The sequence below is a fragment of the Oncorhynchus clarkii genome, chromosome 6 (genome assembly GCF_045791955.1).
Source record: "Oncorhynchus clarkii lewisi isolate Uvic-CL-2024 chromosome 6, UVic_Ocla_1.0, whole genome shotgun sequence".
Classification (NCBI taxonomy): Eukaryota; Metazoa; Chordata; class Actinopteri; order Salmoniformes; family Salmonidae; genus Oncorhynchus; species Oncorhynchus clarkii.
Genome location: NC_092152.1, coordinates 24,119,742 through 24,183,840, shown reverse-complemented (window position 1 = coordinate 24,183,840; position 64,099 = coordinate 24,119,742). Strand labels below are relative to the sequence as shown.

The 64,099-nt window shown below is 42.2% G+C and overlaps 2 protein-coding genes and 1 pseudogene across 2 annotated transcripts; 2 read left to right on the top strand and 1 right to left on the bottom strand.

Moving 5' to 3' along the window:
- Positions 1–6,879: 6,879 nt before the first annotated feature.
- Positions 6,880–43,038, bottom strand: LOC139410847 (rasGAP-activating-like protein 1). The gene is made up of 21 exons (XM_071156420.1): positions 42,974–43,038; positions 42,605–42,661; positions 40,603–40,716; positions 40,069–40,130; positions 33,548–33,677; positions 31,311–31,392; positions 31,047–31,187; positions 30,778–30,869; positions 30,082–30,199; positions 29,494–29,647; positions 26,877–26,941; positions 26,511–26,623; positions 22,031–22,223; positions 21,729–21,866; positions 21,070–21,208; positions 16,223–16,398; positions 13,143–13,280; positions 12,843–12,978; positions 7,591–7,711; positions 7,176–7,249; positions 6,880–7,028 (listed from the first exon to the last, which is right to left on the bottom strand). Exons 1-21 carry the CDS (start codon positions 43,036–43,038, stop codon positions 6,880–6,882), a joined length of 2,457 nt encoding a protein of 818 aa, XP_071012521.1.
- Positions 43,039–44,318: 1,280 nt separating this feature from the next.
- LOC139412336 (protein DGCR6-like) lies at positions 44,319–49,607 on the top strand (annotated as a pseudogene).
- A 1,102-nt stretch (positions 49,608–50,709) lies between these two features.
- Positions 50,710–62,510, top strand: LOC139410848 (cationic amino acid transporter 4-like). The gene is made up of 5 exons (XM_071156421.1): positions 50,710–50,826; positions 51,960–53,016; positions 53,213–53,931; positions 57,528–57,636; positions 59,582–62,510. The coding sequence occupies exons 2-5, from the start codon at positions 52,035–52,037 to the stop codon at positions 59,797–59,799; spliced, it is 2,028 nt and encodes a 675-aa protein (XP_071012522.1). The 5' UTR covers positions 50,710–50,826; positions 51,960–52,034; the 3' UTR covers positions 59,800–62,510.
- The last annotated feature ends 1,589 nt before the right edge of the window (positions 62,511–64,099 follow it).

The following is a 64,099-nucleotide window of genomic DNA, read 5'->3' as shown; positions in this document are numbered from 1 at the left end:
ATGGGAGGTCTCCCTGATTAATCCCGAGGACAACCTATGGTGTCTGTCACGGGGCGCATCTCCCCTTTCCCAGTCCTAGCCGTGACACAGCAGCTCAGATGGTCTGACACCCCAGACCCCCTCCCTCCCAGCTGAGGCCCATTCCTCTCATCACTCACCTCCATCACCAAGGAAGGTGTTAACCCTATCAGTCCTGAGACCTCAGCAAAAAACGGCTTTTAATTTATCTGTCCTTACATTTAGCTTCACAATGAAGTGTTTTACTATTTTCTTTTCAGGACAACCAGAGCAAAAATACAACACACATTTTTTGGACATAAACAGTTGCATTAGTGCTGAGTACAGGGGGTTGTGGGGGTGCAGCCACCCCCTGTGCTTCACGGTTGGGATGGAGTTCTTCGGCTTGCAAGCCTCCCCCTCTTTCCTCCAAACATAACGATGGTCATTATGGCCAAACAGTTTTTGTTTCATCAGACCAGAGAACATTTCTCCAAAAAGTTTGTCCCCATGTGCAGTTGCAAACCGTAGTCAGACTTTTTTATGACGGTTTTGGAGCAGTGGCTTCTTCCTTGCTGAGCTGCCTCTCAGGTTATGTCGATATATGGTTTTACTGTGGATATAGATAATTTTGTATCTGTTTCCTTCAGCATCTTCACAAGGTCCTTTGCTGTTGTTCTGGGATTGATTCACACTTTCGCACCAAAGTCCATTAATCTCTAGGAGACAGAACATATCTCCTTCCTGAGCGGTATGACGGCTGCGTGGTCCCATGGTGTTTATACTTGTGCACTATTGTTTGCAAAGATGAACGTGGTACCTTAAGGCGTTTGGAAATTGCTCCCAAGGATGAACCAGATTGTGGAGGTCTTCAATTTTCTTCTGAGGTCTTGGCTGATTTCTTTTGATTTTCCCATGATATCAAGCAAAGAGGCAATGAGTTTGAAGGTAGGCCTTGAAATACATCCACAGGTACACCTCAAATTGACTCAAATGATGTCAATTAGCCTATCAGAAGCTTCTATAAAGTCATTACATAATGTTCTGGGATTTTCCAAGCTGTTTAAAGGCACAGTCAACTTAGTGTATGTAAACTTCTGACCCACTGGAATTGTGAAATAGTCTGTAAACAATTGTTGGAAAAATGACTTGTGTCATGCACAAAGTAGATGTCCTAACCGACTTGCCAAAACTATAGTTTGTTAACAAGAAATTTGTGGAGTGGTTGTAAACATCTGACTTCAACTGTATATACACAGTACCAAGCCAAAAGTTTGGACACATGTTTTACTATTTTCTACATTGTGCATAGTGAAGACATCAAAACTATGAAATAACACATATGGAATCATGTAGTTACCAAAAAAGTGTTAAACAAATCAAAATATGTTTTATATTTGAGATTCTTCAAAGTGGCCTCCCTTTGCCTTGATGAGAGCTTTGCACACTCTTGGCATTCTCCCAGCCAGCTTCATGAGGTAGTCACCTGGAATGCACTTCAATTAAAGGTGTGCCTTTGTCAAAAACCCCTCTGGGATATGTGACGCTAGCGTCCCACCTGGCCAAAAGCCAGTGAAAATGCAGAGCGCCAAATTCAATAAATTACTATACAAATCAAACTTTCATGAAATCACCCATGCAAGATAGCAAATTAAAGCAACACTTGTTGTGAATCCAGCCAACACAAATGGTCCTTTTGTTCGATTAATCCCGTCGGTATATATCCAAAATGTCCATTTATTTGGCGCGTTTGATCCAGAAAAACACCGGTTCCAACTTGCGCAACGTGACTACAAAATATCTCAAAAGTTACCTGTAAACTTTGCCAAAACATTTCAAACTACTTTTTTATTACAACTTTAGGTATTTTTTTAATGTAAATAATCAATAAAATTGAAGACGGGATGATCTGTGTTCAATACAGGAGGAAAACAAACTGTAGCTAGCTTTCTGGTCACGCGCCTCTATCTAACAGTACACTTCAAGTTACCCTCGTTCAAGATGGCCGTACTTCTTCATTACACAAAGGAAAAACCTCAACCAATTTATAAAGACTGTTGACATCCAGTGGAAGCGATAGGAACTGCAAGAAGGTCCCTTAGAAATCTCGATTCCCAATGAAAACCCATTGAAATGAGTGACCTCAAAAAACAAAATCTGAATGGTTTGTCCTCTGGGTTTCGCCTGCTAAATAAGTTATGTTATACTCACAGACATGATTCAAACAGTTTTAGTGTTTCCTATCCAGATCTACTAATAACATGCATATCTTATCTTCTGGGGATGAGTAGCAGGCAGTTGAATTTGGGCATGCATTTCATCCAAAATTCCGAATGCTGCCCCCTATCCGAGAGAAGTTAAAAGGTAATATGTGACATGTATTTCCTTCTTAATGCTTTTGAGCCAATCAGTTGTGTTGTGGCAAGGTAGGGGTGGTATACAGAAGATAGCCCTATTTGGTAAAAGACCAAGTTCATATTATGGCAAGAACAGCTCAAATAAGCAAAGAGAAATGACAGTCCATCCTTACTTTTGGACATTAAGGTCAGTCAATCTGGAAAATTTCAAGAACGTTCAAGCACTATGATGAAACTGGCTCTCATGAGGACCACAACAGGCAACGAAGACCCAGTTACCTATGCTGCAGAGGATAAGTTCATTAGTGTTATCAGCCTTAGAAATTGCAGCCCAAATAAATGCTTCACAGAGTTCAAGTAACAGACATCTCAACATTAACTGTTCAGAGGAGGCTGCGTGAATCAAGCCTTCATGGTTGAATTGCTGCAAAGAATTGCTGCAAAGAAGCCACATTAGTGGAACACCAATAATAAGAAGATAATTGTTTGGGCAAAGAAACACAAGCTTTGGAAATTAGATCGGTGGAAATCTGTCCTTTGGTCTGAGGAGTCCAAATTTGAGATTTTTGGTTCCAACCGCCTTGTCTTTGTGAGACGCAGAGTAGGCGAACGGATGATCTCTGCACGTGTGGTTCCTACCATGAAGCATGGAGGAGGAGGTGTGATAGTGTGGGGGTGCTTTGCTGGTGACACTGTCAGTGATTTATTTAGAATTCAAGGCACACTTAACACTTAAACAGCATGGCTACCACATCATTCTGCAGCGATACACATCCCATCTGGTTTGCGCTTAGTGGGACTATCATTGTTTTTCAACAGGACAATGACCCAACACACCTCCAGGCTGTGTAAGGGCTATTTGATCAAGAAGGAGAGTGATGGAGTGCTGCATCAGATGACCTGGCCTCCACAATCACCCGACATCATCCTAATTGAAATGGGACGAGTTGGACAACAATGTGAAGGAAAAGCAGCCAACAAGTGCCCAGCATATGTGGGAACACCTTCAAGACTGTTGGAAAAGAATTCAAGGTGAATCTGGTTGAGAGAATGCCAAGAGTGTGAAAACCTGTCATCAAGCTGTCATTTTTTGCTAAACAGGTAGGGCTCAAAACAGGTGGGCCTGCCCTGAATGACAAGTTGCACTGAGGCTAATTAAATCGTTATGGAGAGGGGAGCGCAGACCAAGTTGTAACAGTCTGAACCCAGTTCCATGGTTAGTGCAGGGTATAGTCTACTATAGCCTACTTTTGTACACTATTCTCCCTATTATAATTCTATGTACACTAATCTTCCAACATTACCATGGGTTAAAGAACAATGTGGGAATTATCAGAAGGAATCAAACCACAGTTTTCTTTCTTTCTCTGTAAAGTTTTTCCAAACCTGTTTTTCTTATGATTCATAAGTACTTTCCTAACCCTATATAAGATCAGAGTATTTTTTATATATTCCAACTGGTGCTGAAACGGAGACGAATAAGCGTATACAGTATTCTTTTGAGTCTGTCGACAAAATTCTATCTAAGAGGTACACCATATTTAAAGGGATGGCTTAAGATACATTTACAGAAAACCCTATTGAATTAAAACTAATCTGCTGGGAAGATTTTCAGCAGTTGAATTACATTTATTCAGCGTGAACAAGGGAACAATGCACCGACTGATTGTAAATTCAAAAGGTTTTTCAGTGTATGCATGAAAACAGATTCAAACTAAGTAGTAGCGGTAACATTACATTTTACTCAATATTTCCAATACAGTTCACAGTAATACAGCTGATGTTACCACCAATTTGTAACCATCCGCTTTGTGCATGCAATCATTTTGTGTCAGCAATATAAAATGTAAGCTCATTTTCTAAATTGCAGCCCTCTTTCAGCAAATAACAAGCCAACGAGCAACAATCAATATTTGTCAGGATTTGAACTTGAGAGGCTGCTGAAATTCAGCGGAATTCAACAGTGGTCTATAATAACCTTCTAAAGATAGCCAGCCAAGTTAAATACAATTTACTAAACAGATTACAATAATAGGTCAATAATCTACTCGGATATCAGTAACATATAATTTGATAACAGTGTAATTGTAACAATCCAATACGCTTAGCTTTTCTTTCTTGAATCGACAAGACTGATCAAAAAAACAAAAAAAACTTCCTTGTCACTAATTTAAAGAAAGTACTACTAAATTAAAGACAGTACACAACTTACCATGGCAACAAATGCAGTTTGGCATTTGAAACATCTCCCACACATTTTCAATGGTGCACTCCATTCCACGCAACTCAACTCACACACTTGGAGTTTGACAACTCATCAATGTGCAAGAACATACATCTCTACTCCTCTGAGCTTAGCTCAAAACCAGCAAACTGAATTTGGTCAAAATTGTAGGAAATACATACATGTATACAAAATATAAGGTATGGCTAAGACAGGATATGCTCAAACGGCTGTGAGTCGACATCATTAGCTCTCTACAGAGGGTGATGGGACCCTAACTAGAGTAGAACAGAAATGATCTACATATGTTCAATTCCATTAATTACAAAAGAATGACAGTTACTGTATGACACATCACTCAAAATCAGCTGTCTTAAAATGACTTCAAATACAATGACCTGAGAACAGTAAACATGCCACTTGATCTACTGTTTAATATTGTCAGTAGTACTGCTTCAAAGACACGTTTTTACCAATTAACCAATCAACTGTGGACCATGTAAAATATGTTTTTCATATCAAAGCCACAAATTTGAGTTTGAGTTACTTCCCATAAATCCACGGAGCAACAGCACCAAACACAAGCTTCACTATGGCAACAGTGAAAACAATATACTAATAGCAAACAAGTGACTGTTCAAGCAATTATGGCGTGTGTGTCATTGTATTAATACAAACCACTTACTTAGAAATCTCACAGGGCATTACCCTCATTAATATGAACACCAGCACAATCTTACTACAACATTGTGGATGTTATCAATTGAAATATATAAATTAGAGAGTAAAAAACCCATAAATAAAAGCAATATCAAAATAGCATACATTCAGGTAGATCCATCTAAAACTAGAGTAGATTGCATAATCGTCCTCCAAGGTATGGGTCGTTAAATGAAAACAGTGCCATTTGGATCCCCTTGATATTCTAATTAGAAATTGTGCACCAATATTGAATTTAAAAGCCTGTTATATTAAATGAAGTACCATTTAATATCGACCACATGGATAATTCAATAAATCCTATTTGTTTTATATGAATAAATACTTGCTAAAGTGCCAAAATTCAGCACTGTGGCATGTCCCTTCGTGCACCCTCTGTGACTTCTATGGAGGTCCCTCCGTGCACCCTCTGTGACTTCTATGGAGGTCCCTCCGTGCACCCTCTGTGACTTCTATGGAGGTCCCTCCGTGCACCCTCTGTGACTTCTATGGAGGTCCCTCCGTGCACCCTCTGTGACTTCTATGGAGGTCCCTCCGTGCACCCTCTGTGACTTCTATGGAGGTCCCTCCGTGCACCCTCTGTGACTTCTATGGAGGTCCCTCCGTGCACCCTCTGTGACTTCGAGGACGTTTTTTACCTACTTAACCCCAACATTTCTCCACATATTCACCATCATTGTAAAGCCCTAGTTATTGTTGCTCTGAAAATGTAATTTCTGAAGATGATTATTTATTAGTGTTACCCATAGATAGGCTAGAAATGTTGTAACAACAAATACATACAAATGGGAAGCCTGTATTCAATTGCCACTCCCTGTTCCATTCCCCCTGTCAAAAGGGGATTTATGAAATTCGCAACCCTGTTACTTTATTTGACATTTAAAAGGCACTTACTATAGTAATTGTTTTAATTGAACCTCTTGAGATGGGAAAACGTGTGCTCTTTATGACAGAATGCTAAAATGAGGTGAAATCCAAAGTTTTTTTTTTTTTTTTACCAAGTTACACTTCTTAAAAGGCACCGAATTGCTGGAACGACCCATATAATGATTTGAATATAAACAAAATTCTTCACATTTAACAGACGCTGGATGCAGGGCATGCACTGCATTCCTTGATAGCCATACAATAATACAGTACCACGGAATGACACACTCCATGCGTGCCCCTGCTTCAGCTCAGTTCCACATAACAGTTTGTTTCCTGCTCAATCAATAAGAACCCAAGCTTTGGGAGAGTAGCAGAAGTTTATGTGGCAGTTCATCTGAATGCAAGACCTGTGGCAATCAGTTATTTCACTAGATAAATTCTCCGCCACAGCTGAAAACCAGTGTGTGTGATATCAAACATCCCAGGAAAAGGATGTTACAGAATGGGTATCCTCTTCATTCTGGCTTATGAAGAAGTGATCTGGATGAGAAGAGAGTTCCTCTAGACATCACATGTAACAGACAACATGACAGGGAGCAGGGAGAGGCTGCCTTCCTTCTGTGGTCGCTTAGTTTTCCTACTCCATTGAGTCTGATACAGGACGCTGCTCTCCCCTTCAGACCCGGGCTCAGGCCCCAGGGAAGGCCCAATCTAGGGGGTCAGGATGAGGCTACCAGCCTCCACTCTTTCCTGCCGCTGGAAGGTGGCATGGGCCTGCTCCAGATCCAGAACCACTCCAAGTAGCCGAACCGCTGCAGCTTGCCTGTGCTTCAGGAGCTCCACGCTACAGTCTGCTCCATCTAGGGGAGAGAGAGAGAGAGATTTGAAGCAACGTGAATGCTTTAAATGACAGTACAAATGTCTAGGGAACCAACCTCTCTGACAGCTAAGGTGTTAAAACTGATCGAACTGCATATTAAAAAGGCACTGCTTTGACAGTCTCTCACCAGGGAGCAGCCCAGAGTTCACTCTATTCTCTTCCTCTGTGGTCATCTCAGCCTCCACCTCCACATACTGTTTCCTGTTAGCACACAGCACAGGACAGCACAGGGCACAGCACAGCACACTCACATTAACACACTGATCAACATGTTTATCAATGTTAGACAGTGTGTAACAAAGTATGAAAGCATTGTGTGAGAGAGGCAGAACATAATCCACACTGATGTGTTCCTGAGTGACAGGCTATATTCTAATGAATAAGAGTAGTCCTAGTGTTACAATGTAGACCCCTTATGACAAGTAAATGAACTGCACCCTGTCTGTCTGTCTGTCTGTCTGTCTGTCTGTCTGTCTGTCTGTCTGTCTGAGAAGGTTTATCATAGCCTCCAAATGTCTCATGTCAAAGTGTATTCCACTGACCTGAGCTTGTCTCTTCCCTGAAGAAGCTGTTTGTAGATGGTCTGGGTCTCTGCGTCTGGATCTAATGGGTCACTCCAGTCGCCCAGAGTCACTGCAGAGTGAGTGCGACTGCAACCTGAAGCTGAACAAAAGAGAGGGGCCATACAGTGTATTCACTTTTCTAATTTCATATATAAAATGTTTCACCTTTATTTAACCAGGTAGATCAGTTGAGAACAAGTTCTCATTTACAACTGCGACCTGGCCAAGATAAAGCAAAGCAGTGTGACAAAAACAACAACACAGAGTTACACATAAACAAACGTACAGTCAATAACACAACAGAACAGATATGTACAGTGTGTGCAAATTTAGAAGAGTAGGCAGGTAAGGCAATAAATAGGCCATAGAGGTGAAATAATTACAATTTAGCATTAACACTGGAGTGATAGATGTGCAGATGATGATGTTCAAGTAGAGGGTGCAAAAGAGCAAGAGGATAAGTAACAATATGGGAATGAGGTAGTTCGGTGTGCTATTTACAAATTGGCTGTGTACAGGTACAGTGATCGGTAAGCTACTCTGACAGCTGATGCTTAAAGTTAGAGAGGGAGATATAAGACTCTCCAGCTTCAGTGATTTTTGCAATTCATTCAAGTCATTGGCAGCAGAGAACTGGAAGGAAAGGCGGCCAAAGTAAGTGTTGGCTTTGAGGATGACCAGTGAAATATACCTGCTGGAGCGCGTCCTATGGGTGGGTGCTGCTATGGTGACCAGTGAGCTGAGATAAGGCGGGGCTTTACCTAGCAAAGACTTATAGATGACCTGGTGCCAGTGGGTTTGACGATGAATATGTAGTGAGGGCCAGCCAACGACAGCGTACAGGTCACAGTGGTGGGTAGTATATGGGGCTTTGGTGACAAAACTGATGGAACTGTGATAGACTGCATCCAGTTTGCTGAGTAGAGTGTTGGAGGCTATTTTGTAAATTACATCGCCGAAGTCGAGGATCAGTAGGATAGTCAGTTTTACGAGGGTATGTTTGGAAGCATGAGGGAAGGATGCTTTGTTGCGAAATAGAAAGCCGATTCTAGATTTAATTTTGGATTGGAATGCTTAATGTGAGTCTGGAAGGAGAGTTTATCGTCTAACCAGACACCTAGGTATTTGTAGTTGTTCACATATTCTAAGTCAGAACCGTCCAGAGTAGTGATGCTAGTTGGGCGGGCGGCTGCGGGCAACAATTGGTTGAAGAATATGCATTTAGTTTTACGAGCATTTAAAAGCAGTTGGAAGCCACGAAAGGAGTGTTGTATGGCATATGGATCGTTTGGAGGTTTGTTAACACAGTGTCCAAAAAAGGGCCAGATGTAAACAGAATGGTGTCGTCTGCGTAGAGGTGGATCAGACAATCACAAGCAGCAAGAGCGACATTATTGAGATATACAGAGAAAAGTATCGGCCCGAGAATTGAACCCTGTGGCACCCCCACAGAGACTTCCAAAGGTCCGGACAACAGGCCCTCCGATTTGACACACTGAACTCTATCTGAGAAGTAGTTGATGAACCAGGCGAGGCAGTCATTTGAGAAACCAAGGATATTGAGTCTGCCGATAAGAATGCGGTGATTGACAAGAGTCGAAAGCCTTGGCCAGGTCGATGAAAACGGCTGCACAGTACTGTCTTTTATCAATGCCGGTTATGATATCGTTTAGGACCTTGAGCGTGGCTGAGGTGCACCCATGACCAGCTCAGAAACCAGATTGGATAGTGGAGAAGGTACGGTGGGATTCTAAATGGTTGGTGATCTGTTTATTAACTTGGCTTTCAAAGATTTTAGAAAGGCAGGGCAGGATGGATATTGGTCTATAACAGTTTGGTTCTAGAGTGTCACCCCCTTTGAAGATGGGGATTACCGCGGCATCTTTCTGATCTTTGGGGATCTCAGACGATACGAAAAAGAGGTTGAACGGGCTAGTAATTGGGGTTGCAACAATTCCAGGGGATAGTTTTAGAAAGAGAGGGTCCATATTGTCTACGCTAGCTGATTTGTAGGGATCCAGATTTTGCAGCTCTTTCAGAATAACAGCTGTCTGGATTTGGGTGAAGGAGAAGCGGGGGGGGGGGGGGGGCTGCAGGGGGTTCTTATCGGTGGTGACAGGAGGTGCTCATATTCTCCATGGACTTTACAGTGTCCCAAAACTTTTGGGAATTAGTGCTACAGGATGCAAATTTCTGTTTGAAAAAGCTAGCCTTAGCTGACTGAGTACAGTGCCTTGCGAAAGTATTCGGCCCCCTTGAACTTTGCGACCTTTTGCCACATTTCAGGCTTCAAACATAAAGATATAAAACTGTTTTTTTTTTGCGAAGAATCAACAACAAGTGGGACACAATCATGAAGTGGAACGACATTTATTGGATATTTCAAACTTTTTTAACAAATCAAAAACTGAAATATTGGGCGTGCAAAATTATTCAGTCCCCTTAAGTTAATACTTTGTAGCGCCACCTTTTGCTGCGATTACAGCTGTAAGTCGCTTGGGGTATGTCTCTATCAGTTTTGCACATCGAGAGACTGACATTTTTTCCCATTCCTCCTTGCAAAACAGCTCGAGCTCAGTGAGGTTGGATGGAGAGCATTTGTGAACAGCAGTTTTCAGTTCTTTCCACAGATTCTCGATTGGATTCAGGTCTGGACTTTGACTTGGCCATTCTAACACCTGGATATGTTTATTTTTGAACCATTCCATTGTAGATTTTGCTTTAGGTTTTGGATCATTGTCTTGTTGGAAGACAAATCTCCGTCCCAGTCTCAGGTCTTTTGCAGACTCCATCAGGTTTTCTTCCAGAATGGTCCTGTATTTGGCTCCATCCATCTTCCCATCAATTTTAACCATCTTCCCTGTCCCTGCTGAAGAAAAGCAGGCCCAAACCATGATGTTGCCACCACAATGTTTGACAGTGGGGATGGTGTGTTCAGTGTGATGAGCTGTGTTGCTTTTACGCCAAACATAACGTTTTGCATTGTTGCCAAAAAGTTCAATTTTTGTTTCATCTGACCAGAGCACCTTCTTCCACATGTTTGGTGTGTCTCCCAGGTGGCTTGTGGCAAACTTTAAACGACACTTTTTATGGATATCTTTAAGAAATGGCTTTCTTCTTGCCACTCTTCCATAAAGACTAGATTTGTGCAATATACGACTGATTGTTGTCCTATGGACAGAGTCTCCCACCTCAGCTGTAGATCTCTGCAGTTCATCCAGAGTGATCATGGGCCTCTTGGCTGCATCTCTGATCAGTCTTCTCCTTGTATGAGCTGAAAGTTTAGAGGGACGGCCAGGTCTTGGTAGATTTGCAGTGGTCTGATACTCCTTCCATTTCAATATTATCACTTGCACAGTGCTCCTTGGGATGTTTAAAGCTTGGGAAATATTTTTGTATCCAAATCCGGCTTTAAACTTCTTCACAACAGTATCTCGGACCTGCCTGGTGTGTTCCTTGTTCTTCATGATGCTCTCTGCGCTTTTAACGGACCTCTGAGTCTATCACAGTGCAGGTGCATTTATACGGAGACTTGATTACACACAGGTGGATTGTATTTATCATCATTAGTCATTTAGGTCAACATTGGATCATTCAGAGATCCTCACTGAACTTCTGGAGAGAGTTTGCTGTACTGAAAGTAAAGGGGCTGAATAATTTTGCACGCCCAATTTTTCAGTTTTTGATTTGTTAAAAAAGTTTGAAATATCCAATAAATGTCGTTCCACTTCATGATTGTGTCCCACTTGTTGTTGATTCTTCACAAAAAAATACAGTTTTATATCTTTATGTTTGAAGCCTGAAATGTGGCAAAAGGTCGCAAAGATCAAGGGGGCCGAATACTTTCGCAAGGCACTGTATATTGGTTCCTGACTTCCCTGAAAAGTTGCATATCACGGGGGCTATTCAATGCTAATGCAGAATGCCACAGGATGTTTTTGTGCTGGTCAAAGGCAGTCAAGTCTGAGGTGAACCAAGGGCTATATCTGTTCTTAGTTCTCCATTTTTTGAATGGGGCATGCTTATTTAAGATGGTGAGGAAAGCACTTTTAAAGAGCAACCAGGCATCCTCTACTGATGGGATGAGGTCAATATCCTTCCAGGATACCCGGGCCAGGTCGATTAGAAAGGCCTGCTTGCTGAAGTGTTTTAGGGAGCATTTGACAGTGATGAGGGGTAGTCGTTTGACCGCGGACCCATTACACATGCAGGCAATGAGGCAGTGATCGCTGAGATCCTGGTTGAAGACAGCAGAGTTGTATTTAGAGGGCAAGGTTGTCAGGATGATATCTAAGAGGGTGCCCATGGTTACGGATTTAGGGTTGTACCTGGTAGGTTCCTTAATAATTTGTGTGAGATTGAGGGCATCTAGTTTAGATTGTAGGATGGCCGGGGTGTTAAGCATATCCCAGTTTAGGTCACCTAACAGTACGAACTCTGAAGATAGACCGGGGGCAATTAAAACACATATGGTGTCCAGGGCACAGCTGGGGGCTGAAGGGGGTCTATAACAAGTGGCAACGGTGAGAGACTTGTTTCTGGAAAGGTGGATTTTAAAAGTAGAAGACAAAACTGTTTGGGCACAGACCCGGATAGCATGACAGAACTCTGCAGGCTATCTCTGCAGTAGATTGCAACTCCGCCCCGTTTGGCAGTTCTATCTTGTCGGAAGATGTTATATTTAGGGATGGAAATTTCAGGATTTTTGGTGGCCTTCCTAAGCCAGGATTCAGACATGACTAGGAAATCAGGGTTGGTGGAGTGTGCTAAAGCAGTGAATAAAACAAACTTAGGGAGGAGGCTTCTAATGTTAACATGCCTGAAACCAAGGCTTTTATGGTTACAGAAGTCAACAAATGAGAGCGCCTGGGGAATGGGAGTGGTGCTGGGGGCTGCAGGGTTAACCTCTACATCACCAGAGGAACAGAGGAGGAGTAGGATAAGAGTACGGTAGAGACTATAAGAACTGGTCGTCTAGTGCGTTCAGAACAGAGAGTAAAAGTAGCAGATTTCTGGGCTCGGAAGAATAGATTCAAGGCATAATGTACAGACAAGGGTATGGTAATCTGTCTGTGAGATTCTAAGTCTCAGTGAGCAAATAAATATGTGCTGGTGTTAATAGTGCACATAAATGTGAGATAAAAAGATAATTATGAAGTGTTAAGGAAGCACTAACATGTTAAGTGTGGTACTTCAACAAAGATTCCTACATAAGTCAATGTTTTAATTACTTGCGCGATCAGCCTGTAGGCAGCAGGTCCACTTGCCACTTCGGTACACCCCTGGGTGGAAGGAGGGCAGCATGCGCCTGTTGTAGATACTGGCCTTCCTGATGGCTGACAGCCACTGGTTCAACTCATTCACATTCTGCAGACACAGACAGAGAGACACAACACTCAGGTCAGTCCCAGCATACGCACAAACCACAGAGAACAGTGATGAAAAGAAAGCACCACAAAGTCAACCCAGTCAAGGGTCAGTAGTGCTGTGGTCAGTAATAGTGTGGTCAGTGACTGGAGGTCTGTCAATACCTTGCACTGGGTATAGATGGTGTGCATCTGTCCATCGTTGTCCTTGGTGACGACCTGCAACACATGCTGCTGTTGGAAGGCATTCTCATCCACTCTCTCCACAGCACACACACACTGGATGGGGATGGAGGAGCGCACCTGCAGGATGCACAGATAACACAGTATCAGTATGCACACTAGAGGTCGACCAATTAATCGGAATGGCCGATTAATTAGGGCCGATTTCAAGTTTTCAGAACAATTGGAAATCGTTATTTATGGAGGTCGATTTTGCCGATTAACAAAAATATACAGATTTTTTTACACCTTTATTTAACTAGGCAAGTCAGTTAAGAACACATTCTTATTTTCAATGACGGCCTAGGAACGGTGGGTTAACTGCCTTGTTCAGGGGCAGAACGACAGATTTTTACCCTGTCAGCTAAGGGATTCAATCTTGCAACCTTACGGTTAACTAGTCCAACGCTCTAACCACCTGCCTCACGAGGAGCCTGCCTGTTACGCGAATGCAGTAAGAAGCCAAGGTAAGTTTCTAGCTAGCATTAAACTTATCTTATAAAAAACAATCAATCATAATCACTAGTTACATGGTTGATGATATTACTAGTTTATCTAGCGTGTCCTATGTTGCATATAATTGATGCGGTGCGCATTCGTGAAAAAGGGCTGTCGTTGCTCCAACGTGTACCTAACCATAAACATCAATGCCTTTCTTAAAATCAATACACAGAAGTAAATATTTTTAAACCTGCATATTTAGCTAAAATAAATCAAGGTTAGCAGGCAATATTGACCAGGTGAAATTGTGTCACTTCTCTTGCGTTCATTGCATACAGAGTCAGGGTATATGCAACAGTTTGGGCCGCCTGGCTCTTTGCGAACTAATTTGCCAGAATTTTACAATTATGACATAACATTGAAGGTTGTGCAATGTAACAGCAATATTTAGACTTATGGATGCCACCCGTTAGATAAAATACGGAACAGTTCCGTATTTCACTGAAATAATAAACTTGTTTTCGAAATTATAGTTTCCGGATTCGACCATATTAATGACCTGTGTGTTATTATGTTATAACTAAGTCTATGCTTTTATAGAGCAGTCTGACTGAGCGATGGTAGGCACCAGCAGGCTCGTATTTCTGTGTGTTATTATGTAATAATTAAGTCTATGATTTGATAGAGCAGTCTGACTGAGCGATGGTAGGCACCAGCAGGCTCGTATTTCTGTGTGTTATTATGTTATAACTAAGTCTATGATTTGATAGAGCAGTCTGACTGAGCGATGGTAGACACCAGCAGGCCGGTAAGCATTCCTTCAAACAGCACTTTTGTGCGTTTTGCCAGCAGCTCCTCGCAATGCTTCAAGCATTGCGCTGTTTATGACTTCAAGCCTATCAACTCCCGAGATTAGGCTGGTGTAACCGATGTGAAATGGCTAGCTAGTTAGCAGGGAGTGCGCTAATAGCGTTTCAAACGTCACTCCCTCTGAGACTTGGAGTAGTTGTTCCCCTGGCTCTGCATGGGTAACGCTGCTTCGAGGGTGGCTCTTGTCAATGTGTTCCTGGTTCGAGCCCAGGTAGCGGCAAGGAGAGGGATGGACGCTATACTGTTACACTGGCAATACTTAAGTGCCTATAAGAACATCCAATAGTCAAAGGTATATGAAATACAAATTGTATAGAGAGAAATGGTCCTATAATTCCTATAATAACTACAACCTAAAACTTCTTACCTGGGAATATTGAAGACTCATGTTAAAAGGAACCACCAGCTTTCATATGTTCTCATGTTCTGAGCAAGGAACTTAAAAGTTAGCTTTCTTACATGGCACATATTGCACTTTTACTTTCTTCTCCAACACTTTGCTTTTGCATTATTTAAACCAAATTGAACATGTTTCATTATTTATTTGAGGCTAAATTGATTTTATTGAAGTATTATATTAAGTTATAAGTCTTCATTCAGTATTGTTGTAATTGTCATTATTACAAAAAAAGAAAAGAAATTGGCTGATTAATCGGTATCGGCTTTTTTGGTCCTCCAATAATCTGTGTCGAAAAATCATAATCGGTCTAACTCTAAAGCACACAGCTCCATGTTGCACTCCTGTATTACTCTTTGTAGGCAATTTTCTGATGCAGGCAAATAAACATCAAAGGAATCATTCAGTTATCAGCTATTCCTCAGGGGAGTTTAGGCCCGGCTTCAAGTGCCACCCTTATGGGTACAGTAGATAGAGTATGTCTGCTTTCATCCTTCCTCTACTTTTTATTGAGCATTAAGCAATTCAAGACCATTTCACAAAGAAAAAGGACTGAAGAGAAAAGAGTGGTGGAGAGATGGAGAAGAAAGTGGGAGAGAGCAGGGCGGCAGGAGAAAAATGTCAGAAAGGCTGCTTTAATGTACAGGTATAAATCAGCCGCTTCCATGGGAAGCCTGCCTCACTCAGGCTAGAGCACAGTGGGAGGGGATATGGTCCACAGTTGGATTTGCAATGTTAGTATGAATATCCACAGCCTTCAATGAACCTAGCATTTATTCCAGCCACACAAAGGAAGAAGTCCGCTCAAAGAGAACCCTCTTTCACTGGCCTATTCTCCACATCTCTCTTCCTCTGACCCCCCCCCCTATTTCTATCCCTCTCTTTCGTGCCCCCCCCCCCCCTCTCTCATTCTCTTTCTCGCTCGCTCTCTGCCCCTCTCTCTTCCTTCCCCTTCTACCCCCTATCATTCTCTCTCCCTAATCCCCACTCCTGTCTTGGACTGGCTAGGCAAATGAGAGAAGCTCATTATCAAAAGACTGGGCATCACATGATAATAGCCTCCCTACTAATGATGTTCTCATACAGAGAGAAACACAAATAAGGGTGTTTCAAATGCTTTTTTTTATGAGGCAGGATGACGATCAAACACCCTTTGAAGGGTACAGGAGCCAATTCATCACCAGAGGAAATGGTGTTACCTTGTTATAATGAGTTACTTTCAGAGGACTTAATGTTTTCTTGTTTGTCTTTATCTGATGTAAAAGAATGGAGGAATTGCTGGTTATGGGTAGGATTGTGTATGTATGGGTCAGACCTGCCAGGGATCCGGGGTCTTGGCATAGGACAGTGTCTCACTGCTCAGCCAGAAGTATCGCTTCTTGAAGGAAAAGCGGGACAGAAGCTGGGGGCTTTCGGCCTTGTGCTTCTGGAGATAGCCCTCCTTCACTGTCACTGAGGGCAGGAACACAGCCCTCTGGGGCACCTCTGACACTGCAGACAGACAGAGGGAGAAAGAGAAAAGAGAGGGGAAGGAGAGGAAGAAAAAGATGGAACAGGAACAGGGATGGAGGGGAAGAGAGTGAGAGAAAGGAAGCGAGAAATAAGATGGGTGAAAAGGGGAGCACAGAAACAGTGATGGAGGGGAAGAGAGTGAGAGAAAGGAAGAGAGAAATAAGATGGGTGAAAAGGGGAGCACAGAAAGAGAAGTTCTACGTTTTATCGATATGTCCACAAGGTAGAGCTGTAGCAGTACAGTTATGGTTAATGTGTACATATTGTTGAATTACATTACAGCACATGATGCATTATCTCGTTGTACATCATTGTTTGTGTCATCTTGCCTCCCTTGTCACCCTTGTGTTCAGCACACCCGTGTTCATTTTGTCAAAAATAGTGATAAAAATGCTTGGACTGAAACAGGTGCTGGTACTCATGTTGGGTACCGGTACTGTTCATATTTAGGTGCAGGAGCTCCACAATACTATTGAGCTAATATTATATTAGGTGAAACAGGAGCTCGAGCAGTAGAACATTTGAGGTGCAGGTGCCAGATGTGAACACGCACACACTCAATTCTTCATTGCTGCGACTTGCTTGCTAGTTGAGATTTCTGCTCTTCACTCCGTTGTCAGTTTAGCCTTACATTTCACTGATCTTAGTAACACATATAATTTTTTATTTGTGTCCTTCAAGGCAGCCATCAATAATCATGTTACTCTGCATTTCATTATTTATTTTTTTGGCGGTTTGATCGCGGGGTAGGCAACAGTAATGTCTGCAGTTTTCAGGTTGGCTATTTGTTTCAAATGTATTAGTCTATCAATAAATATCTTTGCCAAAATTCGTCATCTCTCCCATGTTTTATTCGACTAGTAGTTGTTCTGAAATGTTTAATGCTTGCCTACATTTTACTCCCTCCTCTATGTTTAATATAACACACACATTCATTATTAATTCCGGTTGCCTATCCTGACGTGAAGTTGGTTCTGTAGAAAGTATTTGACTCTGATGTGTGCCACAGAAAGTGTTTGAGTCTGATGTGTGCCACAGAAAGTATTTGAGTCTGATGTGTGCCACAGAAAGTATTTGACTCTGATGTGTGCCACAGAAAGTGTTTGAGTCTGATGTGTGCCACAGAAAGTATTTGAGTCTGATGTGTGCCACAGAAAGTATTTGAGTCTGATGTGTGCCACAGAAAGTATTTGAGTCTGATGTGTGCCACAGAAAGTATTTGACTCTGATGTGTGCCACAGAAAGTATTTGACTCTGATGTGTGCCACAGAAAGTATTTGACTCTGATGTGTGCCACAGAAAGTATTTGACTCTGATGTGTGCCACAGAAAGTATTTGACTCTGATGTGTGCCACAGAAAGTATTTGACTCTGATGTGTGCCACAGAAAGTATTTGATTCTTGTCAGAAAGTTAATTAAGGAAATTAGAAGGGGGAGGGTTCGGCAAGGCCATTTTCTTGCCTTATGAAATGTAGGCAAGCAATAAACATTTCAGAACTACAAGTTGAATAAGACATGGGATAGATGACGAATTTTGGCAAAGATATTTATTTATAGAGTAATACACTTGGAACAAAGACTATTACTGACTAAATATACACAGAATAAACTATAACTATTTTTTTTCTTCAGTTGACTAAAATGAGACGAGACAAAAATATCTCTGTGACTAAAATCTGACTCCTAAGTGGACTGGACAATAATCTTTGGAGAAATTGAGAGCTTTTCAGTGATAAGCACAATGAATATTAGCAGCACAGATGCGCCGCGCAGTTCTGTTCAACAATGGGAGGACGCACCACACTCCGTCCGCACACATCAGCTGCTTAGGAGCAAGCGATGTGTGGGAAGACAGGCAGACAGGCTCTGCTCCTGCTCCGATTATACACATCGCGCAGGCGACTCTCTTGCTTCCCTATAGATAACTAGTCACCACCAGCCTTCTAGTCAGCTACCCATTGCCTGGTTGGGAAAAGCTGCTTTAAGTGAGGGTTGAACATATGCTTGGCCTATCATGAGGGTGTCTGTGTGTGTTAGAAGTAACATTAGCGGAAAGGCTATGGCTAACCTTGGGTATAGGCAGTTATCATGAGTTGTGGGGGACACATATAGAACGTGGTGTAGCAAAACAGACTGTCTTTTGTTAGAACTCAAACTTAGCAATAATAGGAACCAGATGTGTGATAACGGTATCTAGCACATAGATATTCTACACAGCAACAGTTACATCTATCAACTGGAGCGTCAAGAGGCTGGGACCAGCCTGTGTGCCAACGATAGGCTGAGTAAGTTTAAACCACACTTGGTCTCTACTCTGACAGGCCAGCTCGGAAGCAGGAACTACTTCTGTCAGAGTATTAAAGAAGATACCGTTAGGGTGTTGTCCAGTTCTCTGTTTGCCCTGCGAGGTGTGACAGAGAGCCCGTATATACGAAATCCGCATTTACCATTTATTGCTTGAGTTAAATAAATACTTGAAGGAAAATTGATGACTCTGAATTACACTTTATCCCGATACCAGATTAGATTGACACAACCCTTTACATTTAAGAAATTAAAAACCACACTGGGTTTAATAGTAAAACAAGTCTATGTTTTTCTATCCGTTGAGTAAGCTCAACCCTCCCACTTTCCCCACTGCATTTCATAGCCAGGTTCTGTAACCAACGTAGCAAAGTCTCCCTCTTTTCCTCAGAGAAAGCGGCTTGATTCTAGCCCTTACCATTCAAACGATATGACCCATAATATCAACGCTATGATTTTTTTCTTTCTATGGTGCATTGGAGAGCCGTATTTGACATCCATTAAGCACATCGCAGGCTGTTCTAAACGAGGCTACTTCCGGACCGGACTGTTAATCATTTGTTTAGGCTACACCTTGTTCAGTCATGTTACCTCATTAGCTAGCTATAGCCAACCTGGGACACGTTCAGCAGGACTCAACCTTTTGGAACGTTCAGGTATCGTATCTCTATGTAGAACAAACATGCCTCTAATATGTTGAATATGGAATAACTCTATTCATGGGTTCTATCTGGCCCTGTAACATTACTAGTAGCCTATATGCAAACATTTGGAGGCACAGAAAGAAAAGGGATAGCAAACAATTGATTGACTAAATTCCTCTTGCCACTACACTATATCTGACTGGGTAAATAACTTTATTTAGATTTAATGTTGACCCAGTGACTCAAACCTGAACACATGATCCAGGACTCGAGCACTGGGACTTGGACTTAGGGATTTAGGGACTTCGGGAGCACAGGCGTCTTGAGACTTGATTCGGACTTGAGGTTCAGTGACTACTACATCACTGGGCAAAACAGTCATTATCTCCCATTTTACTTTTGGACACCAATGTGGCTGCAGTGCCTGTGGAACCTTGATAACAATGGCAATGACGTGACTGAATGACGGAGGTGCAACCCATCCGGACAAAGGTGCAACCCTTCGGCAATACTTTGCGGAACCATCTGGTGATTGTGCAACTCTTTTTCTGCGCTTGCTTGTGTCTGTTTGTTTTGTATGTAATGTGCAATATCTATTTACTATGAATTATTTCATACAGTATTTCTGCTGTTGGGAAGAGAATAGGAAGTTATGCAGAAAAAACATGTTGGTAGGACAAGGCTATGTATGTTTTTGCCGCTATAGGTTGAGGCAAATGTGTTGTGACTAAAATTAAAGGGCATTTTGTTGAATAAAATGGCCCACTATTTTAGTCATTTTAACAATAACTAATAACTAACAATAACAATTATTCAAATGACAAAAATGTGACTTAATGATATTTTAGTCAAAATGACTAAGACTAGACTAAATCTAAAACAGAGTGCCAAAATGAACACGGGCACACCCTCAGACAGATGGAACGATATAAATCCAATCCTGCATAACACATTCACATCAAGTGTATTAAATGTCAAAGTGGCCTTTGAGGGAGAGCCCAGTGGCTGAGATGACATGGAGATTGGAATATGATATTCCAGAGGGATAAGATGGATCACAACAACAGACTCGCTGACAAGCGACGATGAGAAAAGGGCATAGGTGTGCTATGTATACAGTGTGGTGTGTAGGGGTGGCGAGGGCTCCACAGTTCAACGCGCAGCCCACCGCTCTCCATTTTAGTCCCAGTATCAGCTCCCAGCTGCCTATTAATATTTCACCACTGGGTTTATTGTATCTATTGATACCAGCAATAACTGGCCTTGCCATATTGGCACGGTTAGCCTGCCAGGATAGGAGCCCAGCCAAGCTCTGCTCCCCCCCTCCCCCCAGTGGCTCTACCTTATCGCTGATCTCTACGGTTATCTGCTTGCTCTTCAGCAGGCTACTGATACATTACTACTAGGGCCTAGAGTTTCCCCCTGGTAAGGTGACATGGTGAGGAAAAACTCCAGGTCTTATGGGGACGCAGGTAGTCTAGTGGTTAGAGCATTGGGCCAGTAACCGAAATGTTGATAAATCAAATCCCCGAGCTGACAAGGTAAAAATCTGTCATGCTGCCCCTGAACAAGGCAGTTAACCCACTGTTCCTAGGCCGTCATTGTAAATAAGAATTTGTTCTTAACTGACTTGCCTAGTTAAATAAAGGTACAAAAAATGCATTACTGAATAAACAGTGAGTGTCCTGCTGGTGCTTCTTACCGCTATCAATGTCGATGAGCTTGTCCAGGAAGTCTTTAACAGAGGCCACGCTATAAAGGATGATGGGATGCAAGGGCTCCATCCACAGCTCCTTACCGTGGCCCAGCTGCAAACCCAGGTTCCCCACACTCTGCACTGCCTGGCGCATAGAGAAACACAGCCATGTTCACCCACCACTCTCTACTGTAACCATAACTTACCATCTGTGTCAAATGGGCAGGGAGTGCCGTTATCAATTCTGATATTAAATGAGCAACACAGTATCATCAGGATGTGCTTATGGTTCCTGTAACAGACTACTACACCCCTCTCTCTCTCTATGTGTCTCTGAGTAACATCAAACATCCCAGTGAGCAGGCTTGCTGTGAGGCCCTCTTTGTCCTGCCCACACCTGGCATGGGAACCTCTCTGAAGGACCCCTCTCTGAAGCTCTGCTTTGAACCCAAGCCTGGCCGCACACAGATGTAAAAATAGACCATTATATGTAGAGGACCCATAGCAACAGGACTTCAGCACCACGGACAGCAACTCTATTCTCCACAGCTGTTTCACTGTGCGGGACTGTGTGGCACTGTTGTAGGATAAAAACTGTTTGTGCATGTGTGTGCGTATGCGTGTGTGTGTGTCCGTATGAGTGTGTGCGTGCAAGGGCACAGTACCTTGGCCAGTAGTAACAGTGTCCTGCTGGTGCGTGTATCTGCATGCTGGTCCCTCAGGTGAAAGAGCTTGGGTGTGAGGATAGCAGGGGCAAGGAAACGCAGGAAGAAAAACCCACTGATGGCCAGATACTTCACATCCTAAGGGGAGAGGGCCAGGAGGGAAGGTGTGCAACAGAGATGAATAAAATAAATGCACTGACAACATCCCCATGTCTATTCACTATCCAGCAATGAAAACACGTCTTCATCTAGGTGACCTTTGTAGCTGAATTTGACCCTTGACCTCTGGGTTTGAAACAGACCTCATTTTCTGACTCAGGGAACTGCTCCTCCACCCTCTTGTGCAGCTGTTTGAAGGCCACCCTCATGACAGGTGGACACTGGGTAACTGACCCAATGATGGACTCCACAATGTTAGACAGATAGCCCTGCAGCATCTCCACACTGCTCTCCCTCACCTCAGCCTCAGACACCGCACCTTTAAATGAGATACGCCTCCAGAGAGAGAGGGGTCAGTGTTACATTGAAATGAAATGTATACTGACAATTCAAAAGAGCTCTGAAACACAATGGCCTGCGGGAACCATACTGTGAACTTTGCTTTGTACAGACAGCATTGTCACTAATTATGAAGTCTGTGCACTGGCCAAATCAATACATCAACATCTATCAAATCAAATAACATGTTATTGATCACATACACATGGTTAGCAGATGTTATTGCGAGTGTAGCGAAATGCTTGTGCTTCTAGATCCGACAGTGCAGCAGTAACTAACAGGTAATATCTAATAATTCCACAACAAAACCTAAAACACACAATCTTGTAAAGGAATGGGATAAGAATATATAAGTATAAAATATATGGATGAGCAGTGACAGAGCAGCTAAAATGCAATAGATAGTAAGAATAGATAGTGAAGGATACAGTATACAGTATATACATATGAGATGAGTAATGTGAGATATGTAAACATTCTTAAAATGGCATTATTAAAGTGACTAGTGTTCCATTTTTTTAAGTAGCCAATGATATCAGTCTGTAGGAAGGCAGCCGCCTCTCTGTGCCAGTGGTGGCTGTTTAACAATCTGATGTCCTTGAGATAGAAGCTGTTTTTCAATATCTCTGTCCCAGCTTTGATGCACCTGTACTGACCTCGCCTTCTGGATGGAAGCTGGGTGAACAGGCAGTGGCTCGGATGGTTATTGTCCTTGATGATCTTTTTTTCCTTCCTGTGACATCGGGTGTTGTAGGTGTCCTGGAGGGCAGGTAGTTTTCCCCTGGTGATGCGTTGTGCAGACCGCACCACACTCTGGAAAGCGCTGCGGTTGTGGGCGGTGCAGTTGCTGTACCAGGCGGTGATACTGCCCGACAGGATGCTCTCAATTGTGCACCTGCAAAAGTTAGTGAGGGTTTTCGGTGACAAGCCACATTTTTTCAGCCTCCTGAAGTTGCGCATTCTTCGCAAAACACTGTCTGTTTGCGTTGACCATTTCAGTTTGTCGGTGATATGTACATCGAGGAACTTAAAACTTTCCACCTTCTCCACTGCTGTCCCATAAATGTGGCTAGAGGAGTGCTACCTTTGATGTTTCCTGAAGTCCACGATCATCTCTTTTGCATTGCTGACATTGAGTGAGAGGTTATTTCCTTGACACCACACTCCGTGGGCCCTCACCTCCTCCCTGTAGGCTGTCTCGTCGTTGTTGGTAATCATGCCTACCACTGTTGTGTCGCCTGCAAACTTGATGATTGAGTTGGAGGCGTGCATGGCCACACAGTCGTGAGTGAACAGGGAATACAGGAGGGGGCTGAGAACGCACCCTTGTGGGGCCCCAGTGTTGAGGATCAGCGGAGTGGAGATGTTGTTTCCTACTTTCACCACCTGGGGGCGGCCCGTCAGGAAGTCTAGGACCCAGTTGCACAGGGCGGGGTCGAGACCCAGGGTCTTGAGCTTAATGAAGAGTTTGGAGGGTACTATAGTGTTGAATGCTGAGCTGTAGTCAATGAACAGCATGCTTACATAGGTATTCCTCTTGTCCAGATGGGATAGGGCAGTGTGCAGTGTGATGGTGATTGCATCGTCTGTGGACCGATTGGGGGCGGTAAGCAAATTGGACTAAGTCTAGGGTGGCAGGTAGGGTGGAGTTGATATGATCCTTGACTAGTCTCTCAAATCACTTTAAGATGACAGAAGTGTGCTACAGGGCGACAGTAATTTATTTAAGTTACCTTAGCTTTCTTGGGAACAGGAGCAATGGTGGCTATCTTTAAGCATGTGGGGACAGCAGACTGGGATAGGGATGGATTGAACATGTCCGTAAACACACCAGCCAGCTGGTCTGAGAACGCAGCTAGGGATGCCGTCTGGGCCGGCAGCCATGCAAGGGTTAACACGTTTAAATGTTTTACTCACATTGGCCATGGAGGAGAGCCCACAGTTTTTGGTAGCGCGCCGCATCGGTGGCACTGTATTGTCCTCAAAGCGTGCAAAGAAGTTGTTTAATTTGTCGGAAGCAAGACGTCGATGTCCACGACGGGGCTGGTTTTCTTTTTGTAATCTGTGATTGTCTGTAGACCCTGCCACGTGTTTGAGCCGTTGAATTGCGACTCTTTGTCTCTATACTGACACTTTGCTTGTTTGATTGCCTTATGGAGGGAATAACTACACTGTTTGTATTGGGCCATATTTCCAGTCGCCTTGCCATGATTAAATGCGGTGGTACGTGCTTTCAGTTTTGCACAAACGCTGCCATCAATCCACGGTTTCTGATTAGGGAAGGTTAGGGAAGTTTCTGGTTAGGGAAAGTACAACATCTTCTATACACTTCCTTATAAACTTGCTCACCGAGTCAGAGTATATGTCAATGTTATTTTCTGAGGCTACCCGGAACATATCCCAGTCCACATAATCGAAGCAATCTTGAGCGTGGAATCTGATTGGTCAGACCAGCGTTGGATAGACCTAAGCACGGGCGCTTCCTGCCTATAGGAGGGGAGCAACAAGATGGAGTCACAGTCAGATTTGCCAAAAGAAGGGGCGGGGGAGGGCCTTGTATGCATCGCGGAAGTTAGAGTAGCAACGGTCGAGCGTGTTACTCGCTCGTGTAATGCAATCGATATGCATATAGAATTTAGGTATCCTTGTTCTCAAATTAGCTTTGCTAAAATCCCCAGCTACAAAAAATGCAGCCTCAGAATATATGGTTTCCAGTTTGCATAAAGTCCAGTGAAGTTCCTTGATGGCCGTCTTGGTATCCAATTTCAGGGGGATATACACGGCTGTGACGATAACCGAGGAGAGTTCTCTTGGGAGATAATACTGTCAGCATTTGATTGTGAGGGATTCTACGTCAGGTGAACAAAAGGACTTGAGTTCTTGTATGTTGTTACAATTACACCATGAGACGTTAGTCATGAAACATACACCCCGCCCTTCTTCTTACCGGAGAGATGTTTGTTCCTGTCAGCACGATGCACTGAAAATCCCGTTGGCTGTACAGACTCCGACAGCATGTCCCCAGCTAGCCATATCTCCGTGAAACAGAGTATGTTCCAATCCCGGATATGTCTTTGGAAAGCAACTCTTGCTCTGATTTTGTAGATTTTGTTAACTAGGGACTGGACATCAGCGAGTAATATACTCGGAAGCGGTGGGTGGTGTGCTCCAAAGCCTCACTAAAAGACCGCTCTGGCACCCTCTCCTCCGTTTTGGGTCAGCCTCTGGAATCAGTTCAAATGCCCTGGGGAGGTGCAGACAAAGGATCCGCTTTGGGAATGTCGTATTCCTGGTCGTAGTGCTGGTTGTGCTGGTAAGTTGACGTCTCTGTCACGCCTTGACCATAGAGAACCTTTTTATTGTCTATTTTGGTTAGGTCGGAGTGTGACTAGGGTGGGTAATCTAGGTTGTTTTATTTCTATGTTGGCCTGGTATGGTTCCCAAACAGAGGCAGCTGTTTAGCGTTGTCTCTGATTGGGGATCATATTTAGGCAGCCATTTTCCCACTGGGTTTTTGTGGGATCTTGTTTTGAGTTAGTGCATGTAGCACCTCTGATGTTACGGTTCGTTGTTTGTTTCTTTTTTTGTTTGGAAGTTTCGCTTGAATAAATATGTGGAACTTTAATCACACTGCGCGTTGATCCGTCTCTCCACACAACCGGGACAGTGTCTCTGATATCCGATCGTTCTTCCCAGCTGTATGTAATAACACTTAAGGTTTTCTGGGCTAATAATGTAAGTAAATGTAAATAACACATACAAAAAAATACTTCATCGTTTCCTAAGGACTAGAAGCGAAGCTGCCATCTCTATCGGCGCCATCTTGTCAATCAGGCGCCATCTTGTCAATCAGGTGCCATCTTATACATATCATGTCTCACTAGATCCCTCAGTGTTATTACGTCTGTGGAAACTTGAGCACTAATGTGGTACAGTAGATAGCAGGTTAAGTCTAAGGAGATGTAGGATCAGTCTGTGTAAATGATCAGGTCTGGTCTGGGCAGATATAGGGATGATATATACTGGATATGGGTGGGTGTCAGAGATAGGCATCTCAGGGGATCTCTCTGGTTGCCAGGCAACAAACTTCCCCCATTTTTATATTCCTTTTTCATGTCTTGATGTTGTCGTCTCCAGTCACACTGTGGAGGAGGTGGGGATTATGCTATGATGCAAGTCTCATATACTGTAGATGTTATGGGTTGTTATCCAGGAAACTAGTGTATCTCTGAGGGTGTAAACAATCATCACACCTGTATTTCGACACCAGTATTTTCTGTTTACCTGGTTCTGTTCAGGTCAATTTTACACGGGTCCAGCTCAATGTACTTCTTCTCCTCAAAGATGCGGTTAATGATGGGCTTCAGGACCTCATGAAGGTACAGCATCCCCACAGCCTGCCAGTGCACAATACCTCACATTTAGAAAACATCCATTCAAAGCTATTTTATATATATCCAGTCAGTTTACACCGCTAATGCCAGTTATTCAGAACAACAATGGTTCTTAGATTTAAGTCATTCCCATGTCTTTAGGACTAGGCTATAGTGCTTTACTGTGAGACCGGGAAGAGCAAAGTGAGAATCCAGCTAACACGTTGGATTGACAGAGGGAGCATGCCCAGACAACATGATTAGAATTCCTACTCACCTTCATGAACTGTTCCATGGCCTTAGAAGCTAGAGAGTTGGACCGGAACAGGGTGTTTGGATCCACTGTCAGAGAGATACATTAAAGAGTAGAGGAATGTAGGCTATACATTTCAGGGACATCATATTTCTAAACCACTGTGTATGGGGCCAAGAGGAGTAATAAACCAAATACTGATCTTGGTCAACTAGGGCTACTTCAATACTAGCGCTAATCTAATTTCAAAGAGGACTTTCATTGACCCCATTTGCAACCGAAGTTACCTTTATCCTTGGAGGGAGGAACAATGATGTAGTCATAGTAATATGACCTATTGCCGGGCAAAATGTTTTATACTGAACAAAAATATAAACGCAATGTAAAGATCCCAGAAAATGTCCATAAGCACAAAAAGCTTATTTCTCTCAGATGTTGTGCACACATTTGTTTACAGCCCTGTTAGTGAGCATTTCTCCTTTCCCAAGATAATCCATCCACCTGTCAGGTGTGGCATATCAAGAAGCTGAATAAACAGCATGATCATTACACAGGTGTACCTTGTGAAGGGGACAATAAAAGGCCACTGTTTTGAGGGAGCATGCAATTGGCATGCTGACTGCAGGAATGTCCAGCAGAGTTGTTGCCAAATAATTGATTGTTAATTTCTCTACCATAAGTCGCCTTCAACATCATTTTAGAGAATTTGGAAGTACGTCCAACCGACCTCACAACGCAGATCACATGTAACCACGTCAGCCCAGGACCTCCACATCCGGTTCTTCACCTGCGGGATTGTCTGAGACCATTCACCTGGACTGCTGATGAAAGTGTGGTATGCACAACCAAATAATTTCTGCACAAACTGTCAGCTCATCTGCGTGCTCGTTGTTCTCACCAGGGTCTTGACCTGACTGCAGTTTGGCGTCGTAACTGACTTCAGTGGGGAAATGCTCACCTTCGATGGCCACTGGCACACAGGAGAAGTGTGCTCTTCACGGATGAATCCTGGTTTCAACTGTACTGGGCAGATGGCAGACAGCATATATGGCGTTGGGTAGTTTGCTGATGTCAACGTTGTGAACAGAGCGCCCCATGATGGCGGTAGGGGTATGGTATCAGCAGGCATAAGCTACGAACAATGAACATAATTGCATTTTATCGATGGCAATTTGAATAGACAGAGATTCCAAATCCTGAGCCCCATTGTCGTGCCATTCATCCGCCACCATCACTTCATGTTTCAGCATAGTAATGCACATCCCCCATGTCGCAAGGATCTGTAAGCAATTCCTGGAAGCTGAATATGTCCCAGTTCTTCCATGGTCTGCATACTCACCAGACATGTCACCCATTGAGCACGTTTGGGATGCTCTGGATCAATGTGTACGACAGTGTGTTCCAGTTCCCGCCAATATCCAGATACTTCACACAGCCATTGTAGAGGAGTGGGACAGCATTCCACAGGCCACAATCAACAGCATGATCAACTCTATGCAAAGGAGATGTGTCGTGCTGCATGAGGCAAATGGTGGTCACACCAGATACTGACTGGTTTTCTGATCCATGCCCCTACCCTTTTAAGCGATTTGTGACCAACAGATGAATATCTGTATTCCCTGTCATGTGAAATCCATTGATTAGGGCCTAATGAATTTATTTAAATTGACTGATATTCTTACATGAACTGTAACAATAGTAAAATCTTTGAAATTGTTGCATATTGTGTAAATATTTTTGATCAGTGTAGCTGTAGGCCAGAAGCTCATTTGTGAGAAGAGAAGAGCTGCCTGCTCTTTTATGATATTAAAAAGGATGTTAAAAGTTTGTTCCACCACACTTCAGCATAAATTCATTTCTAGTTTTTTTTCTTACATATTTTTCTGTCACATTTTTCTACTCCCCAATATCTATTTTGATCTTATGATCAGCGAGCTCCATTTTTAGATCGTGTGGAGTTGCTATGGAAACTTTGCTTGTTATCACAAGCCACACTAACAGAAAGTGAAAAAAAAAGAAGAGCACAACTAAACTCCTTATGACTTAGCCTGGGGACCCGAGTGGAGACAGGAACATAATTAATGAACACCCAGAATTTGTCAAACAACTGTAAGGATGAATAATTGCTGGAGGTCTGATTAATATAATGCTGCACGCCTACACAGACAGACTGACCGTGGCTACTGCTGCGATTAGAGAGAGAGCGTCAAATCAGAGTTAAATACCAGCATTGCTTAGAGCCTCTGCAGGATACGCAGGAACAAGAGCAGGTGATCAACTGGGCTCTTTTTTAATCTGCCTAGCACATATACACTCAAAGTTCCTTCCAACACTGTCCACTACCTTAATCTACACACTGTCTGGTTGTTCACAGCTGCAAGATCCTTCCAACACTGTACACTACCTTAACCTACACAGTGTCTGGTTGTTCACAGCCACAAGCTCCTTCCAAAACTGCCCATTACCATAACCTACAGTGTCTGGTTGTTCACAGCTACACATGGATTTTTTTCACTACATCCAAGAGACTCAGTGGTCATATAACCATGATTTTTGACAAGAGCATCTAGAAAAGCATTACGCTCAGGAATATGACTTTCCTGTCCTATGTTAAATTCCCCAGACAGCCAGTATATCTTACAGGTGTGGTTGACCTCGCGGGTGTTTAGGTAGTCCAGAAAGGGCACCACCAGGCCCCGCCCCAGGTAGATCTTGACCAGGGTCATGGCCACGTCCTGCCGGCTCTCCACTGTGGTCACCTCCTCCAGCATGGTCAGGGGGCTGCCGTCCTCCACCTGGGGTGGGTCAGAGGGTGGAGACAGTCAGGGTCTATTAGCCAGGTGTTCATTTATGAGAGGAAGCTGGCAATGTGTCTGTCAGCCATGGGGCACAGTAGGCTCTATATACTGTATAAACTCTGTGGTGAAAGGATGTGGTATATTGTAAGACATCTAAAGAAGTAAATATATTTTCATAGAAAGGAATCACGCACCATGGCATCTGTCGTTCTGCCACTGAACAATGCAGTTAACTCACTGTTCCCCGGTAGGCTATCATTGTAAATAAGAATTTGTTCTTAACTAACTTGCCGAGTTAAATAAAGATTCAATTTAACATTAAAAATGGCATGAAAAATGTAATACATTAGTTGTTCAACAAATCAGAAAAATATCCTGTAGAATTAGTTAATAACAATGGGTTGTGTATGTGACAGCAGTGTGATGTTGACCTCAGCAGGAGAGATGACTGACTGCACCAGCAGGTCAATGAGAGGCTGGTAGTACATGGAGGGAAGAATATGGTCCTCCACCAGACGCACCTTCAGTCGCAGCGCACCCAGCTTACCTCTGTGGACAGCGAGAGCAAGAGGCCTCAGAGACACTACAGTCATTACACTCTTAATTAAAAAATACTCACAAGAAGTTCGCTTAGCACAAGAATGTTATAGCACAGGTAGTGCTGAGCATTACCAAGGGAATGTGCCCACACTATATTAGGTTTGGTGGCTTGATGTGCGACAACCACCCTGTAATGGTTATTTTGTTATAGTTTCCTGTCCCCTAACATATTGGGAATGACAGGCCTCTCTTCTGATAGTACCTTTTCATTCCTTCCCAAACAAGCACTCCCCCACTCTGTGTGTGTGTGTGTGTGTGTGTGTGTGCACACGCACGTTGAAAAGGGAAATAGTAAAAAAAAACATAAATAAAAAAACATCTCGGACAGGACACCAGACAAACAACTGACGTCAATCGTGGCCTCTGGCATTAGAGGGGGACCAATATGTCCTCAAGTCATACTTAAAGTCACAAGCGACGTTTAAGATGAAGAAATATACATAAAAAAACACCCCCTCCCTCTCTCTCTTACAGACACAAACCGATACACATCCACACAACTACACTAACACCCACACACTCCTTACCCAGCATCATCCTCATTGTTTCTCAGGGGCAGCAGACGAAACCAACCCTGTACCAGAGGTGTCTTGTGCAGGCAAGCAAAAGGGATTTCCACCTGAACATGAAAACAGATAACCAATACATCATACACTAAACTGAAAAGGTATTATACCACCAAATATTTGTATTTGTAAAAGTATGAATCATTCTATATAGTAGAAATAAGTATACCGTGTCCTCACAGATTAACAACAGTATGAGGGATTGGACTTTAGGAACATAACCACTTCACCTTTCCCAGGAAGTCATTTTTGCCCACCATGTCCCAGTCCCAGACCTCCACTGTGACTGTCCCTCCCTCAGACAGCTCCTCTGTCTCAAGCTCCAACTCCAGGGTCTCACCCCAGTGTGGGTAACGAGTCTTTTTAATGATCTGACAGACAAACACAGAAGAAAAACATTTAATATACTATTTAACATAATCAGTCTTTGTCTCCGCTAAAGTTGATGATTCATTCAGACATGTACACGTTATTCAGCTCATCTCCCTCCTCACCGAAGTCTCTGCACTGTGGTTATTGAAGAGGATTCTGGCAAAGGGATCAGAGGTTCCAGAAATGTCTCTTGGTGCCAAGTCTCTAAGAGGTCAACAAACAGAAACACATCAGTGCATGAGCAACCCCTGACCTTTTACAGGGTGCTAGAATTATTCAATGAGTGGGGTGATATATGCATATATCATTCTCCTACATTTTACATTAGTCTGCCAAATCTAAAGATGAAAGATCTTTGAGGGGCTGTATAGTTGTAATAGTGAGATGGTAAGTGTAGTGAGATAGTAAATGTAGTCAGAAAGTGAGATAGTAAGTGTAGTGAGACAGTGAGATAGTAAGGACAGTGAGATAGTAAGTGTAGTGAGATAGTAAGGATAGTGAGATAGTAAGTGTAGTGAGATAATGAGATAGTAAGTGTGGTGAGATAGTAAGTGTAGTGAGTTGTGTAGAGACAGTGTAGTGAGATAGTAAGTATGACGTGGTAGTGAGATATTAAGTGTAGTGTCAGAAAATTAGTAAGGATAGTGAGAACTGTAGAGAGTGAGATAGTAAGGGTAGTGAGATATTAAATGTAGTAAGATAGAAAGTGCGGTGAGATCGTAAGTGTAGTGAGATAGTGAAAAAGTATGTGTTGAGACTGAGATAGGGAGATAAAGTGTAGTGAGATAGTAAGTGTAGTGAGACAGTGAGATTAGTGAGAGAGTGTAGTGAGATAATGACTAGTGAGATAAAGAGATAGTAAGTGTAGTGAGAAAGTAGGTGTGGTGAGATAGTGAGTGTAGTGAGAGTGAGTGTAGTGAAATAGTGAGTATAGTGGGATAGTGAGATAGTAAGCGTAGTGAGATTATATATTTAGTGAGACTGAGATAGTGAGTGTAGTGAGTGAGATAGTAATTGTAGTGACAATAAGTGTAGTGAGATGGTGAGACAGTCAGTGAAGTAAGTGTAGTGAGCTAGTGAGTGTAGCGAGATAGTAAGTGTAGTGAGATGGTGAGATGGTAAGTGTAGTGAGACAGTGAAATAGTAAGTGTAGTGAGAAAGTGAGTGTAGTGAGAGTGAGATAGTGAGTATAGTGGGATAGTGAGATGGTAAGTGTAGTGAGACAATGAGTGTAGTGGGATCATGAGTGTTGTGAGAAAGTAAGTGTAGTGAGATGGTAAGTGTAGTGAGATAGTAAGTGTAGTGAGAGTGAGATAGTAAGTGTAGTGAGATAGTAAGTGTAGTGAGATAGTAAGTGTAGTGAGATAGTAAGTGTAGTGAGAGTGAGATAGTAAGTGTAGTGAGATAGTAAGTGTAGTGAGAGTGAGATAGTAAGTGTAGTGAGACAGTGAGATTAAAATAACCAACTCATCATCCAGCTTTGATTATTTGAACCAGCTGTGTAGTGCTAGGGCAGGAAAAAAAACTGTGCACCCGGGAGGGGGGTGGGGGGGGGGGGGCTTGTCTACAGGACACAAAGGCAAAGGAGCACCAGACATTCTAAAATCTGCTGTTTGATGCTATGTTTTCCATGCGGTGCTCTGCTTCCAAGAGAGAAAACAAAGTTGCTTCAACCCCTAATCTCAATTCTCTGGAACACTATGCTCATTGTTCTTGGTTGTCACCCTCTGTGCAGAGGTTAGCTGGAAGACTTCAGTGGAAAAATGTTAGGATTTCTTAGTAGAAAATAAATAAACTGAACCCCTTCATTTTAAACGTATGGCAGTGCTGAGAGAAGGCCAGATCTAGTTGGAAGCCCTCCTTCAGAGGGTATTGAGAATGTTACCAATGATTGCATAAAGCCTTCAGAAACAGCCAAGATGGATGGCGGCCATGCTCACAGTGCTCAGTCTCCATCCTCTTACTGAAGCCCTCTCAGGGACCTCTCTGCCTCTTATTTCTTATGGATGTCTCTGTGGCACGTTCCTTTTGCTAAATGAAATGAGCTTATCCTCCTCAAAATCTGCTTTCTGTAACTATTTGGCTTTGGTGGCTGCTGACACTTCAACAGGCAGGTAAACACAATATCCTCTAGGGCTTGTATTTACTTTAAGAATAAAGGCGACAACAATAACATTGATTGCTGAGCATTGCAGATATTGTGAATTCATCCACAACACATTAGTCACTGTATGATGATCTGTCAAATAGGATGAGCATTTTGCCAATCTTTTGAGATTGAAGAAGCAGTTATACATTTCAACAAGAGACCATAACAGCTTAAAGTCGCATCAATTAACCAATAATGTATGTGTCTTACCTGGCCTCTATGAAATGGCATCGTAGTCCTATACCTTTGGCATCTCTGAGAAGCTCCAGACCAAAGTGAATCTCCCCCTGCACCTCCTCATCCGGGTCCACCCGGGTCAGATTCAGCCAGTTATCCAGCCCTGGACACAGGGGACATTACAACACATACAGTGCCTTCAGAAAGTGTTCACACCCTTTGACTCTTTCCACATTCTGTTGTGTTAAATTGAGATTTTTTTTGTCACTTGCCTACACACAATAAATACCCCATAAAGTCAAAATGGAATTATATTTTTAGAAAAAAATTATTCAAATTAATAAAAAATGAAAAGCTGAAATGTCTTGGGTCAATAAGTATTCAACCCCTTTCAACCCCAAGCCTAAATAGTTCAGGAGTAAAATGTGCTTAACAAGTCACATAGACTCACTTTGTGCAATAACAATGTTTAACATGATTTTTGAATAACTTTTTATTTAACTAGGCAAGTCAGTTGAGAACAAATTCTTATTTACAATGACAGCCTTGGAAGAGTGGATTAACTTCGATCCACCAATCTTCCGGTTACTGGCCCAACTCTCTAACCACTAGGCTAACTGCCACTCTTACCACTAGGCTAACTACCTCATCTCTGTACACAACACATAAACTCAGCAAAAAAAAAGAAACGTCCCTTTTTCAGGACCCTGTCTTTCAAAGATAATTCATAAAAATCCAAATAACTTCACAGATCTTCATTGTAAAGGGTTTAATTAACTTCTTATGGCTTGGGGGCAGTATTGAGTAGCTTTGATGAATAAGGTGCCCAGAGTAAACTGCCTGCAACCAAGGCCCAGAAGCTAAGATATGCATATTATTAGATTTGGATAGAAAACACTCTGAAGTTTCGAAAACTGTTTGAATGATGTCTGTGAGTATAACAGAACTCATATGGCAGGCAAAAACCTGAGAAGAAATCCAACCAGGAAGTGGGAAATCTGAGGTTTGTAGTTTTTCAACTCTTTGCCTATCCAAGATACAGTTTAAATTTGGTCCGATTGCACTTCCTAAGGCTTCCAGTAGATTTCAACAGTCTTTAGAACCTTTTTTAGGCTTCTACTGTGAAGGAGGAGAAAATGAGAGCTGATTGAGTAAGAGGTCTGCCAGAGTGCCATGAGCTCATTCAGGCGCGCTCCCGTGAGAGCGCGCCTGCATTTCTAAAGACAAAGGAATTCTCTGGTTGAAACATTATTGAAGATTTATGTTAAAAACATTCTAAAGATTGATTCTATACATCGTTTGACATGTTTCTACGAACTGTAATGGAATTTTTTGACTTTTCGTCTGGCCTGCGAGTTCGTGAATTTGGATTTGTGAACTCAAGGCGCGAACAAAAAGGAGGTATTTGGACATAAATTATGGATTTTATCAAACAAAACAAACATTTATTGTGGAACTGGGATTCCTGGGAGTACCTTCTGATGAAGATCATCAAAGATAAGTGAATATTTATAATGCTATTTCTGACTTCTGTTGACTCCACAACATGGCGGATATCTGTATGGCTTGTTTTTGTGTCTGAGAGCCGTACTCAGATTATTGCATGGTGTGCTTTTTCGGTAAAGCTTTTTTGAAATCTGACACAGCGGTTGCATTAAGGAGAAGTTTATCTAAAGTTCCATGCATAACACTTGTATTTTCATCACATTTATGATGAGTATTTCTGTAAATTGATGTGGCTCTCTGCAAAATCACCAGATGTTTTGGAAGCAAAACATTACTGAACGTAAAGCGCCAATGTAAACTGAGATTTTTGGATATAAATATGAACTATATCGAACAAAACATAAATGTATTGTGTAAGATGAAGTCCTATGAGTGTCATCTGATGAAGATCATCAAAGGTTAGTGATTCATTTTATCTCTATTTCTGCTTTTTGTGGCTCCTCTCTTTGGCTGGAAAAATGGCTGTGTTTTTCTGTGACTAGGTACTGACCTAACATAATCGTTTAGTGTGCTTTCGTCGTAAAGCCTTTTTGAAATCGGACACTGTGGTAGGATTAACAACAAGTTTACCTTTAAAATTGTGTAAAATACTTGTATGTATGAGGAATTTTAATTATGAGATTTCTGTTGTTTGAATTTGGTGCCCTGCACTTTCACTGGCTGTTATCATATCAATCCCGTTTTTAAACACACCATGCTTGTTCAATGAACCATAAACAATTAATGAACATGGACCTGTGGAACAGTCATTAAGACACTAACATCTTACAGACGGTAGGCAATTAAGGTCACAGTTATGAAAACTTATGACACTAAAGAGGCCTTTCTACTGACTCTGAAAAACACAAAAGAAAGATGCCTTAGGCATGCTGCAAGGAGGCATGAGGACTGCAGATGTGGCCAGGGCAATAAATTGCAATGTCCGTACTGTGAGACGCCTAAGACAGCGCTACAGGGAGACAAGACGGACAGCTGATTATCCTCGCAGTGGCAGACCACGTTTAACAACACCTGCACAGGATCGGTACATCCGAACATCACACCTGCGGGACAGGTACAGGATGGCAACAACTGCCCGAGTTACACAAGGAATGCACAATCCCTCCATCAGCGCTCAGACTGTCCGAAATAGGCTGAGAGAGGCGGGACTGAGGGCTTGTAGGCCTGTTGTAAGGCAGGTCCTCACCAGACATCACCGGCAACAACGTCGCCTATGGGCACAAACCAACCATCGCTGGACCAGACAGGACTGGCAAAAAGTGCTCTTCACTGACGAGTCATGGTTTTGTCTCACCAGGGTTGATGGTCGTATTCGCGTTTATCGTTGAAGGAATGAGCGTTACACTGAGGCCTGTACTCTGGAGTGGGATCAATTTGGGTGTGGAGGGTCCGTCATGGTCTGGGGCGGTGTGTCTCAGCATCATCGGACTGAGCTTGTTGTCATTGCAGGCAATCTCAACGCTGTGCGTTACAGGGAAGACATCCTCCTCCCTGATGTGGTACCCTTCCTGCAGGTTCTTCCTGACATGACACACCAGCATGACAATGCCACCAGCCATACTGCTCGTTCTGTGCGTGATTTCCTGCAAAGAGCGAAGAGCCCGGATCTCAATCCCATTGAGCACGTCTGGGACCTGTTGGATCGGAGGGTGAGGGCCAGGGCCATTCCCCCCAGAAATGTCCTTGAACTTGCAGGTGCCTTGGTGGAAGAGTGGGGTAACATCTCACAGCAAGAACTGGTAAATCTGGTGCAGTCCATGAGGAGGAGATGCACTGCAGTACTTAATGCTGCTTGTGGCCACACCAGTTATTGACTGTTACTTTTGATTTTGACCCCCCTTTGTTCAGGGACACATTATTCCATTTCTGTTAGTCACATGTCTGTGGAACATGTTCAGTTTATGTCTCAGTTGTTGAATCTTGTTATGTTCATATAAATATTTACACGTTAAATTTGCTGAAAATAAACGCAGTTGACAGTGAGGGGACGTTTCTTTTTTTGCTGAGTTTATAATTATCTGTCCGGCCCCTTAGTCGAGCAGTGAATTTCAAACACATATTCAACAAAAAAGACCAGGGAGGTTTTCCAGTGCCTCGCAAAGAAGGGCACCTATTGGTAGATGGGTAAAAATTTAAAAAGCAGACATTGAATATCCCTTTGAGCATGGTGAAGTTATTATTTACACTTTGGATGGTGTATCAATACACCCAGCCACTACAAAGATACAGATTGTCTTTCCTAACTCAGTTGCTGGAGAGGAAGGAAACCGCTCAGGGATGTTACCATGAGGCTAATGGGGACTTTAAAACAGTTACGGAGTTTAATGGCTGTAATAGGAGAAAACTGAGGATGGATCAACAACATTGTAGTTATTCCACAATACTAACCTGATCGACAGCGTGAAAAGAAGGAAGCCTGTACAGAATAAAAAATATTGCAAACAGAATGTTGAAAGAATAATGTGCAAATATTGTACAATCCAGGTGTGCAAAGCTCTTACAGATTTAACCAGAAAGACTCACAGCTGTAGTTACTGCCAAATGTGATTCTAACATGTATTGACTCAGGGGGTTGAATACTTATGTAATCAAGATATATTAGTGTTTGACATCAAAAAAAATATATATATATTTTGTAACAACAACTTTGTAACAACAAAATGTGGAAAAAGTCAAGGGGTGTGAATACTTTCTGAAGGCACTGTATGTGGCATTTAATAAAGCCTATCAGGGAAATCGTTGAAAACAGACAGCCTAGTACTATACCAATAATGCCTAGTGTCTCTAACGGGCAGGGCAGTGCCATGCATGGCTCTGTTATTGTGAACATTTACTCAAACCTTAAACACATTCCCACTGATAAGTCCTCCCCTGGATAAATGTCTGGTACATATACAACATGATCAAAGGTATGTGGACACCTGCTCATCGAATATCTCATTCCAAAATCATGGTCATTAATATGGAGTTGGTCCCCCCTTGGCTGTTGTAACAGCCTCCACTTTTCTGGGAAGGCATTCCACTAGATGCTGGAACATTGCTTCAGGAACTTACTTCCATTCAGCCACAAGAGCATTAGTGAGGTCAGGGCTCTGTGCAGGCCAGTCAAGTTCTTCCACACCGATCTCGACAAACCATTTCTGTATGGATCTCACTTTGTGCTTTGGCGCATTGTCATGCTGAAACAGGAAAGGGCCTTCCCCAAATTGTTGCCACAAAGTTGGAAGCACAAAATCTTGTAGAATGTTATTGTATGCTGTAGCGTTAAGATTTCCCTTCACTGGAACTAAGGGGCCTAGCCCAAACCATGACAAACAGCCCCAGACCATTATTCATCATCCACCAAACTTTACAATTGGCACTATGCATTGGGCAGGTAGCGTTCTCTTGGCATCCGCCAAACCCAGATTCGTCCGTCGGACTGCCAGATGGTGAAACGTGATTCATCACTCCAGAGAACGCAGTGCCACGGCTCCAGAGTCCAATGGCGGTGAGCTTTACACCACTCTAGCTGACGCTTGGCATGAAATGGAAACCCATTTCATGAAGGTCCCGGCGAACAGTTATTGTGCTGACATTACTTCCAAAGGCAGTTTAGAACTCGTTAGTGAGTGGTGCACCCGAGGACAGAAGATTTTTACACGCTATGTGCTTCAGCACACAGCGGTCCCATTCTGTGAGCTTGTGTGGCCTACCACTTCACCTCTGAGCCGTTGTTGCTCCTAGATGTTTCCACTTCACAATAACAGCACTTACAGTTGACTGGGACAGCTCAAGCAGGGCAGAAATTTGAAAGGTGTCATCCTTTGACGGTGCAACATTGAAAGTCACTGAGCTCTTCAGAAAGGCCATTCCACTGCCAATGTTGTCTATGGAGATTGCATGGATGTGTGCTGGATTGTATAAACCTGTCAGCAACGGGTGTGGCTGAAATAGCCGAATCCACTAATTTTAAGGTGTGTCCACATACTTTTGTATATATAGTATCAAAAGACAAGAGGATTGTTTGTGCGTGATAATATGAGGACTGGTGCTGACATTTCTGGTTGAGATACAAGGTGGTGAGGGCAGTAACTTCAGTTTCACAGCCAAAAGAGGAGAGAATTCCTAAGATCCTGTGAAGGAGTTGTTGACTCAGTGGCAACATGTTGCAGTGAATCAGGACTGAATGCAGAATGTTCCCTGGAGCGAGACATTGGTATAAGACACTAACTAACAGAGAAAGTGTCACATTTGCTTTTGTGTAGTGTCAAAACACATTCAAAGTAACAATATAATTCTTATTCCCAGTTGCCATGGATAAGGAAAAGCACAGCAAAGACATGATTGCTATATATTCTAACTAATTCCCACATTAAAAGTTACTGTAGGAGAGCCAGGTGTGCTGTGGTGAAGGAAGGCGCAGGCTGGCTGTTTGAAAAGCTTTCGGTTGCTTCTCACAGACTACAGTGGTGTTTTAAACAAAAGGACAGCTGCACTATACAATGCATTATCCTGGAGTTGATGCAAACCCTGACTCAAGAAGCAATCCTGCAAACAAATGTAACCATGTACAGGCCATTCTCTCCCTGTTTGTACGCTGTCCAATGAGAAGGAAGCTGTTTGGCTCATAGGGACGAATCAGTAGGGAAGAGTATGTGATAGTATGTGTATACAGTATGTAATAGTATGTGTATATCAAACTAACAAGCATAGCAGTCAGAAAATGAATCTCTAAATTAACCTATGGATTTGTGAGAACACACTGGCAACCTTTCCCAGCAACAGGATCTAAAAAAGACCCAGCTCTTCAATCACAGTGACCTACATGGCAGAGCCTTACTCGGAGTCATGGGAATAACCCCTCTCTGATGACCCTTTGCTCTTTTGGTTTACCCTCTCTAGCATGGCATAGACAGAGAAGTAGACCCACAACCGTAGCGTGACAATTCTATAAATCAATAAGCATTTAGATGTGTTTCTGTGCTGGTAGTTTTTCCCATCATCTCAGTGCCACCCACTCATTTAAAGCCACAAACAGTATTGTGACATATAGTGATCAGGTTTACCTTTAACCTTGGCCCCGATGGTGTCTTTGCTCAGCGATATCTTTCCAATGATGTCATCATGGCTAGGGCAAAAAAAAGGGAGAACATATGTCACAATTAACAAAAATATATAATTGAAAATAAGGGTCTTCACATAAGGTATTTCTCAAAAAAGGACTTAACATCCTATAAAGTGACCTCATAATACAGTAAGAATATATGCATAGACTGAGGAGGTTGTTGATCAGGAGACTGAGATAGTATTTCATTTCTCAATCTGTGGTACCATGGTACCAGGTATGTTGATGTTTGTTTATTGAAAGCTTTCAGGTTTTTCCAAAACACACATCCATGATTCTTCACCCAGTCAGTCTGGATACAAAACTCTAAAATCACAGCCTCTGGTAAACAAGCCAACACAATCATGAACATCTCTTCAATTACAAAACTATGATAACTCTACCGGTTATACCCTGTTTATACACAATTATCAACGAACTTGTCGACACAAACACTACAATAATTCTCTCTGACAGCTGTTAAAGACAATCTTACCCAATGGTGTCCTCATCCATGACATAGAAGGAGAGCGAGTGGAACCCCGTCGGGAGGTGCAGGGTGTATTCTTCTCCCCAGAAAGGGTTGAGGTTCTTCCACACTGTGGCTGTCCTGCAAGATAACATTGCAAATAATAGGGACCGTAACCACAGCAAGTACTACATGACCCTTATTTCTTATTCATAACCATAATCTCTTTCATTGTGAATGTCAGTAACAATGAAAGACAACAATCTACAATGAAGGCTGTGTGCGGAATATTGTGAAGTGTTGAAAGTAATGATACGGTGACAGAATAACAATGCAATAACTTCAAAAGGCAGTGTGTGGAATAACAAAATACAAGTCTATATGCAATCATTTTTAAATCTGCCTTTTCATTATGAAACATTAACTACTGCAAATGCTCTAACCATAAACTGGAGATTGCAAACCTGCTGTCTAGACATGAAATTGAGGAATGACTTCAACATCATGTCCTCTATGCCAATGGGTAGCAGGAAGGTCTATTTTCATCAGTAATGTGCATCCCTTTATTACAATGAAACTCTGTTTTTCCAGACACCATTACCCCACAGCAGGGTCAAAGCACCAAGGTGTCCAGAAAGCACACAGTCAATGAGTCAGAGAGCTGATAATGAGACAGCCAGAGACTGATGCAGATCTCTGCAGTCAGTCAACCCTCCAACTCCTCTCATTGTGGGAGAGGAAACAACTAAATTAAAAGACAAAACAAATGCATTTTATCAACCGCTGAAACATCAGTTTGTCAGAAAAGAGATGTTGGGAGTCTTGATTAGCCGGGGGTTCTTTTTATTTATTTTTTTACCCCCTTTTTCATGGTATCCAATTGTTAATAGTTACTGTCTTGTCTCGTCGCTACAACTCCCGTACGGGCTCTGGAGAGACGAAGGTCGAGAGTCATGCGTCCTCCGAAACACAACCAAACCAAGCCGCACTGCTTCTTAACACAGCGCGCATCCAACCCGGAAGCCAGCCGCACCAATGTGTCGGAGGAAACACCGTACACCTAGCGAACTGGTTAGTGTGCACTGCGCCCGGACCGCCACAGGAGTCGCTAGCACGCGATGAGACAAGGATATCCCTACCGGCCAAACCCTCCCTAACCCGGACGACGCTAGGCCAATTGTGCGTCGCCCCATGGACCTCCCGGTCGCGGGCGGCTGCGACAGAGCCTGGGCTCGAACCCACAGTCTCTGGTGGCACAGCTAGATCACTGCGCCACCCGGGAGGCCTTAGCCGGGAGCTTTGATTAACTCGTTAGTCATTCCACATGAGGACAATGCGACAGGTAATGAACCAGGGAACATAGTTCCCAAAAGACAACAAATGAAACATATGGGACATTTATATACAGAGTATACTTGTGTGAACACACATACAGCCAAACCCAGGGCAATGCGCGGCATGAACCATCAGCCTTCCATGCCCCTGCCTGGAGCCGGGAATGGGAACGGGAGCTCCCTGCAATAATTTATGCCCCCTCTCCATGGTTACCTACTGGTGTCTTAAAGGCCAGCCCTGGATCAGGTTCAATTGCACTTGGGGGGCTCAACCTAAGAACACCACAGTCCTTATCAGTGATCACACACCTAGCCTACTATACCACACACCTGCCATGCTAGCCTGTATAAAACATAGCGGGGTACCCAAAGTCCAGCAACCGACTCCTTCATTATACATCCTGTTCCTATCCTGTTCTGAATTCAACATGTGTGAGAGCAATCAGAGGTTTGGCATAGAGTAAAGACAACATGATAGGATACAACACTGTTTCCTATGAACTGATAAATATGTTTTGCCATTGTATTAACAGTAGGGCCCTATCAGTTTTAACGTTTTTGGCAGCAGCATGCCACTTGCTGTCACATACAATTCTGAAGTAAACGTTTAGCCCATTTATCAATCACATTTGAAAAACAGTCAAATTAAGCAGCAAACAAAACAAGAATGCATATGACTGATATGATGGACTCACCTGGCCACAACTTCATTGTCAACTTTTACAATGCAGTATGGGTCACTGGTCCCAGAGCTTGACAGATAAAAAATATATATATGTTTAAAGATGGAATGAATGTAGCAGAGGAATCCTACAGATATGCTCTTCCCTTATCAGTTGCGAAATACATTATTGATAGAAATATCTTAAACACCTGTCATGTCTAGGCTACTTGGAGTCACATTTTACCACCAATATCTCAATAAGTGCTGTAAAACAAAGGTATTCTAAACTTCCAAACAAGTGTACATCCTAGTATACGAGTACTTCACACAACGAGAAACATAAATAAGCAAATAGGAGTAATTGCTGCCTGTGGAATAAGTACAATGAAGACATACTTACACGTCTTTGACTGGTAGGCTCCTGCCCTCTACAATACGGAAATATAGGGATGTGTTTTTGGCCATTTTTGACAAATGAGAATGGTTTTGCCACTTATTTAATCTGCACATCCGTGATCCTTTTAACGGTGCTCCCTATGGTGCTCGCCTCCTCCGCAACTGGGTCCTCTTCATTTCTGGCACCTTTTGCGCATGACGGCGTATCGTGCCTATGTTATAATCAATGATCTATCTTTTTCAATGTACAGTAGGCTTATTTGATACAGAATTAACAGCAACGTTGCAAATTTATAAGAGTAAGGTAAGTAAAGTAAGCAAACAATGTTATAAAATGTTTGGGTGGAAACAACCCAAGGAAAAACAAAATATGTAAAGTATAGTGCCAATTACTAATTACTGCCATTTACTTTCCTAATTTGGGTCATTTCAAGAAAATAATTTCCAGATGAAATTGGCATTTGTAGCCTATATCATCCTACTATTTTACAACAAAAAATGCAGTGGCTACTTTTAAAAACATTACATCTTTAGGCGTCATTGCCTTCTCATCAATCTACACACGATTTGCCGAAATGACACATGGCACGATCAACCTGTGGAAACTGTAGAATCTTCGCTCGATTGACAGTGTACAGCGCGCGCCATCTGGCGGACGAATTTAGCTCCTGCTAGTTCTCGCGACCCCTGCACTTGCTTTTGTCGCATATTTCCATTTAACGTATCTTTGCAAATATGATAAATACCACGAATGATGCTGCAATTAAATAAAAGTAATAAATAAAGTCTAAAATATGAATTACAAGCAGGTATCTTATAGATAACAAACCCTTCCATGGGTAGTGCTAATATGAATCCTTGGCCCTACTCTAAACCAAAACCCTAACCGCTACCCTTACCCTAACATTAACCATTTTAAATGTCAACTTCAACGGGGTTATGTCAGAGTTGAGACCTCCCAAGCACAAGAGGTTGGTGGCACCTTCATTGGGGAGGACAGGCTTGTTTGTGGTAATAGCTGGAGCAGAATTAGTGAGATGAACATAGTGGGATGAACATAGTTTCCATGTGTTTGATGCCATTCCATTTGCTCTGTTCCAGCCATTATTATGAACCGTCATCCTCTCAGCAGTCTTCTGTGGTTCCAAGGATTTGGTTTAGACTTTTTTATCCTTTCACAGGCAGAGCATCCGAGCATCAGTCGCTAGCCTCCAACTACAGCAGGAATGCACACTATTTTGTGTATACTGCATTTTGATGAACTTCTAAAGATAACTGTAGCTAGGTACCTATGTGGTTCCTCAAAGCTTTTACAGTAAAGGGTTTGCTAAATGCTAATAACCTATGCTATGGCTGAGAGTAAAGCTAGCTAGCTAGCAAGCATGTTTGATTGCTAGCACGGAGCTAGCTGAGAAAACTAAACTCCCATACATCAGAACTACAAACACTTATCAAAGATTTGCCCAGGTAACCATCCCAACCCAGCATCATTGGAGAATCTCAATTGCATTTCCTTCATTTCTCGCTTCCTCTCTCCTCGCCGCCTCCACATTTTAAAACCCATTGGATGAGAAGGTCAGATGTCCCTTCCCATAGACCTTTTGCTTTGAGAAGGTGAGGAGAGAGGGCACGAGGAATCAAGAAAATTCAATTGAGATTCTCCCTGTGTCTTACGTGCGTTCATGGTTCCTAACTATTTACAGTTGTTAGATGTCAGAAGCATGTCAGAATTTTTTTATTGGACAAGTTTAGGTAGAACCACGCCATTTCGGTCATTTTGGTTCCTAGTGAATAGGGAGTTACAGAAACGTGACTTGACCTCTGTTTCCAGGTCCAGGAAGTAATCTCTGTTTATTGTTTTTACCCCCATGTCCAGCTCCTTCCAGCAGCGCCTATCCTACACCACACTGAGTGACCTGGCTCTGAGACTCATAGATGGAACAGTGTATGATATAGTTTAGGGACTCCTGGATGTCCAGCACCTGAATCTGTACAACCAGAGACAAAATCTGCACTGTGAGCATCAAGGTCTCTCTGTCTTTCTCTCTGTCTTTAGGTTTCACATGTTCTCTGTCTTATCAAAAAAACACTTGAGTGTATGTTAGTGTGGCATTATACAAGGGATCTGAGGGATTTCACCGTTACAATGTCTCAATATTATCTTCCTCATGCCCAGTACTCAAGCAGGATTTGATTCGTAAGCATAAAGAAACCCTGCAGGTTTGCAAGTCACATTGTAGTTATGAAAACAAATAGACAAGGAGAAACAGGAGTATGGAATTGACAAAGCATCATACCATTATTAAAATTCAGTTTGTGGACTGACTGCAAACACATGTTATTGATGTGCTGTTAAATGATCCCAAACATCCTTCTATATCACAACCACAGAACTGATTTCTATTGTTCATGTCTGAGGACATCATTGTCTCTATCAGGCTCTGGAGATTCAAGTGAGAGAGGAACAGATGATGGATGACAAGATTTTGGTGGAGATGGACCAAAAGGTTATAAACCAGCAGAACACCAGGGTTCTAAGTAACCACCAATCAGTTGAATCAACACTTTGTAAATGTACATTCTAGTGCATATGGCAGATACATGAACACAATGATGCAATGTCCTTGTGTGCCTCTGTAACAGATACCCAGCAAAGACAAGAAGACTGGTCTCTGCATCAGTGTAACAGATGTGATCGTACTTCGTCGGTAGACACAAGTTTTGTAGTGATTCCTATATTGTTTATGTAAAGAATATTTTTTAGTCTGTGGTGTGTAAAGAGGAGCAAACAGACACTGCACTTGACACATTTATGAAATTGCTTATTCCAGTTACTAATAAGCATGCACACATTAAGAAAATGACTGTAAAAACTGTTAAATCCCTGTGGATTGATGAGGATTTATAAAATGGTATGGTTGAGAGGGATGAGGCAAAAGGAATGGCAAATAAGTCAGGCTACACAACCGATTGGAAAATGTATTGCAAATTGAGAAATCATGTGACTAAACTGAATAAAAAGAAGAAGAAACTACACTATGAAACAAAGATAAATGACATAAAGAATGATAGTAAAAAGCTTTGGAGCACCTTAAATTACATTTTGTGGGAAAAAAGCTAACTCAGCTCCATCAAACTTAGCGATGCCATGCCAGCAACAAATGCTGACACTACACATCCAAGTATACAGTATCTGACCAAATTATGAAAGACAAGCATTGTAATTTTGCATTCCATAAAGTAAAATACACCTTATGGAACAGCGGGGACTGTGAAGCAACACAAACAGGCACAGACACATGCATACACACACACACACACGATAACATGCACACTAGATTGTACTGTAGATATGTGGTAATGGTGGAGTAGGGGCCTGATGGCACACAGTGTGTTGTGAAATCTGTGAATGTATTGTTATGTTTTTAAAGCTGTATGAACTGCCTTTATTTAGCTGGACCCCAGGAAAAGGTTAGCTGCTGGCAGCAACTAATGGGGATCCATAATAAATACAAATACATTAGATGTGCAGGACAACACTATGTTGATGGCTGTAGATTCGTGATTTGTCTGTTAGCATGGAAATAACTGCATTAGCAGGGGCTAATGCGACATTACATCTCAAGCATGCTAGCTAACTCGCTCTTACACAACAACATACAAAGGCACATCGGTCACGTTCTGACCTTAGTTCCTTTGTTTTGTCTTTGTTTTAGTATGGTCAGGGCGTGAGTTGGGGTGGGCAGTCTATGTTCTTTTTTCTATGATTTGGGATTTCTGTGTTTGGCCTGGTATGGTTCTCAATCAGAGGCAGCTGTCAATCGTTGTCCCTGATTGAGAACCATACTTAGGTAGCCTGTTTTCACCCTTGAGTTGTGGGTGATTATTTTCTGTTCTGTGTATTCACCGTACAAGACTGGTTCGTTTCGTTCGTTGTCACTTTATTGTTTTGTTTCAGTGTTCGATTGTTCTATTAAATCAATATGGACACTTACCACGCTGCGCTTTGGTCCTCCGATCCTTCCTACTACTCCTCCTCGTCAGAAATGTGTTTACATCCCTGTCAGTGAACATTTTATCCTTCAACAAGAAAATTCATCCACCTAACAGGTGTGTCATATCAAAAAGCTGATTAAACGGCATGATCATTACACAGGTGCACCTTGTGCTGGGGCCAATAAAAGGCCTCTCTAAAATGTGCCATTTTGTCACACAACACAATGCCATAGATGTCTCAAGTTTTGTAGGAGCGTGCAATTAGCATGCTGACTACAAGAATGTCCACTAGAGCTGTTGACAGAGAATTTAATGTTAATTTCTCTACCATAATCCGCCTCCAATGTCATTTTTGAGAATTTGGCAGTACGTCCAACCGACCTTCACAACCGCAGACCACATGAATGGCGTTGTGTGGGCGAGCAGCTTGCTGATGTCAAAGTTGTGAACAATGAGCCCCATGTTACAGACAATGAACACATTTACATTTTAGTGATGTCATTTTGAATGCACAGAGATACCGTGACGAGACCCTGAGGCCCATTGTCGTGCCGTTAATCAGCCGCCATCCCCTCATGTTTCAGCATGATATTGCACGGCCCCATGTCGCAAGGATCTGTACACAATTCCTGGAAGGAGAAAATGTCTCAGTTCTTCCATGGCACGTGTACTCACCAGACATGTCACCCATTAAACATGTTTTGGATGCTCTGGATCGATGTGTACAACATTAATTAATTCCTTGTGCTGTTGGACTACTAAATGCAAAGTAAATTGTATCGGTATATGTACTTATCTATCTAGTGCAGTTGGGACAGTGGTTGTTTGTGAGTGAATCAATTAATGTCCTCTATGTTGTTAGTGTATGCAACATGATGGACTGACTGGTTTAAATGTGTATGATGTTAGAATGTATGTGTATGTGATTATTTTAATGGAGGTGATGCCAAACAAATGTCCATCCTAGATGGACAATTAAGTTTTATTCTATTCTATTCTACTCTCGTCAATATCCAGCAACTTCACACAGCCATTATAGAGGAGCGGGACAACATTTTACAGGCCACAATCAACAGCCTGATCAACTCTATGTGAAGGAGACGTGTTGCGCTGCATGAGGCAAATGGTGGTCACACCAAACACTGACTGGTTTTCTGATCCACCGCCCCTACCTTTAGTTAAAGGTATTTGTGACCAACAGATGCATATCTGTACTTCCAGTCTTGTGAAATCCATAGATTAGGGCCTAATGAATGTATTTAAATTGACTGATTTCCTTATATAAACTGAAACTCAGTAAAATCTTTGAAATTGTTGCATGTTGTGTTTATATTTTTTTCAGTATGCATATAGAGTACCAGTCACAAGTTTGGACACATCTACTCATTCAAGGGTTTTTCTGCAAAGGATAAGTTCATTACCAGCCCAAATAAATGCTTCACAGAGTTCAAGTAACAGACACATCTCAACATCGACTGTTCAGAGGAGACTACGTGAATCAGGCCTTCATGGTCGAATTGCTGCAATGTTTTGTGAGACGCATAGTAGGTGAACGGATGATCTCCGCATGTGTGGTTCCCACGATGAAGTATGGAAGAGGTGTGATAATGTGGGGGTGCTTTGCTGGTGAAACTGCAATGATTTATTTAGAATTCAATGCACACTTAACCAGCATGGCTACCACAACATTTTGCAGCAATATGCCATCCCGTCAAGAAGGAGAGTGATCAAATGACCTGGCCTCCACAATCACCTGATCTCAACCCAATTGAGATGGTTTTGGATAAGTTGGACTGCAGAGTGAAGAAAAAAGCATCCAATAAGTGCTCAGAATATGTGGGAACTTCTTCAAGACGGTTGGAAAACCATTCCAGGTGAAGCTGGTTGAGAGATTGCCAAGAGTATGCAAATCTGTCATCCTGGCAAAGGCTGGATAAATATAAAATATATTTTGATTTGTTTAACACTTTTTTGGTTACTACATGATTCCATATGTGTTATTTCATAGTTTTGGTGTTTTCACTATTATCCTACAATGTATAAAATATTAAAAATGAAGAAAAACCAGTGAATGAGTTGTGTCCAAACTTTTGACTGGTACATTTCCTACATAATCTCATACTCATAACCAGATGTCTATTCTACCAAATATGATAGATGTAGTTTGTTATCATTCTAGTGTTGAAGTAATCTTGATTTTTTTAGTGAAATATGTGCCTTGAGTCCTAAAGAGAAAGGATTTGTAGTTTAAAGTGTTGGAAGCTAAGTGCACTGCCAGCGGGGTCAAGGGGTGAAACACAGATTGCAGTGTAGGAAAATGTCCAATAGATGGTGGTAGAGTCTCTCTGTCTCCACAATTGAAATAGCCTCGCTACACTACAGGATTAGCCAAAGAAGACCATTATTGTAGGGTTTAAGCTGTTTCACTGGAAGCATATCCTAGAGGCAGTAGAGTGCAAGCCACTTTTAAGTGTTTTTGGGCGTGTGCCATGTGTAAAATTCTTCTTCTTGCAGAACTGCGCTGCTCATTGACAATAATGGCTCGGAGGTTTCATGTTCCCTTCTTGTCATTTGAGGAGTTGACAATGCAGATGAACCGGCTCAAAAGGATACTTAAACTTCTACAGAAAGAGTCCAAGTAAGGAGGCCTGTCCTGAGAGATAGACAGACTGATAGACAGGGTCTGATTGTGTGAAAGCACTGGATACTAAAGAGCATATCCAAGAGTGGATAGACACAAGAGCATCCTGTCCTCTTGTTAGTGAGAGCTTGAGCAGGGCTCAGGATACACATTCTCTTCCAACATGTTGAGGTTCATGTCCTCGGGGGCTGTGTGTGTTCTGTTCAATGCACATGGAAACCAAGAAGTTGTATTTCTTTGTGAATCTATGTAGAAATGACTGGTTATGGATGACAATGGGGCTGTGAAGAGAGTGCAGGAATTTGAAGAATCACTGAAGGCTGTAGATACTTTTGCATTTGTGTTGCCACTCAGTCACACAGATGCAAAATGGAAATAAGTAATCTTATCCATCCAACTTATCATGTTTGTGATATTTTTTTTTACAAAGATGTTATTCATGTTTACCATGATTTTGCCCTCTGTAAAATGTGATCATGAAGTAAAAGGTATTAATTTGATTGTGACTCATTGTTTCATTATTAGTCTAGTTGAGTGACAATAGGCAAAACATTGGGTAAAGGGTATTTAAATGTACTAGTACTATACAATCTTAGATGATTTGAATGTCATTTGTATGCTGATACTGTAGCATCCAGTTATTGTTATTATGGTAGATGAAAACCAACCCTTTTGACAACTTTACTTTAGGCATATGTTACCGTGCAGTCAAAAACGTGATTGTCCTGTGTTTTATATATTTCCACTCTAAAATAATACTGTGAAATTGTGATAATGATAATGCTCGTTTAGCATAAGAGCTGTTTGCAATTTCAGCCTGATTTGTGGGATGAAGTTTTGGCCATCAGGCTTGCCCTCCCACTCAGACCACTACCAGACAGTCTTAGCTAAATTCTTGCTTGGGAAATTGCTCTTTGCTAAAAAGCTATTGAAAACAATCACAATAAGGTACTTCATTGTTACCCAGAAATTATTTGAAATTAAGATAAAAACGGCTGCATTGGACCTTTAAACGCTGGCCTTGCGCGTGACCTTATCTGATGGCTGATCCCGTCGTCATCAGATGAACAATAAACTACTGTGCCTTTAAGAATCGAGAGCTCAGCTCTCTATCCTCTCGTTCTCCATCTCCACCTTTCTCCCTGTCTGTCGTTGAGGGTTTCAAAGGATATCAACCGGGCCTGAGATAGGCTACTCATAAGCGATATTCAGCATTTAAGGTAAACAAATGTTTTTATTTGTTACCATATTAGAACGTTTTTTAAATCAAATAAATTAGACTATATATGCAGAATAGCAGTAATGGTAGAGTTTCTCCCCTGGCTTTTGCCATAATCTACCTATTACAACACCTTGTTCGTGCCATAATAAAACATATATATAAAACGCAGACAAGTACAATTTCATAGAATAATCAGCCATCGCCATCGCTTTATTGAAATAGCCTCTCATTAATAACATTTGTATGAGTTTCCATTTTGTTATAAATTATTAATGTAGCTGGCTTTTGTAAAAACGACGCACTTAAAGCGATTCATTCTCGCCATGACTCCACAATTATTACACGAATCGCAGTTATTATGGAGGACGGATGTATGGTCGTTTCACTTTGTATCAGTGTTTATTTCAGTAGGGAATAAAAGCTTTACGTAATGTATTTCTTGCATTAAGGGCGGCAGAACTCGCCATATGCCTGCCGTACGCAGTAATTGGAAACGGCACATCAAAAAGAGTCGGATCCCGGGCTGGTCCCATTCTATCGCATAAAGCGTAGCCTTTGATGATTGATTTTGGCTCCACCGCGTTTAACCTACCCAAATAGTTGTGTGTTCGGTTGGGTACTTTTATTTTCTGAGATATCGGACACTTTTAGTCTTCGCAGGATGAAAGCGGAATATACCCTTACATAGGCTACAATAGGATATTACCTTCAACGTTAGTCTTCAAGTGAAAAGAAGACGTGTCAAACAGTCAGAGCAGATCAAACAGATCTCTTTTTCATGGGCAGTTATTAATCAGTAATAGACAAAATGATATCTTTCAAAACATGTATTAAATTGCATACTTTATAGATATGCCTATTTATAGATTTTACATTACTCAGATAGTCCTAACTGAAATGTATCAAGCTATCCTAATAAGCCAAGTTGAAGAATATTCGTCTTCAATTCTAAAAATAGAAAAGCAATAGTTTCCACCTTCCACTTGGTAAGGGCAGAGGTGTAATACAACATGCTCAGAGATAGGCAGCAGTGGTGAGGGGATGGAGTCATTCAGATAAAGGTTAGATGAAGCCACAGGTCACAGGCTTTGTCCCTGTATGATGGTATGTATTTGTATTTTTGTCTCTCAGGTCAATTGATCAGGAGGAGAATGGATCCAGTTTGAGCATCTTGACTGATAAGTTGCCGAGTGTGATCCTGTAACCATGGCGACCTGTGGGCGTGGTTGTGTCCCGGCAGTGCGTTTCTGCCAAAGGCTGAACCGACTGAAGACCCTGGATGATGATTTGATGGTGACATCAATGAAGCGCTGCCTGACCATGGTGGACCTGGCCCTGCTGGGTGTTGGGGGCATGGTGGGCTCTGGTCTCTACGTCCTGACAGGCACTGTGGCCAAGGACACCGCGGGACCTGCCGTGGTCCTCTCCTTCCTCATAGCAGGCATCGCCTCCCTGATGGCCGCCCTCTGCTATGCTGAGTTCGGAGCTCGCGTGCCCAGAACGGGCTCAGCCTACATGTTCACCTATGTTTCTTGTGGAGAAATATGGGCCTTTCTCATTGGCTGGAACGTAGTGTTGGAGTACATGATTGGTGGGGCCGCGGTGGCACGGGCGTGGAGTGGTTACCTGGACTCCATGTTTAACCACACTATCCAGAACTACACAGAGAACCACATAATGAAGTGGAATGTTCCCTATATCGCCCACTACCCTGACCTGCTGGCCGCCGGGATTCTAGTGGTTGCCACCATCTTCATAACCTTCGGAGTGCGAGTCTCTTCTTGGCTCAACCACATCTTCTCCGCTGTTAGTCTGGTTGTCATACTCTTCATCTTGGTGTTTGGCTTCGTGCTGGCCGATCCAGTCAACTGGAGCCAGAAAGAAGGAGGTTTTGCACCGTTCGGTGTGTCTGGGGTTATGGCAGGCACAGCCACCTGCTTTTACGCATTTGTTGGCTTCGATGTGATTGCAGCCTCCAGCGAGGAGGCTAAGAACCCCCAGCGAGCCATTCCTATGGCCACAGCCATCTCCTTGTGCATGGCAGCCACAGCCTACATCCTGGTCTCCACTGTCCTCACTCTCATGGTGCCCTGGCACTCCCTCGATCCCAACTCAGCTCTGTCTGACGCCTTCTTCCGCCGAGGCTACAGCTGGGCTGGCTACATCGTGGCAGTAGGGTCCATCTGTGGTAAGTGTCTCTTGAAAGACTTAACCACTGTAACAACACCAATGTATCATGTCATTGAGTTTCTTTGGGTCAGTTGATGATATAATTGATTGAAGGGCAAATGTGTATGACTTTTATTTATCTTGACTTCATACAGTAGCTCTCTGTTTTGATTGCATTGATGATCATGTGACTATCTGTCCATCCCCTCTTCCAGCCATGAACACAGTGCTCCTCAGCAACCTCTTCTCCCTCCCTCGGATTGTTTACGCTATGGCGGAGGATGGCCTCTTCTTCGCCTTCTTCGCCAAGGTCAACCCTGTCACCAAGGTCCCTGTGAATGCCATCTTGGTGTTTGGCCTCCTCATGGCCGTCATGGCCCTCATCTTTGACCTGGAGGCCCTGGTCCAGTTCCTGTCCATCGGCACCCTCCTGGCCTACACCTTTGTGGCAGCCAGTGTCATTGTGCTGCGCTTCCAGCCTGAGAAGGAGAAGACCAGTTCCAAGGCTAACTCCACTACCTCCCCTAACACCAACTACAACCCAGAGCCCTCACCCGAAGCCTCCGAGTCCCAGATCATAGCTCAGGACAGCGGGGAGCTGAAGGAGTATGAGTCCTTCTCAGACAAGCTACAGCTGGTGGAGATGCAGAAGACCAGGGAACGCAGCGCCCCAGGGGTGTTGAAGGCCCGCTGGGAGCCCTACCTGGGAAGGTTGCTAGGGGACTTTGAGCCGGGGGAGGTGGTGGCCTTCTCTGTGCTGGCGGTGATGGTGAGCTCTGTGTCCCTCTGTGCCGTTTTTGTGTTTGGGAGTAACCAGCTGCAGCTGCCTACGTGGAGCTTCGCCGTGCTAATATTGGTGTTTGGCTCAACCTTCCTCCTCAGCCTGGTCGTCATATATGCCCATGAACCACATATCAACACCAAAACCTTCCAGGTGAGCCAAACAAATTCTCAGTTTTTCATTTTATGCCCAATGTGTAAATGCAAAGCAGCAACTTTGTTGACTTTTACTTTATTGTATATGCCTACACATAAAGTTAGGGAAGCAGAACTAAACCCTCGCCTTAGAATTATTAGTTGTATAACGTTGTCTGCCTGCAGAGTTTCAAGCAGACCACCATAGTCCCTATGCTCAAGAATTCCAAGGTAACCTGTCTAAATGACTATCGCCCCATAGCACTCACATCTGTAGCCATGAAATGCTTTGAAAGGCTGGTCATGACTCACATCAACACCATCATCAAATCAATCAATCAAATGTATTTATAAAGCCTTTCTTACATCAGCTTATGTCACAAAGTTCTGTAAAGAAACCCAGCCTAAAACCCCAAACAGCAAGCAATGCAGGTGTAGAAGCACGGTGGCTAGGAAAAACTCCCTAGAAAGGCCAGAACCTAGGAAGAAACCTAGAGAGGAACCAGGCTATGAGGGGTGGCCAGTCCTCTTCTGGCTGTGCCGGGGGGAGATTATAACAGAACATGGGCAAGATGTTCAAATGTTCATAGATGACCAGCTGGGTCAAAAAATAATCACAGTGTTTGTAGAGGGTGCAACAGGTCCGCACCTCAGGAGTAAATGTCAGTTAGCTTTTCATAGCCGATCATTCAGACTATCCTCTACTAGAGGTCGACTGATTATGATTTCTCAACGCCGATACCGATTATTGGAGGACCAAAAAAAGCTGATACCGATTAATCGGACGATTAAAAAAAAATGTATTTGTAATAATGACAATTACAACAATACTGAATTAACTTATTTTAACTTAATATAATACATCAATAAAATCTATTTAGCCTCAAGTAGATAATGAAACATGTTCAATTTGGTTTAAATAATGCAAAAACAAAGTGTTGGAGAAGAACGTAAATGTGCAATATGTGCTATGTAAGAAAGCTAATGTTTCAGTTCCTTGCTCAGAACATGAGAACATATGAAAGCTGGTTGTTCCTTTTAACATGAGTCTTCAATATTCCCAGGTAAGAAGTTTTAGGTTGTAGTTATTATAGGACTATTTCCCTCTATATCATTTGTATTTCATTAACCTTTGACTATTGGATGTTCTTATAGGCACTTTAGTATTGCCAGTGTAACAGTATAGCTTCCGTCCCTCTCCTCGCTCCTCCCTGGGCTCGAAACAGCAACACAACGACAACAGCCACCACATCAAAGCGGTACCCATGCAGAGCAAGGGAAACAACCACCCCAAGGCTCAGAGCGAGTGAAGTTTGAAACGCTATTAGCGCGCACTAACTAGCCAGCCATTTCACTTCGGTCACACCAGCCCGGGAGTTGATAGGTTTGAAGTCATAAACAGCGCAATGCTTGACGCACAAGGAAGAGCTGCTGGCAAAACACAGAAAGTGCTGTTTGAATGAATGTTTACACTCCTGCTTCTGCCTACCACCAGTCAGTCAGATACTTAGATACTTGTATGCTCAGTCAGATTATATGCAACACAGGACACGCTTGATAATATCTAGTAATATCAACAACCATGTGTAGTTAACTAGTGATTATGATTGATTGATTTTTATAAGATACGTTTAATGCTAGCTAGCAATTTACCTTGGTTTACTGTATTTGCGTAACAGGCAGTCTCCTTGTGGAGTGCAACGAGAGAGAGGCAGGTCTCGTTATTGCGTTTGACTAGTTAACTGTAAGGTTGCAAGATTGGATCCCCCGAGCTGACAAGGTGAAAATCTGTCTTTCTGCCCCTGAACGAGGCAGTTAACCCACCGTTCCTAGGCCGTCATTGAAAATAAGAATGTGTTACAGGTCTGTGAGAGCCAGAAATCTTGCTTGTTTGTAGGTGACCAAATACTTATTTTCCACCATAATTTGCTAATAAATTCATAAAAAATCCTACAATGTGATTTTCTGGATTTTTTTTCTCTCATTTTGTCTGTCATAGTTGAAGTGTACCTATGATGAAAATTACAGGCCTCTCTCATCTTTTTAAGTGGGAGAACTTGCACAATTGGTGGCTGACTAAATACTTTTTTGCCCCACTGTATATATTTATAAAATCGGCAAATCGGCGCCCAAAAATACAGATTTACGATTGTTATGAAAACTTGAAATCGGCCCTAATTAATCGGCCATTCGGAACAGTATCTTCACAAGGTCCTTTGCTGTTGTTCTGGGATTGATTTGCACTTTTCGCACCAAAGTACGTTCATCTCTAGGAGACAGAACGCGTCTCCTTCCTGAACTGTAACTATCTGCATTGACCCTTTTTTAATTGACTTTTTTTACACATACGCTGTTACTACTGTTTAATATCTGTCACTTTATTCCCAGTTATATGTACATATCTACCTCAAATACCTCGTACCCCTGCACATCAGCTCAGTACTGGTACCCTGTGTACACTGACTATACAAAACATTCAGAGCACCTGCTCTTTCCATGATACAGACTGACCAGGTGAATCCAGATGAAAGCTATGATCCATTATTGATGTCACTTGTTAAATCCACTTCAGTCAGTGTAGATGAAGTGGAGGAGACAGGTTAAAGAAGCATTTTTAAGCCTATATACAATCGAGACATGTATTGTGTATGTGTGCCATTCAGAGTGTGAATGGGCAAGACACAAAATGTAAGTGCCTTTATGGTAGTAGATGCCAGGCGCACCAGTTTGTCAAGAACTGCAACGCTGCTGGGTTTTTCACACTCAACATTTGCCCGTGTGTATCAACAATGTTCCACCACCCAAAGGACATCCAGCCAACTTGACACAACTGTGGGAAGCATTGGAGTCAACATGGGCCATCATTCCTGTGGAACGCGTTCAACACCTTGTAGAGTTCATGCCCTGAAGTTGTTCCTAATGTTTGGTATACTCAGTGTATATAGCCAAGTTATCGTTACTCATTGCATATTTACTGTTACTTTTCTATTATTTATCTATTCTCTTTCTCTCTGCATTGTTGGGAAGGGCCCATAAGTAAGCACTTCACTGTTAGTTTACTCCTGAAGTTTACGAAGCATGTGACAAATAGCATTTTATTTGAGCCTGTTATATTTCCCTAAGTCTTTATGTAGTTATGATAAATTAAGAATACTCTGTGTGTTTTAAGACTTTTTTGTAGCTGTCTCTCCACCTTTAGATACTGTATGCTAAATTCTACTCCGTCTGACTCAAGCTAGGAACTGCAACATTTAATGTGACATTTTCACCCAGCTCTGAAGCTGAGTCACAGCAGACACTCACTCTCTGCCGTGTGGTTGATCTGCTCTTCATACAAAATAAAAGCTGTTTCTGTGTGCTCAAGCAGGGCCCACGTTCCCTCTGGAACTAACCTAATATAAAATCTTGTCATGAAGACCTGATCATTCTTTTGAATTATATTAAGTACTCCTATTGGGACTTTTAATATTTTAGTCAAGACTAGTGGTCTTTTAGGCTCTCCAACCTCCTTTTCTTCCACGACAAACACTTATTGAATTAAGGAAGGCATTGATTATTTGACACATTTTAATACATATCAGAATGATGGTTGTTTGCTGTTGTAATTTTTCCTAGGTACCCTTGGTCCCATTCATCCCTGGTGCAAGCATCCTCATGAATGTGTTCCTAATGCTGAAGCTCAGCCCCATGACCTGGATCCGCTTTACCGTATGGGTGGCTGCAGGTAAGATTACTTCCACTAATGGCACAAATGTGTGTTGTGTGAGGACCATGTGCTATGTAGCGCAGACACGTCCTGTAAACCAAACATCATGTCAGACAGAACTGGAACTGTTGCCTTCAGTGGTTGAAATACTGTGCCTCTTAACCTAAATGATGGACAAATAGTATGGATACTTATTACTGGTTGATCATAGACAACAGGATATGAAACAGGGTTTTATTAAATTATTAGTACATAGCACATGTTTGTATTAAAATATATGCAGGTTACTTTGTGTTTACAGAGAGTAAACCTACCAAGTAAGTCAACTGGAGTGAGTTAACCTTTTCCTAGCCTGCGCCTGGTGCAGTTAGAAGATATTTAGGCTACATAGTGCATTGATGTGAATCACACTGCTGCTCTCTAATTTATTTGCGCCTTACATATTGTGGTTGTTGTGGATGGCTGTTCACAAATGTATATACTGTGTATTTTAACCCAATAATGGTTCAATTGAAGAAGTTTAAACTGCTTATCAATCATTGTTTTTGCGGTCAGTAGTGCATTCATTACGGAAACCATTTACTGTTTAAGAACCAAATGGAAGCAAACAGAGCAAAACTAGAGTTTCTGTTGGACAAAGTCAGGTAGGTCCCGCCCTGTTTTGTTCTGTTTGCTTCTGTTTAAGAAACGTTTTGCAACAGAATCGGAGTAATGAATATGCCCCAGTGGACAGACAGTGAAAAAAGCACTCTTGCAACAGCTGCAGTGCAGATCCTAGCCTATGGAATAAAAGTTTGAGTTCATCCCTTCTAAACTGCCCCGTGGTATTGTGCTCCATTATTGTAAAAAACAAGTTTAATTTAAGAAGACCACTAGTGGGACTTTTATTCTCTTCATGGAAATTACCATCTAGTTTTTCACATGCAAATAAGCACTTAGTGCTCAAAGCACGCTATTCCGAGGGCTGCATTTTGTTGCAGTTCAAAGCAATGGGCCTTATCAGACTTCCATGACAACAAAATCAAAAACAACAGATTAGGCTGATTAGTCCTTAGTTTTGGGGTTATGCTCAGATAAAACAATTTGGCTGATCTATATTTTCATCTTTTCAATTCATATTCTTGAAGATCAATGGGTATTAAATTCATTGAAATGACTGGAAATCTGGCAGACCCAGTTATAAAGATATATAAAGATATAGCCTAATCGTATTATCTGTAGTAGAAAGCAATGGGTTAGAAGAAGCCTACTGTACATAAACAACCCATAAAGAAAACTGCAACATCCATTTATGGCCAGCTATGTAAACTCTAACATTGATTTATCCTGCAATAAAGGTCATTCATTTTTGTCTTCTTCTAATGCTTCTTAAACAGGTTGATATTTATTGGGACGAGTCTTGTTCTTGAGGCAAAACGGAGCAATTTCTCCTAGATGGGTCAAGCTGCAAATTCAAAATTGGCTATATTGTAAAAATCTTTCATTTTGGTCTTCATTTAAGGTTAGGGCTAGGCATTAGGGTTATCAATGTGGTTAAGTTTAGGTTTTAAATCTCATTTTATGACTTTGTGCCAGCTACTAACCTGTGCCTCTTAAGGGGAAAGTAATCTAAAAGTAACAAAGTAATCTGATTACATTACTGAGTTTGGGAAATCCAGGCATTACGTTACTGATTGCAATTTTGTTCAGGTAGGCCTAACTAATAACTGTAATGGATTACGTTTAGAAAGTAACCTACCCAACCCTGCCTGTCTGCCTACAGAGGCTTCACAGGGAATATTGAACATGAAAGGGGCTGGGCCATGTCTAAGTAATCAATTCCTAGCACCATATTCCCGCTATAGCTGTGTCTTCTCAATGGATAAGCACATACAGTATGACAGTATAACAATAACAACAACATATTTGTGTGATTCTGTAAGCATGTGTTTTGGTCCTAACAGTATATGTTGCACCTCTCTAGGTCTACTGGTGTATTTTGGCTATGGGATATGGCACAGTAAGGAGGGCCTGAGGGAGCTGCAGCCCAAGGACATGGCTGCCAGGTACGTGGTGCTCCCTAGTGGCAGCCTGGTAGAGACAGTCCAGTCAGTGCAGCCGAACGGACACGGGGACGCCAGCGCCCTCCACACCACCCCCTCCCCCGCCCAGTCTGCTGAAGAGCAGCAGGCAAAGAGATGATGTGTGGGAACTAGGAAGGGAGCCATCTTTATTTCAGTGGGCCGTTTATCATCTATCTGCTCCTACTCATACATTACCTCACTCTCTTCTCCTCTGACTTCCCTCTCGTGACTGGCCTCATACAATCAGTGTGTACTGCCACAAGGCTGTGTTTCTCTGCGTTAGTAAGTACACATCACACAATGAGATTTACGCTCTCTCATTATGAAACATATTTATATTTATTTTTACATATTGTATCTCTTAATATGGGAACATAGTAATAAAGCTATCTAGCATTGTTTAGGATATTGCTATTGGTTATAATCACTGTATTTACAAAAAAAAAAGGTAGATAAACCAGCACAGGTGTTATTTCCTTGTTAGCATTTCTCTCAACTCCTCAATTGATCCGCTTTTTAATGTCTCTCAGTCACTCACAATTGAATGTGTTTGGAAGTAGGATGGTGCTTTTGGTCATAGCATACATTGAGTCATGTTGATAAGCTGCATTTTTCGTTTTGTAAGCACTGGAATGAATGGACCTTTGGTTACACACACCCATGTACAAACACATATTCACATTTGCTTTCTCTCGCACACACACACACACACACACACACACACACACACACACACACACACACACACACACACACACACACACACACACACACACACACACACACACACACACACACACACACACACACACACACACACACACACACACACACACACACACACACACACACACACACACACACACACACAAGCATTATTCTTGCCTGAGGAGAGACTAGGTTCTGTCAGTGGGTCATGTGGGTCCACTTACAACCCCTGGGACCACCTCAAGATCCCCCTCATTCCCCCGCACTAGTGGCTGCTCAGCCAAACGCAAATCATTTACATACATTTTCTATTTTAATGATTATTTCGGACTTGTTTCATGTAGTTTCTGAGCTGTGAAACTATTTTATCATTTTAATTTTGCATTTCACTGATGGCATTTCACACACATATTATGTTCTGTTTTGGGATGTTTTTGTACCTCGCTTCGTATCATAATGACCCGAATCCACTTGTTAATGTTCTCTGTCTCCATCACATGAGATTGTCACTCTCTTCTTCTAAGGCGGAGTTGGCCTTTCAACCTCTCACTTAATCCACTGACTCCCATCCAATGACCTCACTCACTCTTATGTGTCCCAGATTTTGCAATCAGCCTAATATCTACTAAGAATGGTTATTCCCCCAATGCACAAGAACTAGACAGCGACCCATTCCCCTTCTGTGTGCTAGCATGAGATTAGTTTATACAACCATCTAATATAAAAGCACCTGGATTATTTTAGCTATGGTTTTGTTCTCATTTCTCCTCATACACAACAGTGATAATGCGAGACGAGAGTTATAAACATGTGTTTTAATATATGCTTTTTGTAAGGCAAGCACAAACCCAGTTCATGATGTACCTGAACAGGGTATTTGGTGCTGCTGTTTAGAAGCATATTAACAAACAGGGATTGAGCGTTTTGTCAGACTATGCCAGCCATAGGACATCTCTTATCCTCATGAGACCTCTGTAATCCGACAGATTTGCAGCAGTCCCTGCGGTTGACCAATAGCTTGATCTAGATTACATACACGCACAGATCACTCTCACTCGCAGTGCTGGATTACACTGACCTCCTCAGAGAGGGATTGCACTCTCACACCCAGTTACTCACTACCCTGTCTGATAGCACAGTGTTCGAGAGGGCAGTAAGATGTCATGACAATGTAACGTTGTCTCAACGTGATAATCATAACATTCCCATAGCTAAAGTTTTCAGTCAAGTCCTGAGAACGGATTATTTTGTTACCTATAAGGTGTATATTTGTTTGTCACGTTTGGAGATTGCGGTAAACGTCTACCATTTATCTGTATAATAATAATGTAACTACAGCATTGCCTTGATGTTATTAGCGTTTTCTATATATCACAGTCCTTAGAATGATGAAAAATAAGCATGAGTCCCTCACTACCGGCTACCAACCTCACACGTGTCTGTAGCTCACCTTAGTGTTGTACTCAAAAATATGTTTGTTTTGTCTCTTATTTATCACTATTTATTAGTTATTGTAAACATACATTTGTATATGTAAATATATGACACAAGCAACCAATGGCCTTAAAGATGTTTTCATGAGTACAGAATGATTCCCAAAGCTTACGTGAAATCTAAACAACTTTAGTTGTTCAGGTAGCTTTTCACCTCTATCCAAGTAGTTTACCCTGTTATAATCTCAGTATTTATTCATAGGATATTATATTGTAAACTACTATATTCCATTCAATTGATTTCAACAACAGATACAGCCTTTGAAGTAATCAAATGTTGGTGGATGTGGGGATAACAAAATATTAAATTGATTTTTGTACAACTTTGCACATAGTTTAAGATTTTAACTGCAAACGACTGTATGTGTCTCTCTACCAGTGTGTCTCTGTTTTTCCTGCGTGGGCAAGTGACAGGTGTTGACACTATGGTGCTTTTGGCAAGCTGAACATTTCCTCACCTCGATGAGTTACGCTCTCTGTCTTGTGTGGCAGTAAGCACAATGCGCTATGGGCTCTGACTGTACCTATGTACTCTGTACTTACACATTCAAATTCTAAGTATTTTTTGTTGTATAAAGTCTAAAAGAAGCTGTGTTATTTCGTGACAAATAAATGTTTTGAAGCAGCATTCTGAATATTGTTATTATTACAGGGTTTCTTGCCCATACTATTAACGTAACAAAATGGATTATACACTGTCCATTTAGCTTTTCGAGATAAGTACTGTGTGTTAACAATTAGGCTAAATCAGTCTGTCAAGCAAGAGACAAGCATACCACAGGCAACATTAAAGACACACTCCAGCTACAGTATTTATTTTACTTTTTCCATTGAAAAATTATATTACAAGTATAAATAGAGTAAATTACACACACTTAAGGGTAAACAATTGTGTTTTTCTAGACACAATTGTGAAATTCAAGGAGTTGGCAATTGAAGGAGTTGGCCTGATGGGTGCTCTCTAATGTCACCCCCCCCCCCCCCCCCCCCCACCCCCACAATAGAGCACAACAGAGGCCACCCGCCCACTTGTGCCATGTTATTTGGTATTTGGTATTATATTAGGATCTCCATTAGTTGTTGCAAAAGCAGCAGCTACTCCTTCTGGGGTCCACACAAAACATGAAACATAATACAGAATGACATAATACAGAACATCATTAGGCAAGAACAGCTCAAGCACAGAACTACATACATTTTTAAAAAGGCACACGTAGCCTACATATCAATGCATACACACAAACTATCTAGGTCAAATAGGGGAGAGGTGCTGTGCCGGCAAGGTGTTGCTTTATCTGTTTTTTGAAACCAGGTTTGCTGTTTATTTGAGCAATATGAGATGGAAGGAAGTTCCATGCAATAAGGGTTCTATAATACTGTACTTTTTCTTGAATTTGTTCTGGATTTGGGGGCTATGAAAAGACCCCTGGTGGCATGTCTGGTGGGATAAGTAGTGTGTCAGAGCTGTGTGTAAATTGACTATGCAAATAATTTGGGATTTTCAACACATTGATGTTTCTTAAAAAATAAGAAGTGAATCAGTCAGTCTCTCTTAGCCAAGAGAGACTGGCATGCATAGTATTTATATCAGCCCTCTGATTACAATTAAGAGCAAAACATGCCGCTCTGTTATTGGCCAGCTGCAGCTTAACTAGGTGTTTCCTTGCAGCACTGGACCACACGACTGGACAATAATCAAGATTAGACAAAACTAGAGCCTGCAGAACTTGCTTTTTGAAGTGTGAGAGCATCTCTTTATTACGGCTAGACCTCTCCCCATCTTTGCAACCATTCGATCTATATGTTTTGACCATGACCGTTTACAATCTAAGGTAACGCCAAGTAATTTAGTCTCCTCAACTTCAACCGCCACACTATTCATTACCAGATTCAGCTGAGGTCAAGCACTTAAGGAATGATTTGTACCAAATACAATGCTCTTAGTTTTAGAGATGTTCAGAACCAGTTTACTACTGGCCACCCATTCCAAAACAGACTGCAACTCTTTGTTAAGGGTTTCAGTGACTTCATTAGCTGTGGTTGCTGATGCGTATATGGTTGAATCATCAGCATACATGGACACACATGCTTTGTTTAAAGCCAGTGGCAGATCATTGGTAAAAAAAAATAGAAAAGAGTAGAGGGACTAGAGAGCTGCCCTGCGGTACACCACATTTTACATGTTTGACAATAGAGACACTTCCATTAAAGAAAACC

Coding starts and splice junctions, on each gene's coding strand:
- LOC139410847 (XM_071156420.1), bottom strand. CDS start 43,038: ATGGCCAAAAACACATCCCTATATTTCCGTATTGTAGAGGGCAGGAGC. Junction 31,188..31,310: donor ACCACAGTGCAGAGACTTCG/GTGAGGAGGGAG, acceptor TTTGTCTGTCAG/ATCATTAAAAAGACTCGTTA. Junction 21,867..22,030: donor TCCCTGAGTCAGAAAATGAG/GTCTGTTTCAAA, acceptor CTCTCCCCTTAG/GATGTGAAGTATCTGGCCAT.
- LOC139410848 (XM_071156421.1), top strand. CDS start 52,035: ATGGCGACCTGTGGGCGTGGTTGTGTCCCGGCAGTGCGTTTCTGCCAA. Junction 53,932..57,527: donor TCAACACCAAAACCTTCCAG/GTGAGCCAAACA, acceptor AATTTTTCCTAG/GTACCCTTGGTCCCATTCAT. Junction 57,637..59,581: donor TACCGTATGGGTGGCTGCAG/GTAAGATTACTT, acceptor GCACCTCTCTAG/GTCTACTGGTGTATTTTGGC.